The sequence below is a fragment of the Gouania willdenowi genome, chromosome 8 (assembly GCF_900634775.1).
Source record: "Gouania willdenowi chromosome 8, fGouWil2.1, whole genome shotgun sequence".
Classification (NCBI taxonomy): Eukaryota; Metazoa; Chordata; class Actinopteri; order Blenniiformes; family Gobiesocidae; genus Gouania; species Gouania willdenowi.
In genome coordinates this window covers 21,073,366-21,136,895 of record NC_041051.1, presented here as the reverse complement: position 1 = coordinate 21,136,895, position 63,530 = coordinate 21,073,366, and the positions used below count along the sequence as shown (strand labels likewise).

The window sequence follows — 63,530 nt, the reverse complement described above, 5'->3', positions numbered from 1 at the left end:
GAGAATGTTATATATATTTATAAAAGAATGTTAAATGGCTTAGAGAAGCCAATACAGTCCTGTTTGTGGGAACTCGTCTCACAGTAGTGACTACACTATTTATCTTACTCGTCTGAAAAGGACAGGAAGTGTCTTGCTATTTGGAGGAACTAGTTTACTTATTCATTAGGTTTTTGGGTTCCAACGGACACAAGGTTTCTCAGTGATGATAAATAGCATTTGAAGGCCCAGGTGGATGGGTAAGGGAAGGAGGTAAATAATGGAACAGTCTGACAAACAAAGGGGGCTTCATGATGCATTGGTTGAATGTGAAACAAAGCCACAGGTGCAGGTGATTGTGTGTGTGTGGGAGCTGGATTGATAGATGTAGAAACCTCCCTTGTCCGTCCTTCCCTGCAGGAATGTTTAGGTTTTTTTTTAATCGATTAAGCCCTGCCACCCCACATCTGTGAAATGACCGCGTGAATGAATACAGCACATTTGGGCAGAAACAGAGAATTGAATAAATAAATATATAATATAAGGAACATCCCCAAGAGTAGAAATGTAACTCTAATGCAGCAGGAGGAGGTGGACAGAAAAGCTATTAGGGCTAAGCGAGGGCCTGGGGTCCACTTCAGTTTTACACACTTACTCTGGGCTCCACTGTGCATGCGACCATGATACACTTAGTGTCACACATGCATGCACATGCACGCGCACTCACACCCTCAACCTCCCGTTCAAGTTTGGTTCCATCTGAACACTTCTCGGCGCTGAGCTGAGCAGAGTCAAGGAAACGCTTCATTTAAATGTACATAATTTTCTCTCGGAGGCTCACTCTTGGTTTCAGTCTTCCCCTGTGGCGCTACAGAAAACCAGCCAGGGAGAGACGGGCACAGAAGAGATTTTTATCCTGCAATAATCCAGAGGCCTGAATACAGGCACAAACTGGTAAAAGCTCGGCAGTAAGAGCTTACAGTGGACATTTATGCCCTGGAGACTTTAATGCCAATGCATGTTTTCATTTTACCTCACCACCTTAGACCCTTTGCTGGAAGTCTAAGGTGTCTATTTTTATTTTATTTTTTTAATAGGAAAAAATACATTTTAAATTGCTTTATACCATTAACACAATGTGCATTGTTGACTTTCAAAAGGTAGAAGTTTTTTTGTTGTTTGTTTTCTTTAATAATGTAATATACTTTGCACATGCAGTCTCAGAAAACAATTCAATGTGGGAGTTTGACTATATTAACTTTGAAATATCTATAATATTAATTTAGTAACTCAGTTTTTCTACATAAAGCACTCACAATAAAATATTAAAAAAAATCTCAGGTTCAGGAATATAGTCTTATTGTAGAAATATTTTCCATGAGGAACATGAAAAATATAAGATTCTAGCAAAAGTGAGGTGTTCCAACCGTCAGCTGTTTTAAAATGTGCTTTAAAGCTGGGATTATGTATTAGGATTATAATGTGAATGTGTCTTTCTTTGAATGAGGCTTTTTTCTTCCACAGCCAAAAAAATAAATATTTAGGAACCCTTAAATGACAACTGTCATAATAATGTGTAAGGCAGGCATTTCTGATTTATGTGATCTGTCGATTTGGGCTTAGAATAAATTCAATTGGTCCAAAATTTTTAAACAATGAACACAAAAACAACAACTCTGTCTCCACCCTTTTCTCTGCACACACCCAACACAGCATAACGTGGATGGCTGTTCATCATAGGAATTGGATCCACACAAGGTTCCTGCTGCTTAACAGAAGGTTTTCCTTGCCACCATGATGAATTCATGTTGGGTGTGGGATACATATGTATGTGCATATACGTATATATGCATATGTGTCTATCCATAAAATGAAGAGTCCGTACTTAAGACTGCTCTACTGTAAAGTGTCTTGAGATACCATTGGTTATGATTTGGCGCTATACAAATAAAAGATTGATTGATTGATTGAAAAATAGGAAAATTAAGCATTGTACTTTAAATTACTACAAAATTACGATATTGAAAATTACAAGCAAATTGTATAAAACTCTTGTAAATCTGAGTAAACTAGATGAAACTAGATATGCTCATCTGACTTTTAACTTCTAGTTCCATGTGAACTACTGAGAAAAGCCGCCTCAGTGTTTACAAAAAAGACTACATTTGCATTGACCCCCCCACACACGTCACCTTTGATGAAAAAAATAGCAACAGTTATAAAAACTGTAACGTAGGCTACTATAATATGTAAACTGCATGTTGTAAATGCAGAGTGACATCAATACCACCACAAAAAAAACAAGCCTCAACAGGACATACTGTATATGCCTATATTACCAGCTAAAATGATCAGCCCTTACAACATTACACCAGTAGAATATTGCAATGTTATGCGTAGGGTTGGGTATTAGTTGTTGTTTTTTCTAATACTGATAAATACTACTTTTATTTCCAGAGCCAAAAAAAAAAACATACTATCAATTACAACAATACTGTATTCAACAATATAATAATGGGGTTTAATGTAGGGATTACTATCAGTACCAGGTAATCCAATCTCCATCTTAAAACTTTAGTGGAAAAGTTGGCTTAAAGATTTTGTGAGGAAAAAGTCCTAAGGACCTGGGGCCTCATTTATAAAGACAAATGTGTAGAATCCATACTAAAAGTGAGTGTAAGTCAAAAAAATCTGAAAATACTTTCACACCACCACCTGTAAAACATTGCTAAAGGATGAATTCATAAACCTAATTTATAATTTGTCATGTGATCAGTATTCGGTTCCCGCTGACTTTCAATGATGGGTAATAGTCAGTGATCAGTTGTTAAAACAAAAATCGGAGCAACCGCAATATATTTGGTAGCTAAAAAATTTAAACGGTTATAAATTATAACGTAAATCTGATTGCACATGAACTTGATGGCAAAATAATAAAATTCAGGCATCAGGAATTAATTAATAACTTGTTTAAAATAAATTAACTGTGCAAATAATATATTCTATCTCTCAGACTAAAGCAATATAGAAAAAAGAATGCAAGATGCAATTATGCAAGAAAATGCACATTTCAGGTAACTGCATCAAGGGCAAGAGCTTAGAATGAAAAGAGGTGGTCAGGGAAAAGGGAAATGAAATAAAGTGCAAAGCGAGTTGGCCTTTGTCAAAGTCAACAATTGGCCTTTTGCGTATCAGAAGGTGATTGTGCTGACTGTGTTGTACAAGCTGGTGTGTTGTCTGAGTGTGCAAGATCCGCAGCGTGCCAAAGTCGCTGTTAAACATCAGTCATCTGTTTGCTCGTTTTGGTGTGTGAGGGTTCTTGTAACCTCTGGATTTAAACCGGCTCAGTCTTCTCTGTCATTCTGACCTGCATTAGCCTGAGATACATGTTGGTTTTCCAAGAACAAAGTCGACAAAACAATACAAATCCCTATAATAGATTCTGCTTGGACTGAGTTGGCTTATTTCAAATAATGAGTACACAACTAGAAGGATTAAAGGGATAAAATACATGTTTTTTGTGTAGCTTTTAGAATTAACTTTTAGTCCCAATGATTATAAAACCGTTAATTGCTTTCACAATTTTTGACTCTCCTTTATATGTCAACAATCTGTTTTCTATTTTTGCAGTCAGATTATAGGTAAACAAGTTTAATATTAATATTAGTCTGTGCACGCTTCCCAAACACTTTCTCTTTCGGAATATATTCACACAATAACATTATCTTTGCACCTTGTGATAACGAGTAACAATTGATCAACGAATCAAAAAGTGAGACTGCAGCAGTGAAAGTTATTCAATCTCCTTAACCTGTGAGAAATTTCAATGATGTGGCTTTTAATAAAGAAGTGTTAAATAAAGCAATCTTTAAAAAAAAAAAAACCCAAAAGCAAAATGTGTTGATTAACATGGGCATCCATATTCCTTACAACTTAAGGTGCCTAATCACAGTGTCGACCAATAGACACATCCATCCATCCATTTTCATACCCGCTTATTCCCGTTTTAACAGGGTCGCGGGGGTCTGCCGGTGCCAATCTCCAGCTCTCATAGGGCGCTGGGCGGGGGTACACCCTGGACAGGGCAACACAGACACAGACAACCATTCACTCTCTCATTCACTCCTATGGGCAATTTAGAGACTCCAATCAACCTTACGGTAATGTTTTTGGATTGTGGGAGGAAGCCGGAGTACCCGGAGGAAACCCACGCAGCACGGGGAGAACCAGGACCTTCTTGCTGTGAGGCGGACGTGCTAACCACTAACCCACCGTGCGCCCCAATAGACACTTGGTCTTCAGTTTAAGAGGTTTCTCCATGAATTAGTTTCTCTCTGTAACTCTGGCTAAGTCATGCCATGTTGTGCCAAAGTCCTGAAATCAGAGGTAACTCAAGTCAACCACCTTTATTATGCATTAAAGTAATCTGTCCTTGAGCAATCTCAAATAAACCTCCAAATCTGTCAATCACTGAAACAATATAAATATTGCCTCCTTGAAATTCATACTGGAACAAATACTCGAGGCATACAGAGCAGTAAATAATCATCAAACGTACACGTCTATAAATAACTTAGATAGTTTGCAGCGCTGTAATCTCATGCTGGCTCTCTGCACTGTTTTCTGTCCGTTGCCTGTGGAGACAGGAAGGTGTTGAGGTGTAGACCAGATGATGATGATGGAGAAAATGTGGAAAGTAATGTTAAAGAATTTGTTTCAGTCATCCAGTTGGACGTGTCCATTCTCCATGTCCTTAAAGAGTGTTCAGGTGGTTACACAGACATACATATTTATTTATTTATTTATTTATTCAGTTTATTTCCGACATGGTTACGTTCACTTTTTTTTTTTTTTTTACATTTTTTGTACATGCCGAAAAAGGAGACGAGAGAAGCAGTTTGCTTATCCGGGTCCCGTCCCCTGTTTTACCATCGCAGATTTACATGGGTTTACATGTCTCTCTGGTCAAAACATTCTTGATTTCTTCTGAACGTCCATCTGTAGTCAGTGTTGTCCTCTCTATCTTTGTTTTTGTTGGCCTTGTTCCTATACAGTACATTGCTCAAACATAAACATGTACATTCCAACAAGGCTTGGTAATGTTACGCTATAATAAAAAAAGATCATTTATTAAAACGTGCCACATTGCGTCTTGCGCATGTCTACACATGAATTACATGCAGTTTAACGAGCAGACTTGATACAATGTTCGCAAAAGCTCAACACACACTACAGGCATCAATTTACACAATACATATATATATATATATATATATATACGTACAATATATACATTCATGTATTCAAAGGAAAGACTGTAGTTAGAGAAAATCATCCATCCATCCATTTTCTGTCCTGCTTTGCTTGCTCCTTTTTTCAGGGTCGCGGGGGTCTGTTGTTGCCTATCTCTAGCTCTCATTGGGTGTCAGGTGGGGGTATTTATACTTTTTTTAGGTTTCTTCTCCCCTGTAAAGAGCAGCATGTTAGCTTTCAGAAACAGCAAATATTGGCAGTGTTACAATAATTTAAACGTAGTTATATGATGTATATTTTGCTTGCTTTTAAAATGTAATCCCGTTTTTTATTAAATCTTCCAGTAATCTGATTGCATTTACTTTAATATACTGTAATGGATTACAGTTACATTTTTTGCAATCCAGTTAACGGTGTTACTTGTAATCCATTACTCTCCAAGCCTGTGTATATTCATCGACAAATTTAATGTACTGCAGGTATCTTGTGTTTATTTATCATTTAACTTCACTTAAACTCTGTCTTTATGAGTCAATAACAGACTGCTTTAATGTAAAGATAACATAGCTCGTTATTTCAACAGTAGGGTCAGTAACACTACAAATATATAAGCCAATTAATGAAGATTCATCACTTCTGTGCACGGATGCAACACTGTTGTTTTTTCTACGAAGTTAACGCATTTAGGAAATAAGAAGATGAAAGAGCCAAGCTCTTTGTATTCAGACATCAGTGTGATAAATACCTTTATATCGTTTAAAGTGAAGTGAGGTCCACCTCTGTTTTTTTCACAAGATCAACACCTACACACAGAAACCACACGTACAGTAAAAGTAACGTATTAAGGCCTAAAAGCTGTTTACAGGCAAAAAAGAAAAATGTTTAAGAAGAATCTTATAACAAGCCAGATGGTGTATATGCGTATGTGTGTTCCACAGATCGCAGAGCGCGATTCTAATTAAAGTTGCAATAAACAAGCCATTTATTTATAATATTGCCAGCCCTGCTGTTGTTGCCCTAAGCCAGTCACAGTCACAACCCCGTAACTGATTACCGGTCAACCTAAATGAAGTCTAGCAATGACCTGAGGTAACCCACCTTGTAAAATTCACCATGGGCCTGTTAGAAGCAGATGGCACTGCCCGTCGGTAATTAAGACGGCAGCTCTAATGTTCCTGCGTCTGTTAAAAGCAGATTGCTTGTCATGTTATCGGTAATGTTTGAGCAATTACTTCCAGCAATTTGACCGATGACTGTTTATGATTCGCTACATGCAAGCTCATTTAGTTGCTTGTGACCCAAGCTTATCTATGTTAGCTGTGAGCTTAAAGGCATTATGTATGTACTGTATGTTGTAGTATGCAGTCTGGTGTAAAAAATATTAAAAAAAAGAATTTACATTACATAAAGACACTTTGGCCTCACATCACAACGGCCGATGATTTACACAGTGAGCAAACCCAAAAATAAAATCAATGCCAATTACGTCTGTCTTTTTGAATACATTTCTATAACATTATGTTGCTCTTTTTCTGAACAACTTGAAACCTTTTTATTTGTTTTAGACATCCAGCTAGATGTGTCCACTCTGGATGTACTTAAAGAAAAAATAAAGGAAGATTTTCCACGCATCGCATAATGGGATGTGGAGTCGTGGAGATGGGTTAATAGAAATGTTTTTAATTCATTCTGATATCACGGGGAATTCTGGGAACAAACTAAAACAAAAATGGGATCAAGAGAATCACTGTCCTCCTTGTCTGGTAAAAAAAAACACAAGAATTCCCTGTAAAAAATCAAGTTAAAACACTTCCCCGCATCAATGCAATGCACACAAATGTCAACAAATAGAGTGCTAACAAAAAAGAGTGGAGATGCAGTCATTTTCCTTTCTTTTTGGAGTAAATGATGTTTAATTCATTGATCTCTGAGGCCTACACCATGATCTTATCTTATTAAAAAAATTGGGGGTCGTAGCTTTAACACTTTTTTTATTCTGGCCTTTCAAAATAGTTTGGCTGCGTACCAGGGTGTTTCGATCAGTGGTCAGCTATGAACCTATGATTCCTTCTTCCAATCAAATATGGGCTTTATAAACCCCGCCTCAAAAGGCCCCAGGCCACTTTAAAAGTACGGTACTACCCACAGGTAAGTACCCTCCTCAGCTCTAATAAACCAGTGGTTGTGTGTCAGTCTGGGGGAAATATTCTGATTTTGTTGGTAATGTTGAGTTTGGTCATGTGCAAATTTGGTTTTGGCGTGTTTGGTGTGCAATGTGTGTTCTGCTTGTGTACAGTATTAATTGTATATTTGGTGAATGAATGTGCATATTTAGCTGCTTGGCTATCTCAACCGTATTTAATATTATAATCTTTAAATTTCATCTTTTGCCTCATTAAATTTGTTTAAAACTGCTTACTGCCCTAAACCAAGCACTAATAACCAAAAGTTCAATTAGCTGTAACAAATACTCCCACCTTTGGCTCAAGCATTGCACTTCTTGCCAAACGTTGCCGGCTGTCATGGTAACAGGTGACACCCTGACATTTTCAGATGGGTGCGCATATCACCTCACACCCTCGCTGCGATGTATTCCTTCTGACATTTCAGAAGAGGTGAAGCTGGCAGTGGATACAGATGCGGCTCTGCCTCTGGATCAGGAGCCTCTACTGATGTCTGTTTGTCTGCTAATGAATAGAGAAGACCTAATCACTGTGTATGCAAGCAGTGGTCTGTAAAATAATCATGTCATGTGTTTGTTTGCCTCAATAGACGATATGTCTATTTAGTTCTTATACCGAGTTAATGTCCTGTTACTGCCAAATATGAATTCTAAATAAAATAAATGAATTGCAGTAGGTGGATCAGGTAGGATAACCTTATGAAACATTATTAATTGGTTTGCTCTGTTCATTCGATTCGCCTTATCTGATGTTGCATGGCTCTTTTCATTTTAAAGTGTGTAGCACTTAAAAGTGAGTATTCAGTTCTTCTACTCGGGTAGCTCAGTTATTGAAATTTGAATTGAACAGTAGAGTTGTGGGCTCATGGCCTAATTAGGCAGATGGCTCACTCAATCTCTCAGAGGAACCATTCTCTCAAGTGTTTGTGTGTGTCTGTGTTTCGTTTTTTTCCCTCCTTTGCTTGTGTAACAACTCCTCAGAGAGAGGGAGAAAGAGTGCTCTCAAAGCGTCCCCTGAACAATCCAAGTTTACGTCACGACCACAACTAAAAGATTGATGGCACATCGACGGTAGGGAAGGTATTTTGTGGGTTTAGCATTTTTTTCTGTCTCTGACCTCGGTGCCCTCCTCTGTGGTCCTCTTCACCTTGCAGAAGCTCATTAGCTCCTCTGCTTATTTAAAGCTTCATCTTATTCCCAACCAGTCATCGGGTCAACACGCTCAGTTTAGGAAGTGTCAGCCTGAACATTTCAGATGTACCGGTACGTGTTTATGGAGTGCTAATTACCCTAAAGTAAGAGAATATTTCTAGGTAAGCACTGCATTCAATCTACACTCTTAATGCGATGCGGAAGGCAGAATATTTTCTCAGACTTTAGAATTACATTCAATATCATGCTAACTTGCACATTTATTAGATTATTATACAGTAAAAACTTTGTGGTAAAGATTTTGGAATATCAAAAAAAATCACCAATTTGGTAGGAGCTCCATCTATTCATCCATCCATCCATTAATCCATCCATCTGTATATCCTGCTGAGCTTTTGGTTACTCTCGTTGTTGCTGGTATTTGATGATGTTCTGGGCGTTGTTCTCTATTACAGGACAGTAATTATTTTGGGTGTTACAAAGTCATCAATTCTCTGTTTAACCTACAAGATACTTTTTTAAATTAACACACAATCACAGTCCACAACAGAAACATTCGAGAAAGTCGAATAAATGGTGTGATTTGCACGGGGCTGTTTGGTTAAGTAGTCTGGGTCTATGAAGGCTGTTAAAGGAGCTCAGCAATCAAGAGTATTAAAGCGGAAGTACAATATTTTCAAAATAAACCACCTGGCTATTAAATACATTTCATTTTCAAACTTTATTCTTTTTTTGTGGCGTGGTAGTGAATGGCTCAGTGGTTTTGGGGCCACTGCTGTACACGATAAGCAGGTATAGAAAATACAATCACACACTTTCAATTACACAAATAATTCACAGTAAAAAAATAAAACAATACATTAAGGCTTATTTGTATGCAGATATTTTTAGGGATTTTAGTGCTTCATGTGCCAGTAATGTATGAAGAATATTAGTCTACCTTAGGTTACACATTTAATGAACATGTTCAGTACTAAAACCTTAATTAGTTCATTAATTACAGTTTGCACTTACAGTGCATTTATCCAATCAAGTTGTAGAAGCTATTGAAAAGATAAAGTTTTTTTTTTTTTTTTTAATTCAAAAAGTACATTATTAATTATTATTGTTTACTATGAGACAACTGGGGTCCTATTTGAAATACCATGAACTAATAAGTTTTGTTTCTATTTCATATAGAGGTGTTACGTGTAGATATTTACACTCATGTGACCAGGCTTTGATGTTACCCCAATGCTTTTTTGCAGATACATTTAAGGAACTTTTACTAATATGAAACGTTTATTGTGTATTTTGATCATTAAGGCCATTAAAGTAGATCCATCTCATGTATTGGTGGAATCATCACATCCTCCCCTTCCTCAGTTCTCTCATCTGAGTCTTTATTTAGGCAAACTTGGTTTGGAACAGGTTGTGTGGGATGAGCATTTTTCCCCTCATTCCTCCCTCCAACATTCCGCTCCGACACGTTGTCTGTATGTGTTAATCATAGATGTCGATTTCTCCTCCTCTCTGAACTTCTTCAGACATCCCATGGCTTCCCGCCCCAACCCTTCATCCCGCTGCTCGGAGAGAGTGCAGCACAGGTGACACGAGGCGTCATGACCAGCATGCCATGGCTTCACAATGCTGTGAAAAGCAGCAGGAGAGAGAAAACCGAGCTAAATTAGGGGAACTATTACTCAGTACGAGCAGACTGCCCAAAACTATGGAAGAATGTGATGGTCTTTATAGCTTATCAGAAGTTGAGCATGATTACTTCTTTTCTGGTTACACTGTCTCTCTCAGACATCTTGTACAGACTTGATTTATTATTCATAATATCTTTGCCACCTGAGGTAGCTGCTTTTCGTACTTGTCAATATGTGTTTTTTTTCTATGCTAATGTTTGAGATGCACCATGTAAATGACCCTGTTAGTGTGGGAGTAATGTGCAGGGTAATTTCGTCTCTTTGACATCTGCCCTCAGCAATTCTTTGCCTCTCCACCTCACTGTTTCTAGGCCCTGCAGCTTCGTCTGATGTCCACTCACGCAAACACACACACGCAGGACCACGAGACACACACGCAGATTCACTGCAATTAGAGTACTGTGGTGCAAGCCAACTCCCTCCCACGATGTTACCCAAAAAGGTTGCTTTCTCCATGAAGAAAACAAATACTTCAATTTCTCCTGCTTGCATATTTACATGGTTGCTCTCTTCTTCTGTTATAATCAATCTTTACATTGAATTTCTTCTTCTTCCTCAGTGTTGCACATAGTAACTGCTTCTCTTATTCTTGTCTGTCTGTTTTATCGCCCAGGGAGCAGTTGGCATTAATGACATTAGACTCAAACATGACACCATCTAGGTACTAGTCCACTTCTGTTAGGTACCACTGCCCACTTACTTGTATAACTAATAAAGTTAACAAGACAGATAGAATTATTATCTCTTCATCATAATCAGGGGGCCAGGCTCTTTCTTCTTCTTCTTGTTCTACGAGTCTGTGGTGGCGAGTGCGATGCTCTCCACTGTTGTTTGCTGGGGGAGGAGACTGAGGGTCGCAGACGCCAACAGACTCAACAGAAAGGCCAGTGACGTTGTGGGGATTAAACTGGGCTGTCTGACAGTGGTGACAAAGAGGAGGAGCCTGCCCAAGGTGAAGGCCATCTTGGTCAATGAGTCCCATCCACTCCATGATGTGCTGGTCAGTCACAGAAGCACCTTCAGCACCAGGCTGATCCCACCACGGTGCTCCACAGAACGCCACAGGAAATCATTCCTGCCTGCGGTGATCAAACTGTACAATGAATCTCTGTAACCTCACAGCTTTGATTATTGTATATATCTGTATTATATTTGTATATTATTATTATTTATCTTATTTTATGAGATATATATATATATATTTACAATTGTAATGTGTGCAGTTGTATTTATTCCTTATTTAATTAACAGTATTTTACCTAATTATGTTTTTCTTTCTTTCTTTCTTTCTTTCTTTCTTTCTTTCTTTCTTTCTTTCTTTCTTTCTTTCTTTCTTTCTTTCTTAGTGTTTATTCTTTTTGTTTGTAATATTTGTCTGAGGGGCTGTAACACAAGTCATTTCCCCCTGGGATAAACAAAGTCATTCTGATTCTTCTTCTTCTTCTTCTTCTTCTTCTTCTTCTTCTTCTTCTTCTTCTTCTTCTTCTTCTTCTTCTTCTTCTTCTTCTTCTTCTTCTTCTTCTTCTTCTTCTTCTTCTTCTTCTATTCACTCAGCTGCATAAGCAGGTCAATAGTCCTAAAGGTGACACTAAAGCAAGCCTCTATATTTAAAGATTTTGAAAAAACACACAACAACTTAACCACATGTGCTACAGACTTCCAACTTACACAAAATGTGCTTATATCTTATTTAAACCCATTTCATAATATGAAGTCCATCACTGTTTTTTTTTCTTCAAAAACTGCAAAAATTATTGAACCTATCTCCTCACGCAATTTTTGCTCAATTGACACCAAACTTTCTAAAGCACCTGTTTAGACTGTTGTACACAATCAGTCCTCATAGAAAAAAAAAGATCCTATCGTGCATCAAGATGTTTGACTTTATACGATATAGTAAACATACTTGCAAATTCTTGCTCTTGTTTGGAAAGTATCAGAAACTGAATTTTTTTTTATACAGCCTTTTGAATTTTGCTCTCATGCAAACAACTGGAGTCAATGCAAAACAATGCAATTAATTAAAGATCAGTTTTTCACTTATGGAGCCAACAAGTCATTGTTGTAACTACGTGTCTAGTCATTTAAACTCACAATAAATCAAACAAAGGTCATCCAGTCAGAAAGATATACTGAGAGTTTAAATTTGAATTATATTGAATACGTTAAAAGGAAAACAATCAAGGCCTGTCTGGCAAGTATCCTCATTTATGTCGTGTTTTTACTCATCACTTGATCATATGAGTTCCTAAATTTACGTTCTCGTCATAAAATGGTCATGTAACAAAGGTTGGTTGATGACAAAAAGTTAAGTTATTGTTGACCAAGTTAACGCTGGGTTGTCAACTATGTGTATCTTAATGGCAAAAGATCAGTTTAGGTATTAGTCCAAAATATCGCCCTATAATAAATAGTTAGCTGCAAACCTTATAGAATAAAAACATGCAGCACTGGATGCTAAACATGAACTGTAAAAATCAGCTTGTTTTTAGGTCCCCCTTTCTTTGTAAACTTTTACACATAGGCTGCTGTTTGTCTACAAAGATGTTTGTTTGTCTTGGCTACATAATTGAATACCATTAATGTTGCAAGTACTGCCTCATAGCAGAGAAATGTTTGATCTTCTTTCAAAGTGTGTCAGATTTTTAGCCCTATTAGTAGTTTGCTCTTCTTTGGGGTTTGTGCAAAGCGCAAGGGAGGGAGCGCTTAAAAAGGTCACTAATGCACTCAGCCTGCTGAAGAGGAAAAAAGGCATGTTGGATGTTTGTTTGGGCTTTTCTCATCTTTTTGCTGTGCGTTCTCTAGGGAAGCAGCGCAGCAACATGTGACAAGAGCCTTATTTGTTGAATGGAAAGTGAAAATGTGAGAAGCAGCATGTAAGAGGACAAACACAGGCAGTAAACAGACATTTACAAAGAACTTAAATACAAGGAATGTTGAGTGCAAGCTAGTAGATGGGGTAGGCCAAAGGCAAAGTAAAAGAATGAGGGTCAGTTCATGAGTCAACTTTTATTCATCCGTGGCAAAGATACGCTGGAGCGGAGAGGTGAGATGATGGTGTCACATTGACCATATGATGGATAAGAGCCCAGGGCTGCTAGACTCAGGCTGCGCCCCATGCACAGGGAGTGACTGCAGAGAACACCTGGCCTGGCAGCTTCAGACCATCCAGCGACAACTGGAAAAAGCTTCTTCCTCGGCCGCAACCCAAAATGACAAAGAGAATCTTGTGTGTTTTTTGGAGTGTGCAGATAATGGTTGACAGCGTCAATGTGTTACTGTGCCATACCAAATGTATGGGTATGTACGTGCACGCACTTGCATATAGTCGAGGATCTGAGGTGGCAGGACGAGTCCAGTCCACCAACAGCTGTCTGCTTTCCTAACCTTTGTGTTTGTCATACCAAATTAGAGGCAAAGCAGCAGGAGGAGGAGCAGAGGAAGCAACCAAACAGAGAAAAAAGGTCAGACAGAGGAAAACATGGAATCTGAGTGCATGTGTTTGTAGTGAACACATAGGCTAAAATAAAGCAGGGGTTAGCACTTCTTCCTCACAGTGAGTTCAACTCTTCAATTCTGAGGGTAGAGAACCAGGACCTTTCTCTGTGGAGTTTGAATGTTCTCCCCATGCTTGCACGATTACTTGTCCAGCATTCAAAAATATTTTTATCTTAGCAATACATTTTAGCAACATTAAAGCATTTCACATGGTTTCATGGTTTGAACACATATGACGTCACACTGTGAACCCCAACAAGTTAAAAAATACTCAAAATATCTGTTGATTACGCCAAAGTTTTTAAGTTGTGGGAATGTATTTTTTGAGCTGAACTTAAAAAAAGATACTAGTCAAATGTTACCGTAGGTAAGTATAACCATCGTCCAATGTATTGACCTATTTTATCAATCAATCAATCAATCAATCAATCTTTATTTGTATAGCGCCAAATCATAACCAATGGTATCTCAAGGCACTTTACAGTAGAGCAGTCTTAGGGACGGACTCTTCATTTTGTGGATACACACATATGCATATATACGTATATACACATACATATGTATCCCACACCCAACATGAATTCATCATGGCGGCAAGGAAAACCTTCTGTTAAGCAGCAGGAACCTTGTGTGGATCCCATTCCTATGATGAACAGCCATCCACGTTATGCTGTGTTGGGTGTATTTTAGTAAATATATATAATTGTGTGTGTCGGGGTTCTCCCAAAAACACTCCAAAGAGTTGGCAAAACACAGACGATTTAGTGATGTTGAAGTTATTTATAGCTGGCCTCCAAAGGTGTAGCACAAGAAATGAAGAAAATGATGAGAACAAACTATTTACAATATTTACAATGAAACAAAAAAAAGAAACAGGTTGAATAAGAGTCCTTCCGTGACTCATCAGACCAACTGGGTCATCAAACCTGGTGTTATCTGCTCTGTAACCCAGAACCAACTGTCTCCACTCAGCCATAGCAGCCTGTATTTAAAGCAAAAGCCCCTCCTTCTGGGCGTCATCAATTTCATGATTTATTTTTATTTTATTTATTTTAGGGGACGGGACCCAGATAAGCAAACTGCTTCTCTCGTCTCCTTTTTCGGCATGTACAAAAAAAAAAAAATGTAAAAAAAAAAAAAGTGAATGTAACCATGTCGGAAATAAACTGAATAAATAATTTTTTTTTTTTTTTTCATGGAATAGTTTATTTTAAATAATCTAAATATAAATTCACATTTTAATCCTCATCATTGATTCATAGGTTTTTAATTACCTTTACCTTTAAATTACCTTTAAATTTAATCAAAAACACAAAATAACTCTTGTTTTCCTACAGGAATAAATAATATATCAATTACCCGCATCATGTGACCATTTAGCGGTATCAATAAACTATAAAAAAGGCGGAAGTCATGTCCTCCGTTTCCTCATCCATACATGGATCGACTGCAGGTAAGAGCGCTTTGAAAATATGCATTTTATCAGCTGGAGCTAAAGTGTTCAGCCTTGGTTGTTCAATGACTGGGGAAGAGAGGAGAAGTTATAACTTATTTGACTTTTATGCGCCCAGAACCGCTGTCAGAAGGGAAAAGTTTGGAGAATGACGTGTCTGCACCGCGCTGTGTGTGGGTGTGCGCGTGCGTGCGTGTGTGTGCTACCCGCGGTCAGTGACGGACCTGCTCCGTCACAATGTGACAATCAATTTTTTTTTTCTTTTCTTTTCTTTTTTTTTTTAAACCTGTATTTCATTTATTAATGTTTTTAAAACCCAAATACACCTCACATCTCTTCGGGTGTGAAAACATAGACACAAACTTTGGATCATGGGTAGAATAGATAAAAATATGAAATGTACAATCTATTGTACAATTTCTTTCAGCCTGGTATTTTTCTCTCCTTTCAGAAAGTTTGTATGGTAGAATTTACAAATCACTAAAGATTTTGACCTCTCCTTGCGGGGCTGCGATGTTGGAGAGAATATTCTCAAAAATATCAGTACCGGCACGGCGTAAATAACTCCTACACTAGAACAAAAAACATTTCATGAAGAAAATGCTAAAGCTGCATCAACTTTGCATGAGATTTTGAATTTAGAGCTCTCAATTTTTATTAGTGAGCAGTGAGATGAGTTTTTTTTTTTTTTTTTTTTTTTTTTGAAAAGTTAAATTTTTATGTTTGTTTTGAAAAGCTTATTGGTTGCTATTTTTAATCATGGTGTTTATAGTGTAACTTTTATTTCTTTGTTTTACTCGTATTCACTGAGCAGTCCCACTCAATACAATCATCAATCAAATATTATATGGACTAAAAAATAATCCCGATAATTTCTGGTATTTATCACAATAACAATAAACATCACGATAAATTAAAAAAAGTAAAAAAAAAAAAACTATACGTAAATAAAACAATTCCCAACTTAAAGTGTAAACAGGTTCCTTACAAACACATACATTTGAATACACTAGACACATTAAAAAAGGCTACGATAGCTGCTGACTCAAAGAGCTCATGAGCTGATATTTTATGGAATATATTCAGGGGTGTTTTTAGAACCCCTGGGGGCCCAAGGCAAGTACGACTATGGGGCCTCCTGGCCCCAGAGTGATAATGAATGAAGTCCAGGATGACGGATCAAAGCAATGCTTTATTAAATAATTAACATATAAATTAAATAACATAGCTATTTAAACTAAATGCAAACTTTACACACAATATATACAGTAAATCCCAGAAAAACAAACAGCTGAAATGTGCAAAATTTTAGGTATGATAAAAATGCAACCAAGCAAAAAAACAAGGAATTGAAGTTGAAAGTAAGTGTACACTAACCATGAACATTGGATTTTCTAACCAATTCTCATTGTCATTTTGTAATTTTCTTTGGTGAATCTCCCAAGGTGGGTTTTTTGAACTTTGGGGAAGTCCATGTCTGTTATTTGGAGTTGTTCCTTTCTCACAATTAGACACCAAGCATTGTCATCGATTGCTTTTTGCCACAGCGTAGGATCATCTGATGTTATTTGTTTTGCGATTATTTGAGTTCCTTCTGGTGATGTGGTGTCATGGGGGTGGTGAGGAGGTGGTGATGGAATGCTGTGCTGCCATGCTGCTGCTGCTGCTGCATGAATGTACCATCATGTCCTACTCTTCTTCTTCAAGACCCCACTCATGATCTTAGGTTGATATTGCTAGAAAGAAAATAGTATAAGAAGCAATTGTTTAACACAAATATTTATGTGGTCATATTAAATCAGATAGATCCCATGATACATTTTAAACTTTAAAATGTATTATAAAAAGTTATATAAAGTAAATAAGTTCCTACTTTCATGTAGAGAGTTCTGTTGCTGCTGCTGCTGTTGTTGGTGTTGTTGTGGTGGTGGTGGTCCAAAAAACTTCAACAAAGCACCTCGAGGAAGAAAAAAGAAAAGAGCACAATGTATTTGGTTGGCTTGCATAAAGTAAAGAAATGTACATGCTACACAAACACTAAACATTTGATATATGTATGGAATAATTAATGAACATTAATTTGCAGTAACAACTGTAATGCTTCATGTTAACATATTATTTAATGTAGCATTTAGGTTATAGCAGAACATTTATGGATGTATCAGTTTTACCATTTGACAACAAACACTTTATTCTGAGAGAAAATATCAATGGCAGCAAAGGACTAACTTATCGTGTGTCTATGAATGTACAGTATGTACACAGCCATTGGCAACAAGACTTATGATGTGTAAGCAAAGCGGGACTACGTCTTAACATAAAGCTGTTAAAATTGGTGTAAAGTAAGAATAAATATGTGCTCTAAGTTTGTCATACCACAGAAGTTTGTTGTTAACCACACTGTCAAATTTAAATGATTAATATATACACATAAACACATTTTATGAATGTTTAGAAGTAAATGGCTGAATTCACTTTACACAACTTAAATGTGTAGTTAACTTCTCTGGTGCTGGGTGGATGACTGGGCGTTTGGGACAAAGTGCATGTGACTAACTGGGACAAACTTTTTTATAATGTAGCACACATAACTTACACATTCTCACTTAAAACTATCATGTTTTTTTTTTTTTTCATTCTCTTCTTGTTTTTTCTTCTTTTCATGAGCCCTGTGGGATGTGTCCACTTCATTTTATCGGAGGGTGTTTGATAACAACAGCACGTTGATGCAGGGACCAGTAGTAGTGGGGCCCCAATGGGGAGGTTCTCGACATATCACTGTAATGTGTCCGGTGGGTTTCAGGTTGTGTCACTGATATCTGCCGTCTGTCGGGGTCCCTACTAGCAAATAGCCAGTGACTACTCAGAATTTTTGATGGGCTGTCGCTGGAGCGCATCAACGCAGTTGCATTATTTTGTCATTGAAATTGACCGTCAGCCCCCTTCAGCTCGGGGCCCGAGGCAATTGCCTGTGTTGCCTACCCTGTTGCAACGCCTCTGAATATACTGTATTAGTGCATGTGGGTCACTCTATTAGTGTTATTGTATTTAATTCATTTATCTTTTAATGAGTTACATAAATTTATGATTGATAAATAAATCTCTGATTTCCTAGAATTAAACCAGATCAAGCTGATGATTTAATCATTCAGTATATTTTGGTGTAATAATCTCAATAGCTACATTATTGTCTAATGGGACCAGCTTTGTCTTGTGAACACATGAAATATAATAAAAAAAAATAGTGAATAGTGACATTAGTATTTATGCTAACATTTATTTCACACAACCTGTGACATGTTAGCTTGTATTCTTCCATACAAGTGTTAAATCTGACCATAAACAAATCGATGGCTCTCTGTGGCTTTATGAAAGTAAGACGTGTTCTTTTTACTTGGTCTATTCCTTATAAGGAGTGGTTAGCATTAGCTCTTAGCCCAGTCTGCATGTCGGTGGGTTAGCTTAGCATAGTTGGCTTTAGTTTAATTTCCCGTTCATAATCGTTGCTGCAAGTTCATCTCTGTACTCGTGTTTGTGGGAACTTTGGGTGGATCTGACGGAGGAACTTGGATTGGTTCACTTTGTTGGATGGTTGTCTGGTTTTAACCAAGTAGCGGGTCGTGTTGTATCGCTGCACAGCAGCTTCATGTAGCCATGATGAGCACCGCTGTCTGTGTGTGGTGTCAGGGCTGGGGGCGGGAGCCGCCGGTGGTGCACACCGTGGAGGCTTTGCTGCGGAGCTGCCGTGAACAGCGCTCCGTTCTTGGCTTTCCTTCACCACGTAACTGCTATTCACAAAGAGACCTACATAAGATCTGAGTCTGTCAATCATTGTCATATATGACGTCAAATCCAGTTTTTTAATGTCAAATAACTTATTTAAAAACAAACCACAGAATAATGAGCACTTGAACACAATTTAGGGTGATAATAACTAATTAAAACAGCAGAGTTTAGGTTTGTAAAAACATTATGTTACGAATATTTTAATTTAACAGTTTGACCATTATCCCATCCGTTATCAATGAGGAGGCCATTTTTTGTAGTAGTATGTGTAAAATTCACTTTACTTTGAATCTAGGGCAAAATTACCACTCTCCATTCAGAAAACTGCATTTTAGTTTTTAATGAGCTATAAAGTAAGTTCAGTTCTTTGTACAAACCACAATGCCTTGATTTTGGGTGAAAACTAGATCCCCCCCTGCCTGACAGTATTTCTTCCTTGAAGCTCTCAGCAGCTGAGCTCATATATATAATACATAAAACTCACTCTCAGCACTCAATTAAAATGGTAAATGTGTTCTGTACTGTATGATAAATAGATGGAGTGATTGTGAACCTGTTTGGGCTGCTCTTATGCAACAGTACCCCCTGGTAGCAGGATGGCACACAGATCAGCAAAGTTTTCTGTCATGTGGACGTGTCGGCGGTAGGAATACCACTGCTGGTCCAACCTCAACTGAAAAACGACAAGTCCCGCAAAACCAAATAAAGTAGAGAAGTGAATAAATTGCCACATTAGAGTCACAATGTATCTGGTAATACAGCTACCCTTGAGCTAACAACCATTGATAAAAAACAAAACAAACCATGGGTATTTATATTAATTCCAATTCATTGTGCTGACATTGATACAATTTTGGGTAACACTTAAATGTCAGCCATGTATAAAACTTCAAGTACACTGTCATTATTATGACATGACACTTGTCATTAGCATGAATAAGGTGTCATGAAGGCTGACATTAAGTGTTGTTTGTTACTCTAACCCAGGGTAGAGGTTAGATTTTAGGACCAAGCCCAACCCGAAATTCGGGCCGGGTCGGACCAAGATGTCCCGCATTAGAGTTGGGTTAGGGTCAGGTCGGGCTTCAAGATATTTGTTTATTCATTTTTTTAAATCTCTGACATTAATATTATTTTTTAACACACAAAAACACTTCTATATTATTGTGGTGTAATTTCTAAAGTGATTTCTGCTAGTAGTGGGTGGGTATATAGACAGTGTTGTGTTGCGTTTTGTTGTTCAGTGTTCACATTCACTGAATATTATTTGCTGATTTTCCTCATTCATCAGTTGCTGCTGGAGCACAGAGAACAAATACGATTGCGTGCTTCAGTCAGATCTGTGCTCCAAGCACGGGCCGCCCGGTCTGGTCTGCAATGCTGTAACAAACTGGGTGCTATGTTCTGGTTGTGTGCCACTTGTGTGTATTCAGTGGTTAACTTTAGGTTATGTCTATAACCCCTGTTCTATGAGTAATGAGTAATGAGATGTCTCACTATGGGATGCAACCTCTGTCTGCATTCCTCAGAAGCATTATTTCAATCTGCCAGTTTTGATTGGCCGATGAAGCGCCCCCGTCCGCTAGGGAGCCACCCACCTCCTATAAAAAGAGGACATGGACAGAAGTTCACCATTCAAAATAAGCACCTATTCTCCTCGTTCGAGCAAGAAGGGTAGTCTGGTGCCACTCACGAAGTGGAAATGTCCAGCATGTAATAGCGGACAAACATGAGGGGCAGGCAAGGTCCAACTCGCAGACCCGTAGGTGGCTGCAGACCCTGACACGAGTAAGCCAAAGCAATAGCTTCCACCACTCAGTGTGACAGGCGTTGCTTAGTAACAGGCTTCCCCTTGGGGATTGGCCCAGGAGACGAACAGCTGATCGCTCATCCTGAGGCTCCTCGTCATATCTATATAAGTGCGGATTGCACAAACTGGACATAACACATTCGGCCGTTGCTCACCCTGTTAGGCAGAAAAGGCCAAAAGGTCAATGGGAGAAAATGAGCCCACAACCTTTGGCACAAAGGCCGGGTTGGATCTCAGAATGATCCTCACATCACCTGGGAAAAGCAGAGCGCACGACGGGTGAACAGAGAGCGCATGGATGTCACTGACCCCCTTGGCCAGAGCCAGTAACAAGATAGCCTTAAGCTAGGCGAACTTCAGGCCTGCCTCCTCCAGTGGCTCGAAAAGAGGACGTTAAAGTCCCTCCAGAACCACCGCCAGATCCCACGGTGGTACCAGTGGTCTGGACACGGGGAGAAGCCTGCGTGCTCCCTTCATAAACCAGCAGATCAGCAGGTGCTGACTGGCCGATTTGTCCCCAAAGCCAATGTGACAGGCGGCGATCGCTGCCAAATACACCTTCACAGTGGAAAAGGCTTTGTTTTTGGCAATCAGGTCCTGCAGAAATGACAAAATCACTCCCACCCGACACTGAAAAGGGATTTGGTTCCTCTGGAGGCACCACCCCTCAAACAGCCTCCACCTGGAATTATAAAGAGACCTAGTGGAGGGGGCTCGAGCACTCTGTATGGTGGAGATCACACTCTGTGATAATCCCATGGGGGACAGATTGAGCCACTCAGGGGCCAAGCCCACAGCACCAGACGATCTGGAAGCAACTGGAAAATTGTGCCCCTCCCCTGTGACAGCAGGTCCCTGAGCAGCGGGAGCTGCCAAGGATGTGCACAAAGCAGCTGGTAAATCTCCGCCAGCCAGTGCATGGCTGGCCAAAGTGGAGCTACCAGAATCAGGGTGTCTGCACTCTGGACAGGGTGGGGGTGATCAGAACCAATGAGGGGAATGCGTATAAAAGCACGCGTGGTCAAACGTGCGCTAGTGCGTCTACACCGAGGGCAGCCTCCGTGCTGCACAGGGAGAAGAACATTGCCCATTGCGCGTTTTCTTCCCCTGCAAACATGTCCACCTCAGCCCGTTCATAACGGGCCCACAGGTGCTGCACCACTCCCGGGTGCAGCATCCATTCCCCATCAACCGGCGCTCCTCTGGATAACCGGTCGGCGCCAACATTCACGATCCCCGGGACTTGCGTCACTCTCAGCAATCTCAGCATCCTTGCAGCGCACAAACACCCTCGAGCTCAAAGAGGTCTAATGAGAGATTGTGGTATTCGTAACACACCCTTGGAAAGCAAACCGTAGGTACTTTCTGTGAGGGGTATATTGGAACGTGGAAATACGCATCTTTGAGGTCGAGAGATGTGACCCAATCGCCCTGTCGCACCAGAGGGAGAGGGAGGAATGCGTGAGCATCCTGAAGGTGTATTTCCTGAGGTACCTATTCAGGGCCCGGAGGACCAGAATGGGACGAAGCCCTGACCCCCCTTGTTTGAGGACCAGAAAGTACCTGGAGTAGAACCCCTCCCGAGACCGAGCGGGAGGGACCCCTGAGATTGCTCCCCTGAGCAGCATGGAGGTGATCTCCTTCTGTAATACACGGTCCGACTCTCCGTGGGCCTGAGAATGAATTTTGCCGGTGAATCGGGGAGGGACATATGCAAACTGCAGCCTGTAACCCTTCGATATCATCTGTAACACCCAAGGCGGAGCCGCGATGGACCTATTGAGCGAGGAGCCATACACCGAGCTATGGCGCCCTCTCCCGGAGGCAGACCGTAAGCGACTGGAGAGCCCAAATGTGGCCCCCTTTCATTTTTTTTTTTTTTTTTTTGTGGCATTCAGAGGCCGCTCAAGCAACCCAAGGTGGCTCTCGTGGAGCCACCTCGCAGCAGCGGATCGTACGTCACAAGGGGTTCCGTCCGTAGCGTGGTGGAGCCCCCTGCCAGTGGCAGCCCGACCAACAACAGAGGGATCTCCCGCACAGCAGAGGAGCCCCCTGCCGGTGGAACAGGGCAACACCGCCCGGGGCGAGGACACACTGCTCGCTCCAACCGAATGTCCTGCGGAACCAGTCTGTCTCTCCCAAACAGCAGAGGGCCGAGCCTTGGCAGAGGGGAGGACGGGGCGTGAACAGCCCGAGAATGCACGAGTGAAAGCAACCAGCTCAATGTACCGCGCAACTAGTCTACCGGCAGCAATACATTCAATAAATTAATAATTTATATCAGATTTACTTCGGGCTCGGGCCTACAATTTAAGTTAATGGGCTGGGTTGGGCTTTATGCCCCTCGGGCCCGGTAGGGATCGGGCTGGATTTTTTTGGGCCTTTTTTTTTACACTTTAATCCATTTTTTGCCTTTCTTAATTGTTTTGGGTCACTTTTCATCCAAAAAAGCTATAAATACCAATAAATACAACTTGTTTCCTTTTTCCCTATATCCAATTTGACTCTTTTTGTTCCACATTTTTGCCATTTTTTGGTACTGTTTGCCACATTTTGCCCATTTAGCTACCTTTTACCATTAAATACTTGGTTACTCTTTATATGGCCATTTTTTGGCCACTCTTGACTGCTTTTTGTCCATTTTAGTAATGTTACACTTTTTTCTTGCCATGTTTTAGCTACCTTTGGACCCTTTTTGGCCACCATGTCTGCCTCCACTTGCTCATATAAAAAAATACCCAAACCCTGCCTAACTAAAAAAAAATCCAATACAGCTCCGAAGGTGTCATAATTTAGCGAAAGACACTTAATCACAGCCTTCATGACACTTTATTCATGGTAATGACAGCGTAATGTCAGCCTTATATGTAAAACTTCAAGTGAAGTCTTACCTAATTTTGTCATAAGAATATAAAATAAACACGTTTATTCAAATTTCACATTTTCCTGCACCCGCAAGAACCGGTGTTAATCCTCGTAGTGCTTTATCGGATTATGTTCATCATATTTCAAATTGAAAATGAATCTGCTACAGAGGATGTTTGCATGTAAAGGCATTGTTCCCAACTTTGCTTGTGATTAGCTTGATGTGCGCTGGAGGCGAAATAAGAAAATAATGTAGAAAGGGGGTAAAGGCGGTAAGAGCAAAGTGCAGAGAAGCCAGTGTCACATCCTATTGCTGCCAGGTCTGAGGACGGACCAGCCCTTGACACATGTCCAATCAAAGCTATCTCAAGCTCTCTCCTCCAGCTTCACACTGGCTAATATCTCCTGACACCTCACACAGCCCCGACAGGGAATCACTCTACCCTGAAAACAATCCAACCCTCCCCCTCTGTTCTGTCTCCCCTATACTATTCTGTACCCCACCCCCCACCCCCCTCTATCCATCTCATCTCTATTACTTTCCCACTTTGGCCTTTTCTTCTTCTCACTTTTTCATCCGTTTTTGTAAAACTATATCCATCCTTTCCTCTTTCTCACTTAGTTTTCCTCTTCTTGTCTCTGTTCCTCTATCCTCCCTTTCACACTGGGTATACCATCACTTTGGGGAGGTGGATCCTAAAAAAAGACACTTCCTTTTTTGACTGAGAAAAGGCCTACACATCAGAATTTAAATCTGTAATATTCAAACATTGCTGGATGGTGCAAAGTTTTATGGCTTTTTTTTTTTTTATCTCCATGTGCACCTTTCCGGATCAAAACCATCAAATAGGGGTTGGATGACGGGTCATTTTTCCCTGGATACCCATCACCATAAACCCTATGCTTTTTGAGAGTGAAGACAGAGGAGGGATTTGCTTTCACGATCATTTTTTATTGCATGCACTGCGAGTTCATTCTTAAATTTCTTTGCTCCAACAAAACAAGAAAATGAATTCCCTTTTTTGTTTTCTGCTTCAGCAAATAAAAAATGAAGAGGAGAGCAGGAATGAAAAACAATGACTATCATCCACATTACTTAAGCTAAATCCACTCTGCAAATTTCTAATTGTTTCATTTAATCCACCATTGCAGTTTTTAGTTAGGGCAGTGTTTCCCAAACTGTATTGCCCCATGTACCCCTTAGCCTTTATTTCTTATCACAAGTACCCCTTAGCTCATGTTATACATGATTTATTTGTGTCTGCAGGCTCGTTTAAAGTCTTTCCTGTGTCTCATCCAACATTAACCTTGAATTTACCTTTTTATTCAATTATTTCTGATGTTTTGCTCGTTTTAGAATTTGAACTTCACCTTTTGGTGTATTTTAATGAGTTGTGCCACACGTTTTTATTGATGGATATGAAAAAAAAATCTGTGAACATGTCACCAGTTTGGGCAAAGGAAAAGCTTCCCCAAAAAATCTTATTTCATGGTGTATAGTTGTTAATTCTGCTCTGCAAAACTATGTAAAATAATTTGTTAAAGCACAAATGTTCATGCTGGTCTGTTTTGTGTGCCTTTAGTAAGATTATGATGTTTTTAAAGGTCTTAATGTGTGAAATTATCCTTTTTTTGCCAGGAGTATTGATAAACACACAGGTACATGGTCTTCTTCTTGGAAAGCATTCTAGCTCTTAGAAAATTTAGGAAATTTGCTCAGCTTTTTCTGGAAAATTATCACTGTGGTCCATAAAACGTCATATTTATGTAATCAAAAGACAAAAAAAAAAGTCAGTTCTAGTGTGGGGCTTTGTGTCTTCGGGACTCAAGAAATCTCACAAGGCAAGCCTCTCAAAAAAAAGGAATCCCATTTATTATTTAAATATATTCAACAAATCCAAAAGATAAGATTGACAAGTCATAAAGTTGAATTACAAGCTGTTCTCATATTCATAGATGCGCCATCCCACAGAGCACAATCTCATTGGCTGCTTAGTAAAATATCTGTCATTGGCTGTAGCACAGAATAACTCTGAAATAGACGGATGTAGTCGTGGCACGGCACATGCTAAAAAGCGGACACTCATCGCTGCACAGAGATACGTACAGTTAGACACACACACACACACACACACACACTCACACACACACGCACACAGGCATATACAAACGTACACACACATACATGCAGTCAGTAATAGGACAAGTCATTCACCCAATCAGTTCCATTCTTAAGCAAGCTGTCAGGCCGCCATGTTGAGTAAATATTACCATAATGCCTGTGTGACATTGAATGTGCAGCTAATGAATGGATGACATCCAGTGGAGCTTCAAGAATCCAACATTGAAAAATTGCCCACTCACTGCTCTTGTGCTTGAACGCCTCATCCTCCTGCCTATGTCGCTCCCTTCTGAGGTCTTTTACTCTTACACTTAGTTAAGGAAGTCACATTTATCTCTGTGAATTCCTTCGCAAGAATAATTGGGAGTTACAGAGGAAGGTTCTGCATGCTTTACTTAAGATTTTGAAGATGTATCTCATCCCATTGTGATGCGAGGAACATCTACATAAAGCTAGAGGAGATCACTTGAACGCAACTTGAATCTAAAGAGTGGCGCAATATAATGTGACGATGTAAAAAAGTGAGTTGGAGTGTGAAAAAGGTCTACACGAGATGTTTCCTCTCACAGATACACTGAAAGTGCAGACCGTATAGTTATTCCCAACATGAGCAGTATATAGTTACTTTAGTGTACCCAGCAAAAGAAAAACACCCACTGCTATTAAACACGTAAAATCTTGTTTTCTTTTCCAGCGGTTGGGTCTTGGTGCTGCATCACAGATAACATCTCTTAGTCAAACAGGATCTTCACAACAGACAAATATATTATCTCTTTAAAATCTAATTTCAGTAGAATTATATGCATTTCTACAAAATAAAATCACAATCTAAGGAAAGTTGCACGGAACGACAAAACAGGTTACAGTCAGTTCAGTCCGTGGACTGAACAGCTGACTGCTGCTGCTGCTGTGGAGAGGCCAGGTGAGAACATCCACCATTGCAGGGTTTTTAACTTTTGTTGACATTTCTGTGCAATGAAGCAGGGCTGAAGAGGAGAAAGGCTGAACGCGAGGAGCTTTTCTGAAACTTTGGCGAGGGCAGCAGAGAAGAAACGTTTTCTCCCACGCCACCCACTCAGTTCCTCTCAGAGCGTCCTCTGAAGCTCGGCATCCAAGCTCCACTGCAGAGCCTGGATGTCACAGCTGATGGAAGTGAAGCAGAGGTGTCCGTGATGATGGAAACAATTAGGAAAGCATTCTGGCTTTGAACACACACACGTACACACACCCTCCCCCTGGTCATAGGATCCTCTGTCTGAGTCTCTTCCTGCCTGACTGTCTCTGGATTTGTCTTTTTCTCAATCTGCGTAGAGAATGAAGCCAGAGAAAGTGCTGTACTTGTTGTTGTTGCCGCCATGGGCTTTTCCTCCGTCTAGCTTAATGTAAACCTCATCGCCTGCGTCTAGGTGAAGAATGACGCTGTTGGAGGCGTAGTCGTAGTTCTGGTCCGCATCTTGAGCAATAGCACTTGCACGAACCTACAAGAAAAGGGAAATAAAAGATAAAGTAAATTCAAAGCTTTCAGAAGATTATAGCACTTTACTTGAAGTTTCATTTATTATTTATTTAAAGTTTAAATAAATCTGAAATAGTTTATAACAGATTGAAACAGATTGATTTCCTGATGCCTACATGTGCTTTCCTACTAACATTTTAATATTTCAGTATGTTTGTAAAACTTGTGTAGAAGCAGATAAAATAGATTGACTCATGGAACCAGACATGGTACACCTCAGGACCGGTTCCAGGAATGCAGTAATATGAAGGTGGCATCATGCATACACATTGCGCTTCACCACATTTTGTTGTTGTTGTTGATAATTAAGAAATATCCCACAAGAGGAAGTGCTGTTGTGCTGAAATATCAGCACTGGTGTAATTCGGTCGTAGGCACGAGACAAAACGCCAAGTCCTAAAGCCGATACGTATCCGATTTTTTTCAATGCAACTGCAGTCTGGACGGCCGAGGGGCTTTCTGTCCGACTCTTATGTCATCACCATGCGGAATTCTAATAATTGTTCCTTTTGTCATTCGGTAATTCGAAATGAAATCATTGAGGTCGCTGACATTCCTGTCCCAGCACTGTTGACTCCGAAACAATCGGTCGTAAAGATGTAGCAGCCATCACAGCAAATGGCTAGAGCAATAAACCTGATTCTCTTCTTTTACAATCTCCTTAACGTTATTAAGTGCTAACCTCTGCTGGAAAGAACATTTCTCAGCGCCACACACAGTCCTACACTGGACGCCTCCATATTTACTTTCATAAAGACCGTACATGCCTGCGAGGTCATGGGTCACCTTAGGACCTCTTCTACACATGCGGGTCACTTCAGTGTTGCATTCCGTTAGGACTCCAAACTGATTGAAGTCACATTTAATATGTAATATGAATGATTGCGCACACAAAAAAAATCAGATTTTTTTTTTTTTTGAAAATATCCAAATTGTGCATTAAGACCTGCAGTGCCCAAGATGTAATGGTAATTAATGGCATTTAGATCAGCTGTACAGCGGCGTGATATGAACCTTTAAGAAGTCCCAATCAAATCACATGGTCGGATGTAACTGTTTTATAATGGGTGTTTTCTTCATGGTTGTTGGTTGTGTCCAACCCCAAAAAATGCATTGTGCTCTGTCCAGCCTCTACCCTAACAGCTGCCCAGCTTTGGTGTCTCACCTGAAGACAAAGCTCCGGCTGAGCTCCTAATATCACCAAGACATTGCAAACCCCCTGACCGCAATTAGGTCACAATCCCTCAGGAGGAAAACTTTAATGAATGAAAAAGGAGTTTGAAAATTCAAACATCCTTAATCCAACTTTCAGCAGCTAACAACATAACGTTTATTTTAATGGATGGTTATTAGCAGACATGCCAAGTCTCCTGGAAGTTTGCTGTATTTACAGCATGCCCACAAATAAAACACAATCTCCAGGAATCTTGAGCAAATGTGAGAGAAAGAGCTTGAGAGAGACTGAAAGTGTGTGTGTGTGTGTGTGTGTGTGTGTGCGTGTGTGTGCGTGTGTGTGCGTGTGTGTGCGTGTGTGTGTGTGCGTGTGTGTGCGTGCGTGTGCGTGCGTGTGCGTGCGTGCGCGTGTGTGTGCGTGTGTGTGTGTGTGCGTGTCAGTTATTGGTGTCAGATGTGAAGCACCTTTCAATGAGCAATAGTTGCCTCTGTGAGCCCCATCCCCTCCCCAAAGCATTCACAGGCCACCCAGTCCTATCTTAAAATGCCATTTTTTTTTAATGGGCTTTGGTGAGACATTGTTTAGCAGTTTTCACTGAAGGAAACCCCTTTAACAACTTCCCCACTATCAGAAATATGCAAAAAGAAGAAGAAAAAAAGCCTTAAATTATTAAGGACTTGAATAATAGATGTAAATAATGTCTTTGAACAGATACATTAACAGATATTTGGTTACACAGCCATCACACAGCAAAGTAGAGAAAGAGTTTTTTCAAACTTAATTTAATCAACAAATGATGTTCTTCATGGTTTTCATTGATCATGTTTACTTGACTAAAACTAAATGAAAATAAGCCGAACGGCTAAAGCTACTACTTTAATGCATTTAATGAATACAATTCACTCTCGTTTAATTAGTGCATATATTTGAGTAAATTAGTGTGAACGAATGGGAAGTAGCCAGAATTCATTTAAGACATATTCACATAAGATAAAATAAATAAAAATGTTTTAGGTTTGTTACGTTTTATGCTGTGATTAAATCATTTTTATTGAGTTCAATGAAAGTAGACTGAATATTAAGTGAATGAGACTAAAACTGATTTATTTTCCGCATGTCTGCTTATGTTAGCCCTATATCTATATCTAGTGCGATATTTTTGCAATAGCTAAGAATGTTTTGTTTTTGTAAAAAATAAAGTCATAATATGTCTTTTATTTTTGCTTATTGTGAACATCACCAGCTCTCCCATGAGGAATTGGTAATCCATACTTTATAAGGAGGAAAAATACAAATAGCACCTGAGAAAGGCGGAAATACATGGAAAGTAGTTGTGGAGGACAACAAAAAGAAAGGTGAAAGTGAGAGAGAAAAGAAAAAAGAAAATAATAAATGTTTCATCAGAAGAATGAAAGTAATATAATATTTTATTTTTATTTATTTTTTTAAAAAAGAAGAAATTCTGTTAAAGGATAAAAATGAAAATAAAGAACATTTATATGATAAGATTAAAAAAATAAACATGGGGATGATGCCAGCTTTCCTAATCAAGTATTTAAATAACCTGTTCACATGTGTAAATCATGTTAATCTGCTTAAAGGTAAAAAGAAAAAATGAATTCTACAACAGTGGAGCAGCAAAGACTTGAGTAACTGCAAATAGAACCATTTCTTCAGGTAACTTTTTCATTTCCTTCTTTTTCTCTTTTTTTAGATTTTCCAGTTCATGTATTACTGAATACAGCAATGGTTCAAATGTCACTTCATATTGATATGAAATCGATGAGGCCAGAGGGGTTGTCAAACCCTTTCTGTCAAGCAGATTTATGGCTTCAATCTGCTTTACAGAGGAACCCGGATTCAACCTTGGAACAAAAGGTCCATGAAAAACAACTTTGCAACATGGATCTCTGAGGTGTTTCCACCGTGGAGAGAATTCACTGAGCAATAAAAAAAAAAAAAAGATTCTGCTGAAATTAAACTGAAATATTTGATAACATCGAAGCGCCAGAATTATGGGGAAAAGTGTGTGCGTGTGTGTATTTTGGAGCTCTTTGTAAATAAACTGTCCTTTGGGTAATCAAAACTTCCACCAACATGTTCTCTCTGCGTGTGTGTTACCATTGAGCCACATGGTACTGAAAACAGTTGCTCCAGTTCCCTTTGTGGTTTGTGGTGAGAGTCTATAATTACCTCCACCATGCAGGTGATATTTTTACCAGCGTTTATTTGTTTGTTTGTCAGTTTTCAGGATTACATCAAAAGTACTTAACGGATTTTGAGAAAATGTTAACCAAACACACAGTAGACCTTATACCGTCAGAGAATACGACATATTTTGGAGAGAATCCGGATAAAATTAAATGGGGACAGGGATGGAGCAGCGATTTTAAAAGTAAGGGTGTTCTAATGGTAGGACAACCGTCAACTCCCAATTTAGTTTATTAAATGGATTTACTAAAATCATGATAAAGCTGTTAAGTCAGTGATGCTCAACATGTGGCTCTTTATGTCTTAATTTCAACTATTATTCCCCCAGAAACTTTTTTTCTTTGGCCAGTTTGCAACTTCCTTTGTCCCATTTTTGCCCCTTTTTTTTTTAGAAAAAGTGACACTTTTTTTTCATAATTTAGCTTCCTTTTGCCTATAGATATTCGTTTTTGCAAATTCCTTTTTACACTTTAATTCAATTTTGTCGACTCTTTAACCATTTTTGCCACTTGTCATCCAAATAAGCTTTGCCTAATAACACTTTTGCCTCTTTTTGTTCTGCTTTTGGCCCATTTTAGTCACTTTTCGCTCTTTTCTTGCCACGTTTTTGCCACTTTTGGACAATTTTGTCACTTTACTCATCACTCTTTACTTTCTCGGAACGGCAGCGTCGTCAAATGCCTGGCTGTGATTGGCTTGATCACCATTCAATCAATCTCACTGAACCAATACTGAATGGGGATAGAAATTTCTTCCAAGCCTTAAATGTGAATGATCATGGTAGTCTGATCTTGATTACTGATCCCAATAACTGCAAATATCTGATAAACAGGATATTTGGTGCTTGGCAAAGGTTTGTGCTTTTAGAGTGCTCTTGTTTGATGTACAGCAGCACTAATAGAGATGTACAGGATTTATATGAATGCATTGTTGGATTTTGCTGTATTTGCTCCTCAGTAGGGCATGTATTGCAATGCAGAAATTGCATATTCTCTTCTGATACTTATCCCAACACCTAAATGTTTGGTTAAATAGAGTAAATTGGTGGTATTTCTAATGTGTCTAATGTGTTGTATGTCTCTGAATGTGAGGTTAGGGTTTATCAGCCTCCTATATAGACAATACTGCCCTCACGAACATTCAGCTTTTTTCTCCCAAATTTCTTATGAAACCATTGACAATCAGTTTATAGAGAATCTTAAAAATTATCAACAAATCCTTGCTTGTGTTGTCGATTTTTAGCTGCTTTTGTTCTTTTTGTGAAAAGAAACTTGCTTTTCTTCAGCATCTTACACATCAGCATCACAATGTTTTGCATCACATTGTGCAATATATGATCTTGATTTATTATTTATGTTCAAACCTCTAGTCTAGTCAAATCCTGGCATTTGAACTCATGATGCAACTGGCATTCTGCCGTTCAGCTGAGGATCCCAGTACAATACACTGATAGCAGGTACAGTAATATTTTTTGCAACAATGAGGAGCAGTCTGCAGAGCTCACTTAAAGCTCTTTTGTCTCTGAATACACATCATGAGATTTATTCCTAATTCTAGTTCAATCAGCACCAAAGACTGTGTTTAGTGACAGTCGAGGCTCGATAGAGTAAAGGTTTGGTTTACTGTCTCTTAGTTGTTGAGGTTAGAATCCAAGATGTTTAGCTCTGTAGTCTTCTTTCAACCTCTAAATCTATAATGCATCACTCTCATGTGTTTCTCCACCTCTAAAGAGCCGTTATCGCTCACGTCTAGTAACCAGATTGATTGCCCAACCATTGTTGCTCCACCATGGGATAAAATAAATCCTAACGTACAGTTAGAGACCACAAGAGAAACGTGGTTGAGTGCCGTTCAGTGACCCACCCATCATTATGGCTTTGTGAAACTGACACCAGAGGTGAAAGTAACTGATTACAAGTACTCACGTTACAGAAATTGAGTTGCTTTTATGGGTACTTTACATATACTTTTTGAGTATATATCTAAATCAGTAATTTTACTTGTGCTTAAGTACGTTTTTAAAAGAAGTTCAAATACATTACATTTCTACACCCGACCATTACTGAGTAAATTATTATTATTTTTTTTTTTTTAAAAATGATCAACAGACATTGTGAAACCACAAAAAAATGAAATGAAACCAGACAATAATCAAATGCATCACATCATAACCGGCCAACCAAACTGTAAAAAGTGTTACTTGGAAAACGAGGCAATATTTTCCCCTTATTTTTTTCTAGGTTTTGTGAACTTATCGTTTTTTTTTTCAAGTTGGTAAAAATTAACATGATGAAATTGACCTGATGCAACAAAATTAAAAAATGGTCCTGAAATTAAGTTTGACATACATGAAAGAAGAAAATATTTTTACACCAGACCTTTATAAATAAGTAATATTTAAAATGAAACCAATGAAAATGATTGTAGTCACTTTTTAACAGTTTTCAAGTTCTGCGTGAAAAATTCACATTGCAGATTAATCGTCATGCAAACAGCATTGATTTTGAATTGAATTCATTGGTGTAATTTTATTTAAAAACAATTGTACATTTTCAACAAACTTTTTTGTACAGATGCCTTTGTGGAAAAATAAATGAAGTTCCAATTGTGCAAGAGCTCATTTCTTCCTTTTTACATTTATACATGAGATATTTACTGTATGCAAGGCAAGATTTATTACCAAAAATAAATGTGGGGGTGAAACTAACTAGTAACTTTTACTTTGAGTACTATTTAATTGAGCTCCTTCTACTTGAGTAGGATATATCAGTACTTTTTAGCTGAAGTCTGCATCACCACTATGATGTCTTTAGGTCATTAATTGATAAAAAAAAAAAAAAAAAAATCAACTGTAATATTTTACTGCTAAACATAAACTTTATTCTGATTACCAGCCTACCCAACACTGACCACTGCTCATATTTACTGAACTCGCTTCATTACAGTTTTTTGCTGACTCGTTGTTTCTGATCACCTGATGAATGTTTGTCCCATGTTTATTCTTGTGCAATTCACACATTTTGGTCGCTACTGTTCCCTCTGGGAAATAAATGACTTTGTACCTGGTGTGTTTACCAGAGCCTTTGCTAATTGAGCTGAGTCAGTAGTGTACTGTGGTTTTTAAGGTTGGTATATTATGTTTCTTGTAACGACACTGGATGCAGGGAGCCGATAGTCAGGCTTATTGGCTGCACAACTTAATTGTGCTCATGAAAGGTAAGTAATTTGCATTTCACTAAGCACATTCTGTTAAATCACTGTTTATTACTTGTATAATAATTACCACATTAGCTTATACGCGCATAAAACATTTGTTTCAAACCTTCCACTCCTCACTGACAGTGTGCGCAGTAACTCAGTAAGAGCCGCTAACAAGAGGAACTGAATCGTTTGTATTTCAAATTAAGTAGAATTGAGCAAGAAGATCATTATTTTCTCTAGGGATGAAATAAAGAAAGCGCTGTACATCTTTTAAAGTAGCTCACGGTTGAATAAGCCTATTAGTCACTTTGTTGGGTCGGTAAGGTTGAATCAAAATCAATGAATTGCGAGCATCCAAAGTGTTACCCAGTGTCTCATTATAGGGATTTTAAAGTCAGGTCTGACTGCTGCTGGTGCTCAGCATTTGTCCAAGTAGCGTTAAATAGTTGCTTTTGGAGCAGATGTTGACAACCTGAGTCAGCCTGTGGCATAGAGAACTCAGAATTATACGTTTAGAGGTTGGAACAGGAGACTTTCAAATTTATGGACACCTATTTTGAAATAGTGAAACCATCTTTTTTTGGCAGATAACTGCCCTCATTTTGATTTAGCATATAAATCAGCTATAGTTGCACAATACCCACGGTACCCCGCGGTGCCAAATTGTAACGGTTCCTACTATACTAGAAATTCTACACAACGGTACTACTGTGGATTACGATATTACCGGTACCAGTTACCGCTACATAGCAGCTGCCTCTACTCTCCTCCTGGCTTCTCACTGCACAGTCTAAGCTCACTGCACGCTACTCATCTGAAAACAAACCAACATGGCAACTACTGCAACCAAACTCCACAGCTGCTGCCGCACGCTGGGTCCGCCCGTCTGTTAGCTGTTTGGCTGTTCGTGTGTTTCTGCCGGCAAGAACAAACTCCATGAAGACAGCTCCGCTTCAATAGAAATTCACTTCAAGACAAACAACAAGCTAAAGTTCTGTCTCGCCTGGACGCGTGCACGGCTTACAGTCACAAACACGAGACCACACATGGCAGAAGCACCGGGCCCTAGCAGCGAGTCTGCCGTGGCGACGTCGTCAGTGGCATCACTAATTTTGCTCAAAAAAAACAAACTCCAAAAGTCCCATTTAGAACTATTTTGGCTTTAAACGAGGCAGAAATGGTAAAGCAATAGGAGATCCACTGTGCAGGCGCTGTCACCAAGCTATAGGAGCCAAAGGAGGGATCACTTTTTTTGTGTTTTTCCGCTCAGACTCAGAGCGATCTTTTTTTTCATTTTTATTTTTTTATTTACAGAGATATTTACAATGTACAAACAGTATTTACAAATTATATACATACAAAGGAGGGATCACATCCAATCTCATAAAACACCAGTGACGTCATCCAGAAAATGCATACAAATATAGTTTCCTCAATTAATCAGTTCATGTTTATTGTATTTTATCCTTTATGGTTTATTATGTTGGTGAAGAAGCATTATTGTCAAAGAGATTAAAAAAAGGCAGTGGATTTGTTATCCTAAGTTGATTATTTATATTAAACATAAATTGATGTGCAAAGGAAACAAATTTTTTATTTTTTTATTTCAACCATATAAATTCTAACTTCATCTATTTTTTTTTTTTTTTATTGCTTATCTTCTTTTTTCATGTACTCTTATCATGCACCAAACAACACTATAAGTAATTAATAAGTATTTCTAACTTGTACAAATACATTGCAGTTCATAAAAATAATAATAAAAGGCTTCAGTATCGTGATATTACCCGGAACCGTGATACTTGGTCTGGTATAGTATCGTGGTTACTCATTTTGGTATTGTGACAACTCTAAAATGAGCGGTGTCAAAAATGCGGCCCGGGGACCAGAACTGGAGGGCCGGTTTGCCTGACATGAGAAAGTATCAAAATTAAACAGAATGTCTTTATTTAACAACCAGGCAAAGCCGTCAGAGTAGCTGCTACAACACAATGTTCTTTTACAACACATCAGTGTTATATTTGAACACAGGGGGCGCAGTGAATCAGTGAGAGTAGAGGTACAAACAATGTATTTGTTGTAAATAAGATTTTGTTGTTAATCTTTCCCTTGTAGTCTTTCAGTTGGAATCCTCATGTGTAAATAAAACTGCGACATAATATTGTTCAAAATGCAATTATTTAATAGTATGTGTTGCTAAATGATAATTCAATAATAGTCAATGTTTTAATAACGTATCAACACTTATTTGCACTGAAACAAAGAGTTTTATTTATTAATTAATCATTGTGTAACCCGCTTAAGAACAAACTGCATTGTATGTGTGGCCCCTGAGTTAAAATGAGTTATAACCCTGGTATAAATCATAATGAAACGTAAAGGCTTAAATCCTCTTAATCTTCTTCCAAAATCATCAAAAATACATGTTTACTATGCTGCATCTTCATGGGTAAAACTTGTAAGTTTTATACCTTTTATTTTGAGATGTTGACTTTCTGAAAATTGTTGAATAATGACAGTGTGGGGAAAGTTTTTTTTTTTTTAATGATAGCAGCATAAATATTCTATTAACAACATTTTCAGTGTGTTGTTAATTCTGTAAATGGCACATGCTGTGATCCAATAATAGAAAACAGAAAGAAAACAGAGTTGCTCAGCTTCAAGCAGAGTTGCAATTAGTTGCATTATCGTCTTTTCACATCCCCAAGCAAAGGGGTGCTCCCACTCTGTTGCCCTGCAATCTACTTTTGAAATGACCTTGTTTTTTTTAGACATACATTTATATTCTAACTTTTAATAGTTATCCTTTAATGGTAAATCTCATAAATACATGATCAAGGGACATATACTGTATCTGCATTTGTTTAACTTTTCTGCTAACATGTACACACAAATCAGCACTTTCCAAAACAGGAACAAACTCTTTCATTATATGAGAGTATCCCTCATTCTGTCAGGCTCCCTGAGCACACCAGTCAATAAAACAGAGAATCTTACAACAAACCAATGCCCTTGAGACACAGTAAAAAGACAAGTAAGCAGGTCTTGGCTCCTGGCTGACAAAATTGGCTCTTCCACCCAGCTTTTTGCTAAATCACGCACTGCACTGACACACCTCATAACCACAATGAATGCAACATCATTTTGGGTTCAGTAAATGGTTGATCTTAAGTTAAAAGCTAATTGAAATGATGATGATGATCCCATTATTATGCCATATAGAATGTATCATCTAGTGCCCCCTGGCCTTGTCAGAAATCTTAAATCTTGCCATTTTTTATCAAAGAATGTTGGCAGCAAGAGTCACACAGTCATCCGTCTATCCAGGCCACTGGAACCAATCCCAGCTGACTCAGTGTGCAAAACAGGTTCAATTCTGTAGGTTAACACTATACCTGTCACAATTCAAAACAAATTCCAAAAGAGAGAGTACATATGATTTAAGAGAAACCAAGATGTAAATGAAAAAATAAATAAATATACAGAACCGCTTACAAAGGGAAGATGCATTTAAGTCAGGGGTGCCCAGCTCTGGAAAGATCTAGAAGATTAAACCCAAAAATATCTAAAACCATGATGGTATTTAAGAAGAAAGAAAAAAATCAAATGATAGAAAATATAAGACTGCAATGTAAGCCCTTCTTGGTTATAATTTCGATAAATAGAATTATGATTATTAAATCGAAAGTTGACGATATACAATCCTAACTTTAACACAGGAGTTATTACCTCTGCCAAGGAGGTAATCATTTTACTGGCAATTATGTTTTTGTTTGTTTGTTCGTTAGCAGCATTAAGTCACAATTATAGACCTAAGGCAATGGAAGATTCCATTTTCTTTGGAGGGGATCTGGATCAATTTACTGAATCAAGATCACTTACAAAAATCAAAAAAAAAGTCTCTAACCATTGACATTTCAAAAATTCATTTCTTTGTTCATATTTGATCGATCTTTATGAAATTTGAGAGGGGTTCCTCAATTACCCCACTAGGTTTCATCCAGATCACATCTGGATTGCACATTCCATCTTTATTTTTTGAAAAAAATGGGGATGCCAATTTGGACCTACTGTATTATTAATAGAAAAAGAAATTTCTTAAACAAAAATCAAGCAAGCTACACAGTTCAAAGTCAGAGACAGGAATTCCTCTGCAAGTCCCACAGTGACGCCGATAGACACCTTGGGGCTAGGAGAAAACAAAAACATCTCTAGACCTGGGAAACCACTTAGCAACCAAGGCTCAGGTGGTAGGAGGGTGGTCTTCTGATCGCGATATTGGGGGTTCGATCCCAGTCTATGTGTCGAAGTGTCCTTGGGCAAGACACTGAACCCTAAGTTTCTCTCAGTGGTCGACTAGCGCCTTGCCTGGCAGCTCAGTCCCATTGGTGTGTGAATGGGTGAATGAGCTGATATTCTAAAGTGCTTTGAGACTACTTCAGTGTAGGGATAAACCACTATATAAATCATGTCCATTTACCATTTACCCAAGCTGAATACAAGAGAACCCACTTGGCAGGAAATCCAGGACATCATCCCAAAAGTCAGAGCAGCAGCCACTCTCAGCCCAAGCGGTATATCCTACCAGGTTTACAAAAAGTGCTCCAAACTTCTTCTGAGGTTTTGGAAGATCTTGGAGAAGATCTGGGCAAAAGGATCAATTCTAGCAAATTGGCAGAGGGCTGGTTTGTTCCCAAAGAGGTAGGATCTTTCACAATAGAGCAGTTCAAAACTATCAGACAATGGAATCAAGCCCAGCCTAACCAGTACTATGTGGATTCTCGGACGACATTACAGCAACCACTTTAACGCATGTCCAGGCAAGATACAGTAGGTGCCTAAATCCTTGGACAACATTGCTATTTAAGCAAGAATGTTATTCAAGGCCTAGAAATTGAGAAGTTTGGTGATCTAAAGAGGAAAAGTTGCCAGCACGTTCAACCTCCTTGTCCGGGGGGAAATCATCCCAACCATAGTGGACAACCCAGTGAAATGCCCTGGGAGGTGGTGCGATGCTTACCTGGCCGATAAAACCAATGTCTCTAATGTGTCGAAGCAGACTGATGAATGAGGGCCCTACATCCGGTCTGGGTACTTCAACTCCCTCTTTCATCAGCTGTGGAATTCTGATAAACAATGACAGGGCTCGAGACTGCAACCAAAATGGTCGCATATGCGAGTATATTTTCAATGTGTGCGAGTGAAAATTGTATCTAGTCGCATTCGTGCGAGTACGTATAGGGTGATTTTATACGGAGCGGCTGAGCGCTTCGTCAAGTTATTTTAAAATAAAAAGTTGCCTGTTATTTCAGCCACTTGCAGAACAACTTAAAATATTGACACTAAAATATTAAAAATGTATATCTTGAGTCATTGTCAATCTTTACTTCATACAAAACTACAGTACGCCAGTTAAGTCAACTATTCATTAGCATGCATGGCTATGCTGTGCACTACCCCCACCCCCGCGACCAAATTCTATGCTGGTGCGACCAACTGAGAAAGTTAGTCGCACCAGTGCCACCATTGGAAAAGTTAGTGTAGAGCCCTGAATGAGATGGAAAGATCTACAAGATTTAAGCCCTGAACCCAAAGAGTTCATTTAGGACCGGGTAGGTGTCTTTTCCTCAAACAGACGTACACACAGATACGTGTACCTTACTAACAATTAGAGATTCCAGAAACCAAACCTAAATGTTTTCAATGCTGTTAGAGAAAAATCAAACGTTTGTATCTTGATGTCAGAGACTGAAAGACTTCAGCTCCAGGCAATGTTTCTTCTCACTGCACTGAATTATGGAGGAGTGGTTAGCATGGTTTGCCCTAGTCTGTGTTTGTAATACCACTGTATTCATTCACTCAAAATTAATTACCTAATGTTGAATTTGAAGAAGTGTTTTTTAATTAATCTTTTTGATTTTAAGTTGTGCTGATGTCTTTGTTGTCGAGGGATAATGACATTCTGTCAGGAGGTTTTAAGATGCAGGTGTTCCATGTGCAATATTGTACCTTTCTACTGTTTATTCTCCTGATTAAATTCATCTCATATCAGTGTGCAAACACATCCTCCTGGTTGGATTCTCAGATGCCAGTGGCTAGCTTAATTTAGTACAGTTCGATATGCTGTGACCGAATAAAATCAACACCATCTTATTAGAGGGTTGGGTCCTTGGGTTTAGGGAGAGGCAGGTGATGACACCTCTTGGGAATTTATTATCTGGGATTTTTAATGAAATTGTATACAAATATTTGCCATGTAAGTAATCTCATTGAATAAAAATACATGAAATCCAGCTTAGTCATTCTCTGCATTTGTCCTTGAATTTGCTGATTGTGAAAGATCTAAAGGTACACAATGTTATATTTTTCTCTCTGAAGAGCCAACAAAAGGTATAAAAAATACTCTGAATGAACAAAATCCAGAAAATCATTCCACTTTTTCCGCAACGATATTTATGTTTTGCTTTGTTTCTTTACTCCAATGGTTTTTATCTCCCTTTTGAGACGAACCCCTGCCGTCTAGACCTCCTTCCTTTGCTTTCAGTGATAACATGCATGAATAAATTCTCAGACTATTTTTGAAATAACAAATCAGGGAGCTTCTATTTGGGTTTATATCCCCCTTTTCTCTTCTCTTCACACTGAGTACTTGTTAGTAAGACAGGTTTATGGCAGTTATGTAGATAAAGATGAGGAGGACAAACAGCTGAATGGCAGTGTGTGACCTTGACATATATATATATATATATATATATATATATATACTTCAACAAGACAAAGTGTGAGGTTGTATAGCTATAGTGAATGAGGTGTCAGGCGATGTTGCCATTCTTATGATTTTTATGGCTGCTCTTGCATTTTTCTATCTGTCATCTCCTCAGTGTTATGGTTGTGACTGAAAGATATCCTGAGAAGACTGGATATAATGGATAATGCATGTCTGTTACAGTGGAAAAAAACCCCTCTCAAACTGTTGTGAGAATATTATAGTCAGAATAGCACCCACTGTTTTACCATCTCATTGTAAAAGCCCACAATTTATTTTTTTATTCAATATAATATTGTCACCTAAAACCAGATCACAAGTAAAGGTAAACAAAACTGTCACAAGATTTAAAGGCAGGCAAGTATTAAATGAAATATTATGCAATCCAAACCAATTTATACATTTTTCTTGTCACTTTCCATGGATAGACTACTGACTATACGCTGTCCTCAAACTTTGTCAAATCATGAAACTTTAATTTGGTTTGTACAATTGATGACGTAAAAATTAAGGTTCTACAGAAATGTTTCTAAGAACAAAATGGATATTAATGCAAGTCGGAAAACTGTGTCTTAGAAACTATGGTCCTTAACTGTTTGGTCAACCTGAAGGGCCTTAATCAGCAAACGCTTTATGTAGGTTTTTACTTACAATGATGAATTAATTAATATTCATTACAATTTATTTTAGTAGACGCTTTTATCCAAAATCCTACAGTGATGGCCCAAGTGGGATTAAAACCATTGACCTTTCGATTACAAGCCTGCTCCTTAACCGTTATGCCACCACTACTGTCAAAATTTGTCAAATACTTTTCATGTAATTCTAATAACAGACAAGCAAACAAATTAACACGGTGAAAATATTATCAACTTGACAGAGTTAATATTGAGGGGCAATTCTAAATCACGCGGTTGAAGTAAATCCGTTCACAGTCATTTGTTTGTATGGTTGGTAAAAAGCATTCAGTGTGAAGCATTGTGTCAATTCTTATACAAACCTCTTTTTGCAAAATTACTGCTTGGGAAACATCCAGAACAATTTAGTCTCGTCTGTTGTGTCAGATGCTGATACAACTCCAGGGGAAAGTTCTCTTACGAGAAGCTTTGTCACTGTGACAAGGGCATGTCGTGTGGCTTCCCTGACAGGGATTTGTTGACTTGATGTTGAGCTTCCATTTTAGATCAACGAGTCTATTGGTTCGCTTTAAATCAAAGTGTACTGCCTTCTAATTGTGTTTGAACATTCCAGCCATGGCCCGCATGCTTAATGGCAGCTTAGATGGCTTGCTGTTGCCTGATCCTAACTTTTCACTGCAACACATACACAAACAGACACACACACTGGCACAGCGACATAGAGTGAGGTGTTATACATCCGTACACGCATTGGATGCAATTTGTTAAAGAAAAATCAAGCATCAGAAACTACATGGTGTTACGGAATATATCTACAGCAAGGGCGCTCCATACATTATAAGACGTTGTTTGGGTGTATTATGATAGGTCGAAAATTATAGTATCTGGAGACCAACCATCTGCCAATGAAGAGTAGAAAAAGGTCGTCTGAATAAACCGGACCAGCTGTTCTTATTTTTGTAGCTTTTATTTAAGATACAGTTATGGTTTGCAAAACTACTCCCAAGGCACTTGTGTGCTATTTCATCCCATGTATACTTAATAGCTAATCCCAACACTCCTGAAAAAAATGTCTAAGAGCCAGATTTCAGCATTCCCACTCTATAATCGGTGTCTAGGAAGATAAAAGCCAGGCACTTGCTCGTGAAAAGAGCCTGTTAAAGGCATCAGTAATAGAAAAGAAGAGGCGTCAACTTTGACCTACAACCCCGGCATCTCTTTTCTCTCTCCTGCCTGAGTCATCACACCCAGTTAATTACTGAACAGAGTGCCTGCAGCACCAACACTGAAAACACAATTCCTGCTCATGGCACTGTCTGCTAAGACACATTTATCTGAAGATTTTCATCCTTTGTTGGCGCACAGTCGCTTTTTCCAGTTTGCTTCCTTGTACACCTGCAGGCACAGTGATTCCCCCCCCCCTTTATTTTCTAACCTGAAGAGAGTCACATCCAAATGATAAGAAGTGAATGGATGCAGTGAAGTTGAACGGGAGAGAGACTGATGCAATTTTGAATCTTTTGCCCATTCATTCTTTCTTTTCTGGGAGAGTACTGATAGTTTAGCTAGATTTTATTAAGGGGGGGAGGTGTGTTATTCACTGAGTCATGGAGCAGCCCGTGAGTCACTTGACGCCACCGAGTGGCACTTTACCAACGAAGAAGGAGAGGATAATTGTGGATGTGATTGAAGACAGAATCTCGGGGATGTCTAAATGTCAGGGGCGGTGGGAGACACCTACAGAAGGATGAAAATGTTTGCACAAGAGGGACACAGGCACTTGACTATCTCTTGTGTGGCCCTCATTATAATGAAGAAGCTGTGTGAGTCAACACCCTTGCATGTTTGAGTCAGCCAGGGCACAGGAGACCATCCATAGCTTATCTTTCCACTGTATCATTATTGCTTCTCACAACATAAGACGAGGAGCATTAGCAGCTTTTCACAAGCTTCATCTCATATGCCAGCACTGAGAGTGAATGCACTGGTGCGGTAAAAGTCTCTATTTGAGGAGCTTAGTGTAGAATATGTTTTTTTTTAAAGTAAATGAATAGAGGCAGACAAGTATAGTGAGAAGTTTGAAACTTCTCCAATAACTGATAGATTTTTGTCTCCTGCGCTCACAGATGACAGCGAGATGTAGTCGTGACATTTCCAATCTGTGTGGTATTTCCTAACAACGTGGGCCAATCTTCATTTAATAGCCCTCGCACCTAATTAGGCCAGCTCTAATGTTCCACTCGGCGGAGTGTCAAATCCGATGTCCAATTACAGAGCAGATCAAGGCCAAAGGTCCGCCTCCACTACCTCTCAAGCTGATTATAGAAGAAGTGCCGCCATATAGATCAGTTAGAAAGGAACAAGTCTGTCAGAAGAAGAAGGAAAGAGAGGTATATATACATGCACACACAAATAAGCAGATCAATGCCCTGGAAGCTGGGGGACTAAAGGGGGGCTCTCCCAAACTCTGCCTGTCTGTTTCAGACAGAGTCTCTTTGTTACATACAGAGGGCCCTCAGTGCTGAAGTCAGACCATGATGAGGAATAGCAGCTCTGAACATTACTGGAATGTTAAAATCAATCAAAGACAGATCACTTTACATTATTCTACGTTTACATGCACATTTATGAATGAAATACAAACGTATTGGTTGAAGTGACTCCTTAACACACATGTGCAAAACTCGTGGCCCGAGGGCCAAATCTGGCCCTTTGGACCATTAATTTAGCCCGCAAGAGAAACTAAATCATTGTTTAAATTAAGCTCGACAATATTTGCAGGTGCTCAAAGTTTTCTCCATGCTTATATTGCATGATTGCAGTAGTTTTTAATATTGAACTGTTGAAAAAACTCAAAATTCTTTCAAAATCCTTCAATTTTCTTCAAATTATTACATATTATTTCCCTTTTATTTAATAGAAATTGGTCACAAAAAAGTGAAGATCCTGTTGGGACTTACAATATATCACGTATTGCTTAGATATTGTCGGTTTCCTACATATTTAGTATTGTATGTATACGTAGAAGTGCAAACTAAGGCACAATAATGTTGAAATTACTAATTTTCCTGCATAGAATCTGTGGCTTACTTGAGATCAAACAGCTCCATATTTGGCCCCTGAACTAAAATGACTTTGACGCCCTGGCCTTAACATAATAATGTGTGTGTTCTGACAGGGTTTATGCTTAAACATCACAACATAGTCGTCTCTATTAGCAGTGATGGAATAGTCTGAATGCCTGTATTGCCTCTGCTATAGACTCAGTTTTAAGCTAAAAATTGAAAGGAACAACACGACAACTTTTTCTTTAATCGAGTCATGTATCATTCGGAGGCAATGAGGAATATCGACAGCACTGTATCGCCGTGAATCAATTCAATATGACAATTTTAGTCAGCTCATTTTTATGAAGTTTGTCTTTTTTGGGTGAAAACTTTTGTGCACCTTTGGAAAAGTCATCTTCTGTGCACCAGACGTAGAGGAGAGATGGAGGGCAGTGCACAGTTGGGGTGAGTTGAAGTAGCAGGTTAGGCGGAGGAGGAGGGGGGCAAGGGGACACAAAGACCAGGCGTGTGAATATGTGCCTGTATGTACTGTATGGGGGAGAGTGCTGTGGTAATTGCAGGGGAAAAGCCACGTGCACAAAGGACATTGAAGCTTATTAAAGGAGGAGACAGAGTGATTATTCACTATGGTCCTCTTGAGAGACTGACGCTGAAGTCATTGCTTTTAATTAACTCTGAAACGGTTTTGCGGATTAATAATAATATTAAGAAGGGAACAGAGAGGAGATGCGCAAACACATCCTGGATCTAGCTCAAGCTTTTTAATACAAATAAATAGACTTGTGACACAAAGAATGTCTGTGATATCTTTACTTGTTTCATCCTTTGTATACCTATAAAGCTGGATTTTTTATTTTTAAACAGGTTTAGCCTATCCACTCTATTCAGTGATGGATCACTTGGTAAATTTGTGCTTTAAAGAATTCAATTAAAAGAAAGCTGGAGAAACTTGAAATTCCCCCATGCTGAAATAGGGTTTCTTTAAAAAAAAAAAATGGTACATTATAATCAGAGTCCTACATCTATTAACAAACCTTAAAATGAAAGCATCAAAGGATGTGGATCGTGAACAGCTTATGAGAATCACAGGAGTGAATGAAGTGCATACTTTGGTGAAACAGTACTGCAAAGCTGAGAAGTTCTACTACTGCGCTGGAGCCAAAAGATGATAAAACACCAGCATTGTTTGGTAAATCCCTGGCCTCATCCGTCCTAACTCACAGTGCAGCTTCTTGCAGCCTTAATGAGCTGAGTAAAGCACCGGTGTGGCAGAAGCTTCAATATGACGACCCTCTCTTCATTAGCAATGTAGTATAAATTGGACCAACATTTATAACCATTCACAGTCCTTTAGACAGACTGAGACTCTGGGGCATTCCCGTAACCGTTTGTCCAGGCGCACAACATTACAAACACCATGAGAAGATTTCACATTCATGCTTCAGTTGTGCATATGGAATGAGTAAGACGGACAAGGAAGCTGTTACCATTTTATAAACATTATGCAGATCGGGGACACACACACGCTGTGTGGGGCTAACTTAAGTACCTCCACATCCTTCTCTTGGGACCACAATGAAGCGTGAACAGACGGCGCTTTATGGTAACATATGTTCTTCCACCCCTGTTATATATCAATGCTTTTATACCCACTCATAAACATTATATATATATATATATATATATATATATATATATATGTATAGCAGGCAATTGCTGTATCCCTTATTCTCGGGCAGGTGTGAACTTGCTAAGGGTAAAATAATTGACCTCTAACTGCAACACTGGAGTTCACGGACGTGCTCAACATTGGATTACAACATTTGCCATGACATTTCAAATCAAGCTTTAATATTGAGATATATTTGATGACTCCTTAAAAATTCTAACATTCTAAAACAAATTCCATACAACTAAAGGGTTTGTTTAGTAGCTCATCTCATTTATTTGTATTTATTTTTCACCTTATTATAGCTGCTGAACCTTGGCATGTATCAACAACTCTTTCACATTGTTAGACTGCTGCTAGCAGTTTCTCAACGTGTATATATATATATATGTATGTTCCCAGCAGGAATTCTCCTGATCTGTCTGTGTGTGAAATCAGCTTGGGCACAAACAGCATCAAAAATTAACTAGCTGGGTTTGTAAAACATTCATTGAATTAACAGTGGGAAAATTCAACACAGCCTATGGCTTATAAACTTGTGTTTATTTTCTCATTATGCACAGTATGTATGTATTTATTTATTTTAAGTGATTGGTTTTATTCCTTCAGTTTATTCCAACTTTAATCCTTGGAAAGCACATTTATCTGGATGATAAAACAAGAATTTTGTGTGTGTGAGAGAGAGAATTTTTTATATATATATATATATATATATTATTGTTTTGGTTTTTTTTTTTTTAAGATACCCATTCAGGTAGGACCTCGAAAGAGAAAGTGCAGACTATGAGATGATGGAAAAGTCAAAGGGAAATGTGTTTTTACATAAAAGAAACAAGATCTGAATGATGATCGGCTGTATAAGCTGCTGGCACACATTTACCAGCCTGACGAAATTAATATTACTGACCAGTTAATGCGCTGCATCAGACAGAATGGATCACGGGGACGTTTAACGCCGCTGAGCAGAGAGACGCATGCAGCTGTGGCTGGACCATCCGGTGAGTTTTACGCACGCGAATAAGAGCTAAACCCTGGAGGACAGATTGACAAAGCTCGAGGCGTTTAATAATACAGATTAAGAGTGAAAAGGTATGAACTAACGGAAGCCGTCAGAGAGTCAGATGCAGACGCTGTCGCATTTCTTTGGATGTTAAAAAGGCGCAGCACTCCTTTCTTTATGGAACTTAAAAGGAATGAAGAGAGCATTTAGTCCAAATTAAGGCGACAAAGGTGCGCTACGATCCAGGCTTTGACTGGTGCAGCGCGGGACGCCACGATGTCAGAAAACGTGCAATGAATGGACGCGCCTCGCGGTCCCTCAGTGCGTTTCTGTCTCCACAGCTGTGCGCTCTGAGCTTTGGAGACGCGCGGCAGATGCCCAGCTGTGCTCGCAGTGTCATCAACTGTTTGTGAAAAAAAAATATGCCCCCTCTTACGTGTTAGAAGGGAAAAAAGTCATAAGCTCACCTGAAAAAGACAAGAGCAGGCATATCTAGAAAGTCCAAAAGTTGGAGTAAGTTTCAAAGTGCTCACCTGTCCGTTTTTGCAAAGGTCTGCCCACATGCTGGTGCCATCCCCTCCTCTCATCAGCACATGGTAGATGAAGAAGTATGTACCAGGTATGCTGCATATGAATTTGCCCGCTATGCCATCATAGTTGTTGCCCAAGTTGGTGACCACGTCGTCAAACTTGAGAATCTCGTAGCCCTCATGGGGGTTTTTAAGCCCTGCGTAGAAGGCCACCCGAGGCACCGTGCTGTAGGTGGCCGTGCTGATAGCTCCATTTCCCCCTATACCCAAAATCCCAGTCCTTCCTTGATCCCCTCTGTCACCAGGAGGTCCAGCTGGTCCTGGTGGTCCTGGTTCTCCGGGTGGTCCAGGTGGCCCAGGCTTACCTGGCCTGCCAGGCTTCCCCTGGGGGCCTTGCAGTAAAGTGGAGGGTGGAAGCACATTGCTGTTATCACTCAATGCCTCAGCCTCTGCCTGCAGACCGGTGGAGCTTGTGCTGCTAGCCTGTGTGCCCTTGTTCAGGTAGGGGTCGCACACCATGCGACAGGTGCCCAACATCTCGTAGTGGCTGGCATCTGTACCAACAGAGCTAACGAGCACTGGGATGAGGACCACCAGCACCAGGACAAGCATAACCCCTACAGCAGCCGCCACCAGGGTCTTCCTCCCGATGCTGAGTCGGGGAAGGGGCTGCGCAGCCAGCGTTGGTCTCCCGGGGGCGGAAATGGTGACTACTTGGTGTGGGTAGCCTGTCACCGAGGAAAGGGACCCAAAGATCCCAGGAAGAGTTGCAAGTGAAGCAGCGAGTGTGTGAGGATGGGAGAGAAACCCACATGCACTTAATGTACCTCTCTGCTCCACTCAGTCACTCTGAAGTAGGCAAGCAGTCGCACACAAAAAGACTTGAGAAAAGACAAGAACATTGAGAGAGCATTCAGCGCATACTTACAAACACAATCTAACCTGCAAGAAGAAGGAGGAAGAATGCACAGCCAAGAGGAATGAAAAGAGAGAGAGCAAGAGAGAGAGAGAGAGGAGAGAGAGAGATGGGAGTCGGTGAATGATGCAGACCAGCCACTGGATCTGTGGGTGTGTGTTTGCATGTGTGTCTGTGTGTGAGCAGATGCACTGATCCCCCCCCCCCCGAAGTGAGATGCTGGTGTGGTCACATCCCCTTCCCTCCGACTCTTGCTCAGAAGGTCTCTCATCACATTGCACTCCATCCAAGGACTCACCTGAGCAGCAGGGGAACCAACATAACACCTCAAACCTTCACCTCACCACCCCTGACTCTACCGTAAACCCCCCTCCATCCTCCTGTGGACTCCCTCTCCCCTCCTTTTCCCACTTCTGCGAATGTTTCTCACTCTCGTGCTCTCTCCAAGCCCTCATCAGCATCCAGCCTCTAAAAATAAAGACAGAGCTGTGCAAAGAAAGTATTTTTTTTTTCTATTTTTCCTGGAGGTGTGCTTCGACGACTCGGCTATATGTTCACAGACACCAGACAACACTAAATCGGCTCTGCTAGAAATGGCTTGCAGCTATGTGGAGAGAAAAGAAAAGGTGCTAATTGCAAAAGGTAATGCCAAATGAAATCTAGAAACACAACAGATTGTCCAACTGCATGTGATGTTTAGATTTGTCGCAGTATCTTCTCCGGACTTATCAAATACAAAGACTTGGCAAAGACAGACAACCTAATCCTTTGTTAGGACAACACACATTGACACTGCTGTGCTGTTGTCCTGTCTTCCTCCAAATTGCCTTTCCTCTTTGCCAATAAGTCTGTTTCTCCACCTGAATCTGCTGACATCATTTCTTATTGTTTTCTTTTTTTAAGTATTGATTTAATGGTTTTTATCAAATTAAGGGTGTGGGTTGGGAGAAAATAAATCCATATGCAGTACTGATGCCATTTGTTTGACATTTTCATCACTTGGAGTGATTAATGGCAAAGTTAAAGAGCATCTGACAAAGTCTGAAATGGCAAGCGTAGATGTTGGCAAGTTTTTACAGAGTTGTTTTTTGGGGGTAAAAGTAGCCTTCAAATTAAATACAGAATAGAAGTTCATTCGTCCCACCCGGGAATCAAATCCTAACCTTTTTTGTGCAGAGGCAGAAGTTCTAACCACTGCCCCACAATGCTGCCCGTGTGGTACACCAATCCTTAAACAATATATCTTCATAATGTATACTATAGGGTGTCCAAATGTATTGATTACAGCTCCTTAGCACCCTTCCCCACCCCTGGTTCACGTATAACGATGTGCTGCAAACGAGCAGCTTTAAGAGCCAATGCTGTGTCTTCTCTGTCTGGTGTAATTGGAGACTTGTAAACAAAAGCACATATACAGTAGTTATCACTCTCCCTCAACCTATTATCCCTCCTCCGTCCAAATATAGCCACCCCTGCTTTATACAATTGTTTTCACGTTCACTAACATGTTTCCATCCATCCATTCATCTATTTTCTGACCCGCCTGCTCCCTTTTTCAGGGTTCCAGAAGTCTGCTAGTGGTCTTGTAGTCAGTTATAATATATAAATGTAAATATTTTCAAAACTATTAATCCAAATTCCAAATTAAAAGTGTTTCTCAAACTGTTTGCAGTCAATTGAAAAACTATATAGATTCTATGTAAATTGTGTCAGGAGTGACAGTTTTACTTTACGGTTAGTGTTACACCTTAGTGGGGGGAGGAAAATAAGGGAGGGGGAGTTAGGGTGGGATATTAAAAATGTACTGGCTTAAAGCTATTTTATTTGTGCTGATAATTTTAATGTGATATTATTATTGTGTATACTGTGCTGTTGGGTGTAATCTACTGTGCTAGTTTACTGATATACGTAGAGTAATTAAAGAGGGTCAGACATCATACTGCTTAGGCATAATGTGGGTGAAGGGAGAAAAAGAGAACAAACCCCCCAATGAGAGGCCCCCAGGGGAGGGCCAGGGGCAACCCCCTCCTGCCTGAGACCCCAGCAGAAAGGATTAAACCCCCAACCTAGGGGAAACCAGTGCTGTAGTAGTAGTAGTAGTAGTAGTAGTAGTTGCTCCAGGAGGAGTGTGTTTAAGTTTGAGCTGACTATTTTCAAGATTTGGCAAGTTTCCTATTAACACAAAATGGAGAGTATCTCGATACAAAATAACACGATAAACAGTTAAGCATGCGTCTCATTTACTTTTTTGATCTAGAGGCCAAAACTCCAAACGTTTTTGATTATTTTCTTTCCCCATATTAAATTGTCTTCACTCTGTAGGGGGCGCTAACGCACCAATGTCCATTTTTCCGCATTGAGCTGGTTTAGGGCCGAGAGTTTAACAACTTATTCACATTTGAAGCAAATCGGAGTGCGTATGTGCAAATAAGAGCATTTTCCAAAAATTTCATATTTTGTAATTTTTGGCCATAATTCATGGCTGCACCCTGCAAACACTGTAAAAGTTTTTAACAATCCATGGCTAACTTTTGGTGATCTCCAGCGGTTTTGAGCCCTGTCAGTGAAACGCCCTAGGAGAAGTGCGTTAAAATACAACGTTAGCGAAATAGCAATTCCATAATTTTCAATTTTCAATTCAAGATTCTGGACTTCCTGTGTATTTTTTGGCATGGTCTTAGTAATATTTTTTTACTTGTCTTGTCATGGTCTACTTCTGTGTCAATTTTCATGATTCTACGATGAATACATTTTTTTGGTAATTCCTATCTCGTAATGGATTTTTGGCGTACTCTGGGGCACTGGCGCGTCAAATTTTAGCATTTTTTAAATCGGAAATAGCCAGAAATTAGAGAAGCGCGCAATTGAATTTTGTTTGAATTTTTGTGATGCTTCATAATGGTTAAATGGGTGAAAAGTAGGTGAGGTTGTTCTGTTCATATAGGGAAAGAAAGAAAGAATAATATTCCAGCACAATAACAATGTTTCCCCCTTTTTGAGTACCATGAACTATACATTTTCGGAAAAGGCGGGGGCATGCCTACAACATGACAAGAGTCCCCGGTCACTGACGGGGATGTGACGTTCGCATAGGCTCCGCCCCTTCCCTCGTAGTGTAGTCACTATGTGAACAAGAAGCCCTTCGCCAGCTCGTGGCGCTTGGGCCTAATAATATAATGAATAATTATGACTGAAATGAGAAAAAAAGAAAGGAAACTGAAGTTGCATTGTCCTAATGCATGGGATTCAGACACCTCAAGGTTTTCAGTCACAGCAACAACTGATTTCATGCACTCTGAACCCCAAAACAGCGGTTTACCAGTGAGCGACAACCTGGCTCAAAGTTGTGAAACACTAAATTAACACGACAAAATACCATGGTGACTACATCATTGCTATGAAGCAAGCGAACAAGGCCATGAAACCTTCTGATATTATTTATATAATTGCAAATTATGTAATTGAATAAACCATCTATTATTATTTTTTTTATATTATTAGTATTATACTGTTGGAGTTCTAAACAGATCAATTGGTTTTGGATGTTTGTCAAATTAGGGAGTTTTATTTTAGAGGTTAAGTTGTCCTTGGTCTGAAAAGGCCATGAAAAACAAATGAGTCAAATCCTTTACTGAATTTTTTTGTGTAGTTCTATAAAGCATTTGGTTTTATGTGTTTTAGCTTCTTTTCTTAATTTCTCAAATTATTCAGTTTTCTGTGTTTATGTTTCCCCCTTTGCTCAGCAACAATCCTGCATTAGATACAGGCATCCTTGCAACCACATACAGTATAACTTATGATCAATATAAAATCACATTTCTTTGCTTTATCCTCTTGAAAACGAGCATAGAAACAAATGAAACGGCTCCAAAGCCTAACAACTTGACTCCATTTTAACAAAACACAAAATTACACACACATACACATGCTGCGCAAAACCACTTAAGCTGTGTCAGAAACATATAGTTATGACTGCTCTTGTGTTTATAGCAGTAACATTTGTTCATCTTGTTCTTTTCCCTTTATTTTCCAACTGCTTCTATTCGATGTCAATGAAACCGACGCTTGGCGTGCGGGCGTGTGCGTGTTAATGGTTCGTTTTGTTTAATGTAGGTGTTAGTGGTTTTGAAGCCTTAAGCACAGGGGAAATGACAACATTGCCTATTTTGATTAATTAAGAATAACCTCATGGGAGACACGAAAAGTTAGTAAAAAAACACCTTAAATATGTTTAGAAGTACAAATTAACTTTCTTTTGTTGATTCTTGTTTTTTATTTTCTTTATTTTGCCATTGAAAGAGGCCATTACGTCTCAAAATAACTTCACTTATCAATCGATCTTTATTTATCGCAAGACATTTCACAGAAAGCAGGTAAAATATGTTTGTTATCTAATTACTTTATGACTTTGATGCTTTAGACCAGAGCAAGGCCATAAAAAATGTGTTTGTTTGGCCACATGATCAACAATCATGTCAGCATTTAGAATAATGACAATTCTGAGCATTAATACAGGGAAGAACAAAAAGTTTTTACAGCAATTTTGTGTGTTTTTCTGTCATTCTGTGGATGTTTGTTGTTGACTTACTCTTTGTGAGGCATTTTATGCATTTCTGTTGTCCTTTTGTGTATTTGCTCCTGTAAAATATGTGTTTTTTTTGCAGTCACATTGTGTAGTTGTGCTGCCATTTTGCATTTTTCGGAGTATTTTTTGTGTATTCCTGTTGTTATTTTGCTTGTTTGTTAGTACTGTGGGTAGTGTTTTTCTTGTCTTTTTTTGTACTTTTGTTGTCATTTTCTGTAATTTTTTAATATTTTTCTTTGTAATTTTTTTGTATTACTGTTGTCGTTTTATTCATTTTTGTAGTAATTTTGTGTGTTTTTGGAGTATTTTCTGTGTCTTTTACTGAATTTTCCGGAAGTGTTTTTTAATGTATTCTCGCTCTTGTTTTGTGTATTTTTCCATCATTTTGTACATTTACTTTGGGGGCCGCAAAAAATTAGACCGAGTGCTGCATGTGGCCCCTGGGCCGCCAGTTGCCCATGTCTGCTTTAGACCCACATTACATAAATCAAATTTGTCCTGTATTGTTGAATATTAGAATATCAAATTTAATTAAAAGACTGTTATGTGGGGTGGAGTTGCAAGCTAAAACGTCCGTTAGTTTTTAAGTTGTTTATTTTATTTTTGGGGGGAATGTGCTACTGTGTAACTCCGCCCCTCCTCCCTTTGCTTAGCGCAGAGAGCGATAACGCACATGTTGATCAAGAGCAGGCTCCCGTTGTTCACGTCAAAGACCAGGCTCTCACATCCGTTTTGTTAGCGACCGGCACATCACTATTATCTGAGTAATTTCTCTGCAGGAGATGTACGTGGTGTGGCGTGTGAACAGGTTAAAAATGCGTGTCTCACGCCCAATGCGTGAGACTTGAGAGCTTTGCTGTATGTTTCTGAACTAAGTAGCAAAATGGAGTAAACTCATTCACTCCTATGAAGAATATGCACAAAGAGACCAGGGAAAGCAAAGTTTTCATCCTGCAATCTCTAAACCTTAACGCCCACTGAATAATACAACCTGTCATTGGATAGTATTTCTTTTCAACATGAATTTTCACAGGTAATTCAGTCTTCTTTCACAGTTTAATTACATGTTTTAGACCTGAAGTGGCTTGTCATACAATCATGTGTGTAGTTACTGTACCTTGCCTTCTGCCCCTTGTTGAGAGTGACACTAGAAAAAGTAAAGTTAAACTAGAGAATGATGTTTAAACTTGGTCTAATCAGATAAATCACTGTGTATCACCATAGCTTTGTACAATCTGTCATCTGGCTCTTTTTCATAGCTGTCTATTTCTGGGTTGGACAGTGTGTGCCTGAGCTAAACTCAGCTCTTCTGATGGATAGAGATGGATCAATGAGTCGGAGGCCTGACTATTTTTCACAACCACACTTGACACACCACCATTTATTTCGCTGCATTTCTGATTCTTTATCATCATTAAACTTCAGTTGCAAACTTATGGCATCACCAGTTGGCTGTCACATTTATCACTGAGCAGAGTGTGCAAGACATATCCAAATAACTGACACACCAGGTGCGTCTGCAATGCATATTTGCCTGTTTTGTTTTACTCCTCATAACAGATATGCAGGGTTTGTCTATATGAGGAAGCACACAAGCTCTAAATTGGTTTTGGGGTTTGTTTAGGGGCCATTGTTTGTTCTCTGCACCTGCTGGCTTTAACTGCCAGTCGGATCACGATGCCCCAAATCTCTAAATCTCCAAACTATAGAGATCAATGCGCACGAGGGAGGACAAACATAAGGCTTTAGTGATGGAAGAGAGATGAGAGAGATGGGGAGGAAGGAGTTCAACATGAAGGGGCGTCAACTGCTGCGACAGCTTGGCCTCTGTCACTAGAGCTGGCTTACTTTTCATGATTAGTTCGAGCTCATTGGAAGAAAGTGTGTGTGAATCAATGGCATTAGTGGAAAAATGTGATTTAATGAAAGTGACAGCTTGTTGAAAGAAACTGGGCAACAAAATCTGAAGCCATTTGTCTTTGATTTTAAACTTTAACTGACGTCTTGGATACCAAAGTTTTTTTCTGGCCGGCTTAAACATTAGAGTTTGACTTTTATTCCAGGCCTTTGAAGGGAAACACATTAAAATTAAGCAAAAATGTTGTTGGATTTTTCTTCTTTCACATTCTAAATCCTTGTATAGAGAAAGTGGGTTGTCTTAATGCAATGTGTGCTTGTTATTGGGGATGCAATTATTCTTGCTGGCATATTTGTATTATAAAGTAGCTTTATTTATTTATTTTTTACAGTTTTTAGCCTGTTTAATTTTAGATTAGACAAACAGTGATTCTCACCTTTCAACATTTTGTCATAAATGAAAATATGGTCCACCAAGAATAATGTGTTATGTTGTTAGAATTAATTAAAACCCCAGAAAGTGCTCACATGTACTCCAGCTGAAAAATACATTTGTAAATTGTTTACAAAATCTGTATTAATACATTGAAAAAAAATATTTCTTCTGACCTGTACAATAAACATGCATGCCTAATTTTAAATATCAATGAGAATATATTTACTATTATGTATGGAATGCACACTAGGAAAGTGTTTTTCCTAGTAATCACCATTTGTATCACTCAAAAGAAGATTGATATTTCGCTCATAGAATGCTAGAGAAAATGCTTAAAAATTTCAGTTAAGTTGTATTTTCCCATGTTTCATCAGCAGCTTCGGCGATACTCTTGACCAATGAAATCGTCCGATTTCTATGTCGGTGTTATATAGACTAATGATGAAAAGACGATTTCAAAATGGCAGAAATATGTACTAAATGAGGGTAAACCGTATAGTTAGCAACTATGTAGGCATGCATAGTGGAATTTGGATATAATAATCACATTTCAGCAGGGATCAGTAATATTTGGATGCAATACCATTAAAAGCTGGAATAGTGATTCCGCCTTTTACAGATTTGGAAAGCAACATATAAATTCATAGTTGTTTGCATTGTATATGTTTAAAAAAACAAAGAACTCGACTTCATTAAAACTTTACATTTCCCCGAACACTTTTTGTGTAGGCTTTGATTTAAAGGGTTTGGAAAAATGTAATATTATTTTAATTGTGATGCATGGTATTCTTTAGAGCAAATGTATAAAAAAAAAAGTCGTTCAGACGTTGTTTGTTTATTAGGAACAAAGGGTTTTAAAGCTTTGGAAATGCAATAAGCAAACAGATGTGAGGCCATGGAAAGAACAGCAACCTTTCACCTTCACTCAGAAAATAAACAACATTCAAAAACACACCTCAAAAGCTTTTAATGACTTTGTTGTTGTCCCTGGTTACAAAGAGATGTGGAGAGAGAACAAGTGTGTTTCCAACCATTTAGACGTGCGCATGGGACCGACCACAAAACACCGGAGATTAAAAAAAAAAGAAAAGGAAAAAAAGGACTTTCAAGGATTTGTTGTATTTTTAAGACGAAGGTTTGACGGGTCAAAAAATAATAAAGCAACATCACAAACACTCAAGCAAACACAGTGGATGCCTCGTCTCTGGTTGAGTTTGTGTCTGTGATTGCTTCCCTTGTTGCTCTTGACCGAGGCTTAACAAAGAGGCTCTTTTATAAGTGCCAGGATCAAGCCACTGCTGTGACTGCTTGGTACTCACTGAGGTGGTTTGGAAATGGGAAAAGGACGAGTGGGCTGGGAAAACATAGAAGGCTGACTAAATTGAAGACGCTGAATGAAGTCAACACAGTGCATTTATAGCAGTTAGAGGGTAAAGGTGAATGAGAAAGAAGCTATGCACAGTTCAGTGGGAAATTGCCACAGCTTTTGTTTAGTGTGAAAAGTGTGTTTTGTTAATAAGCGAAGGCATAGACAGCATAATCTTTAAGTCATTGAGGGAGTTTTTTATATACATGCAGAGCGTAGAAGAGGGAAACTACTCACGTTACTGTAATTGAGTTGCTTTTATGGGTACTTTTTGGAGTGTATTTCGTAATCAGTAATTTTACTTGTGCTTAAGTACGTTTTAAAAGAAGTAATTTGTTACATTTCTACTCATTTACCCATTGCTGAGTAAATTATTATTTTTTGGGATAATAAGTTTTCTTTTCCATTTCATGGTGTAAAGCACATTGAAGAAAATCCACATGTTCTTTTTTTTATTTTATTATTTTTTATTAAAAAAAAAAAAACATAAATAAATAAATAACTAATAATGCAATTTTAAAAAATCCACATGATTTTAGAAGTGCCATTTCTCATCAAAGCCCAGCCCCTTTTTTAGGTTTCTACCTATTGTGTTTTTATCCACATGGCACTGTTTTAGAGTTCATTAATGTATCGATACTTAGAGTCTGATCATTTTTAAAATTTTGAATTTAATTAATTGTTTTTTTTTTGTTTTTTTTTTTCATTTTAAAAAGAATTTAAAATTTTGACAAACCTTTTATATAATACAGATGCCTTTGTGGAATAAGAAAATAAGATCTCTCCTCTTCATTTTTAAGTTTATACATGAGATGTTTACTGTACGCAAGGGAACCGTGGCATGATTTATTACCAAAAATGATGTATGACTTAATTATACTTGTACTTGAGTATAATTTCAGTCAAGTAACAGTACTTCTACTTGAGTAGGATACATCAGTACTCTTTACACCTCTGGCAGAGAGTAGTTGTAGGTGCTTTAAACCAACTCTGCCTCTGTGGTTTCTTGCTGACATGTGCAGTAATCCACAGAATATCCAGGTGAATGTGAAAACATTGAAGGACATGTTTACACACACACACACACACACAGAGAGTGCAATCCCCTCAGGCAGCGTGTTCCTCCTCGCAACAGTGGCCATGTGTCTACCAACCATGACATGCATCCTGTTTACTAAGGCATGCGACAGTGTGGCATTTTTACGAGACATAATAACTCTGACTTCACACACCACTTAAAGCCGATCAGTCTGGTAACGCTGCATGTTTCGGAGGGCTTCTGTTGGCACGGCGATCCGTGAATCCAAAGTGATTGTGACACGTCGTAACCACTTTGCATGTTGTCACATAAGAGCTTAAATCAGCCCTTTAGCTGCCACTCTCACAGGGCACAATCTGATCTGTGTTGTGTGTTTTGTACTCTACAATTTGGCATTTCTTTACTGGTTGACTTCACAAACATGCCATTAATGCATTGGATTAGATTTTTTTTTTTCATAAAAGCCTGTATTTTTTTCAGGTAAATAGTCTGGAGATAGATTGTCTTCCAACAAAATGAGAATTGGAAAAACAGTTGCATTTTTATGTTGAGATGGTTTCGCCTCCTAATCTAACTTTTAGTTGCTTTTAGAAACAAGTCATCAGTAAATTAAGTTACGTTTTAAATGAGTAATTAGATTACTTTTTAAATGAGTAATCAGATTACTTTTTAAATGAGTAATCAGATTACTTTTTAAATGAGTAATCAGATTACTTTTTAATCAGTAATCAGATTACTTTTTAAATGAGTAATCAGATTACTTTTTAAATGAGTAATCAGTAATCAGATTACTTTTTAAATAAGTAATCAGTAATCAGATTACTTTTTAAATGAGTAATCAGATTACTTTTTAAATGAGTAATCAGTTATCAGATTACTTTTTTCAAGATAACTGTGGTAACACTGGATACAGTTAGGATATGCCTCATAGATCAATGAATCAAACAAAAAAGTATTGCAAAAGTTTACAAGGTAAAAAACCTAAAAAAGAGAAGAAAAGAAATCATGGTAAGACTGAAGTAAAACTGCATGCGTTCATGGAACTCCCTATCCCACAATGCAATGCGTGAAAATTTTAACAGATGGAGTGTTAAGGTTGGAAATGAAAACAAACTCTCAAGCGTCAATTTCAACCTTTGTCGTTTCTTTTTGCTGTAAATGACGTTTGAGTCATTGATCTATGAGGCACACACTATGATATTGTCTAATAAAAAAAATGATTGGTAATGGCAGCATTAACATTATTCTTGGCTTTTTACACTATTTTTTTCACCTTTATGAGCAGCAGAGCTCGAGAGAAATGTATTTTAATACTTTGGATGCCAATTTCTCTCTTTTCTATCTGAAACTCAACCTATTGCTTAGGTGGAGTTTGAGATTCTTGCCAGGAGGGGCAAAAAACAAAACAAAACATAGAATTAAATACATAACACGTCTCAAGATTCACACCAACCACAATGTATGTAACATAATAAATAATGCAAAAACGATTAGTAACATTATTTATAATGTTGACTACAAAAAATTGCGTCGACGCATCATTTAATGTTGTAAATTAATGTTAAAATCAGGCCGGCGGTCGCTTTCTGCTTCATTTTTGCTGCAGTACCTCCATACATGAACTGCTGCTTGAAAAGTTCAGCACCCTCTTGTAACTTAAAGAATGAGAGAGTAAAGTTGCTGAAATGAAGCAGTGTTATTATTTATTATGTTCTACATTATATGCAATAGACTTTCTGGCACTTATAAATCACCAAATTAGACACCGGTGGGATAGAATAAAGGGATACATAAGTATGAAAACCATTTAAAAGTCCAACAATGTAGACGATGGCATTAAAAGTCTCTAACGACGTTACTCCGCCTTCGCTGAATGCATGCGCACTCCCGTGCTGGCCAGGGGTATACCTGTTTTGTCGGGGAGTAGATTGGAAAGGCACCGCTCAATCCACCGCTTTTTATCCAGACAAGTGCGCACTGATCGCGGTGTTTGCTCGTTCTCTGTTCCAGTCCGCTTGTTTATTCGGTGCATCACTACAAACAACAGACTTATGAGTTTCCGGTGTTAGCCATGTTGTAAACCAAACTGTCTGAGCTGCTACAGCCTAGGAAGCAAGAGGGTCAGATGTCATTGCGCTGCTGAACTCCTTCAATACTTTTTTATTTGGTTTTATTTTGTGAACCTTTGCATTTGCACTGTGTTTTTTTGCCCCCTCTGCACCCCCTGCAAACTACGCGCATAACCTTTTGTGCTTGGATATAACAATTAAGGTGGTATAGATTCGTGTGTGTGTGTCTTGGTCTGCACTGCCTGCAGTGAGTGGGTTGTGTCTTCACTAATTCTTGACTCTTCTCCCTCCAGGTTCCCAAATGATGGTCTGACCTTTCCACCTCAGCCAGGACTGAAACGTCACTCACAGCGTGAACCAGAAACTCTTTCCCCCACGAAACACTCCACATCGCTCTCTTCACTGCGCTTCTCCTCCACTCACAGCTGATTTGAATCCTGCCTCGCTAAAAGGTCAGAATTATATATTCCTCAGATACATTACATTTGCAATATTTATTGCCTCTACTCTGAGGTTGTAGGTGCATTACAGAGGAGCAGCAATGATTAGTGCTTGAAAAGAATGCTGTAGGAAAAATGAGGTGGTTTAGTACGCATATATATTAGCTAAATTAATGCACAAATAATTGAAAACTGTACTTGTCAGTCACCCAGCTGGTTTTCTAAACATGCATGGCAGACCTTTAAAACACAAAACAGGATAAGTTTATGAAGAGTGAAAAATCTCTCATTGTGTCACGTTCACAAAGGAAGTACAAATGTAGATAAATGATGGAGAAACTGAGGTTTTCTGTGCAGCTGAATAAACATAAAACTCAACTTTGTGAACATGGCAAAATCTGCTCGTGAATTCATATCCACGCTTATGTGAAACAATGGCTTTGAAGGTTTTTATTCTTTAAAACAAATTAAGTGTTTTTCGTTTTTTCTATAGACAAATCGCAGCGTTCATATAAAATTGTACTTGTCTCTGCTGGGTGTCTTTTTATTCAATTTTGTTCAACACTGTTTGTGTTTATGTTCTTAGAAATGTAATAGACATAAATCGGTATCACAATAAGATATGTTAAAATATTATGGAATATTTATTGACTTGATATATCCTCTAAAATAGAGCAACCACAGTTTAGGTTTTGCAACATTAGATTAAATGCAAAGCACATTGGAATCATTTTATTATTATTTTTTAATGATTGTATATTCTAAAATGTCATGTCATTTAATGTAATAAAACATGTCACGTTAGAAAATATGTATAGTGATCAAGTTTATGTGTGATTTAGCACTCAGCGGTTTTCTTTACAAATCAAATGCAATTGAACAGGGTTGTGATTATGTCCTGATCTGTAAAAATACTTCTGCATCATATTGTTAATATTCCCCTTTAGCTACAGTATGTAAAACCTTACCACAGTCGCTAAATGCTTGTTCATGTGGATCTTGTTGGGTTTTTTCTTTCTTTCTTACTAAGGACCATATATTTTGTTAAGATAATTTTGTTGTAATTTGCTCTATATAAATAAAGTTGAGTTGAGTTGAATTAAAGCACTGTACTATACTCGTTTCAGCTACTTTTCTGAGTGCCAGAAGCACTTGAAATTATTTTTAAACAATTAAAACCAAGACCAGAAGTTTTTTTTTTTTTTTTTATTGGAACCATTAAAAGATTAAATATCCCTAGATCTATCAAGAGACTTGATTTTCCCACTCTGCATTAATTAGAATTACAAGAAGGTGTAAAAGGATGTGTTTAAAATGAGCTAAATTTGATTGAGTCACTGAAGGTAGTGTATTTGTGTGTGTCTTTTTTATATTTAATAATACAAATCTCAAACAACTAGTTTGTGTTGGCTTTTGGTTACCCAGGCATTGAAAACAAGAGGCTGTCAAAACCTCAGCTGGAGACCAGCATAGACTCTCCTTCATCCATGCTTTCTCCCAGCATGGCCAGGCATCAGCAGAAAACCCACAGAGGGACGTTCTGCCCTGAGGAAAAATGAGCAAGCCTCTGCGTAATGAACAACCTCCCCTCAGGTGAGCTGATGGGTAGAGAGTTAAAACACTGCAGTTAAACCATCATGTGGGGTAATAATGACTCCGGAAGGATTTTAGGTTGAAATACAAATGCCAAAGAAAAAGTTTTACACCAGCCAAACTGAACACATGATCTCAGTATTGACATGATTTCCAATTATGAAAAAATTATTACTCAGTGGTTCTCAAACTGTTTTGGCTCCAGTTCTCTTATTTCTGAATCCAAGTACCCCCTTTGTCCTACTACAACATGTTGCTGAGAATACTATTTAATATTTAAAAACAACTATAGAACATAATAATGGAATGAACGAGTGATAACACTCATGTTCAAGAATCTCATTTTGTAAATAAGTGGAAAGAAACACTATTTCATGCAGTGGTTCCCAACCTTTTTTTTGGATTGTGACCTAGAGCTGGGTGATTTTGCCAAAAAAAAAAAAAATCCAATTTTTTAAAGAAAAATTCAAGTTTCGATTCGATTTTCAATTTTTTTTTTCAATGCACTTAAAACTGACATCAGATATATTATCAAAAGTGCAACGTTATTGTTGTGATTGTCTTCAAGAGTTAAAAGTTAAAACAATCCCTAAATAAAAAGTAAATGAGGGTCTGTCATTCAGCTATTTCAAGCTTTAAACCAGGTTTAAGTAAAAGTGTAACAGTAACTTCACAGTAGCTTGAATTTTCAGATTAAGAAATCAGATAACTACATATTTTATAACATATTACAAATAGAAAAAAAATAAACTCTTCCCTTAGCATCTCAGCATAGTGCAAATAAAACATGAAACATGCCTGTGGCACACATGTAGCCTACTCAAAGGGTAAACACATGTAAACAAAGAGGGTGCTGGATCACATCGCACTACGGTCACCCACAAGGACGGAATGCGAAAAAGCCCGAAAAAACTGGTGGGAAAATAAATTAATAAAAAATAATAATTTTTTATTTTTTTTTTTTAAACTCAAATTTGAAAAATAAAAATAATTTTTATCTACAAATTTGACAAACCGATTAAACAGATTTTTTTGCCCAGTCCTATTGTGACCCCATTTTGATATCAAGAATTTGTGGTGACCCCAAAGACATTTTTTTCTAGAATTAGTTTTTGATCATGTTTGAGCTCAAAAAGAAAATGTATTTGCGTTTTAGTTGAACTACATTCATATTTCACAAAGTGAATGTATAGAAATACAGAACTTTTAAGATTGTGTGTTGTTCTAATAATAAAAATTAAAAAAATTTAAAAATCAATGAAATTTCAGGCGATCCCACATGTGGTCCCAATCCCAAGGTTGAAAAACACTGATTTAGTGCCTCCTGAATAGATTTATTTCTATAGTTCTTATCATTACATCTCACACCTGGGTCAGAATCAAGACTGATGCTTTATTTGTTCATTTTCTCTCTCTCTCTCTCTCTCTCTCTCTCTCTCTCTCTCTCTCTCTCTCTCTCTCTCTCTCGTACGCCCATTTAAGAACCCCTGCTCTCGATCAGCGTTTTGTAACCGGAGCCAAAAAAAAAACCTTCTTAATGAAAACAATATAGTGTATAAAATTCTATACGCAGTTACAATTATATCGAATAATATTATTAAATTAGTTGATGTATTTGTGGGGCTACAAAAATAACTTTAATTTGATAACACATCGTCATGTCGA

The 63,530-nt window shown here is 38.6% G+C and overlaps 1 protein-coding gene and 1 long non-coding RNA gene across 2 annotated transcripts; one reads left to right on the top strand and one right to left on the bottom strand.

Moving 5' to 3' along the window:
- Positions 1 to 25,520: 25,520 nt before the first annotated feature.
- c1ql1l2 (complement component 1, q subcomponent-like 1-like 2) lies at positions 25,521 to 48,635 on the bottom strand. Its single transcript, XM_028456104.1, has 2 exons — positions 47,568 to 48,635; positions 25,521 to 27,269 (listed from the first exon to the last, which is right to left on the bottom strand). The coding sequence occupies exons 1-2, from the start codon at positions 48,174 to 48,176 to the stop codon at positions 27,090 to 27,092; spliced, it is 789 nt and encodes a 262-aa protein (XP_028311905.1). The 5' UTR covers positions 48,177 to 48,635; the 3' UTR covers positions 25,521 to 27,089.
- On the top strand, positions 46,965 to 61,859 carry LOC114468930 (uncharacterized). The gene is made up of 3 exons (XR_003674690.1): positions 46,965 to 47,032; positions 60,126 to 60,284; positions 61,698 to 61,859. It is a non-coding gene; the product is annotated as an uncharacterized LOC114468930 (long non-coding RNA).
- The last annotated feature ends 1,671 nt before the right edge of the window (positions 61,860 to 63,530 follow it).

Excerpts from the sequence above, each read along its gene's own strand:
- c1ql1l2 (XM_028456104.1), bottom strand. The coding sequence starts at position 48,176 with ATGCTTGTCCTGGTGCTGGTGGTCCTCATCCCAGTGCTCGTTAGCTCT. Across the intron at positions 27,270-47,567 it reads ACCTTTGCAAAAACGGACAG|GTTCGTGCAAGTGCTATTGC; the intron begins GTGAGCACTTTG and ends CTTTTCTTGTAG.